Source organism: Mixophyes fleayi, chromosome 3, assembly GCF_038048845.1.
Source record: "Mixophyes fleayi isolate aMixFle1 chromosome 3, aMixFle1.hap1, whole genome shotgun sequence".
Classification (NCBI taxonomy): Eukaryota; Metazoa; Chordata; class Amphibia; order Anura; family Limnodynastidae; genus Mixophyes; species Mixophyes fleayi.
The window spans coordinates 65,079,164-65,151,252 of record NC_134404.1 but is presented as its reverse complement, the minus strand read 5'-3'; the positions used below and the strand labels follow the sequence as shown (position 1 = coordinate 65,151,252).

Here is a 72,089-nt window from a genome sequence, read left to right as displayed (position 1 = left end):
CCCCGCTGCACTAAAAACTCTTTCCGAGTACACACTGGAGGGGGGACAACTCAGGTAAAATAGAGCCAGTTTGTACAGGGGCTTCCAAACTGCCTTTTTTTCCTGCCAGTAACAATATGGACTGTCTGACATGTCTACTTGGATGGTGTCAGCAAAGTAATCATCCACAATTTTTTCTATTGTGACAGCATCCAATGCAGCGAGAGTAGACATGTCTGCAATGGTTGGCAGGTCCTTCAGTCCGGACCAGATGTTATCAGCATCCCCGCCAGTGCCTCTTTTGGGAAAACTGAGCTTTTTCCTCGCAGCCATAGATGTGGAAGAAAATGAGGGTGGAGCTGTTGGCATGTCACGGTCCTCTTCAGAGGACAATCTCCTGACCAGCAGGTCTTTGCACCGCTGTAGACTTGTGTCCGCCGGAAACAGAGACACAACATACGCTTTAAACCGAGGATCGAGCACGGTGGCCAGAATGTATTCCTCTGACTTTAAAAGAGTGACCACCCTCGGATCCTGGCAAAGCGTACGAAGGGCTACATCCACAAGAGCTACATGCTTGGTGTAATCGCAATGGCTTACCAGCTCCTCCCTCACTTTCTCCAGCTGCTTCTGCAACAGCCTGATCAGGGGAATGACCTGACTCAAGCTGGCAATGTCGGAACTGACTTCTCGTGTGGCAAGTTCAAATGGCTGCAGAACCTTGCACAACACGGAAATCAGTCTCCACTGTGCTTGACTGAGGCGCATCCCCACTCCTTTGCCTATGTCGTAGGTGGCTGTGTAGGCCTGAATGGCCTTTTGCTGCTCCTCCATCCTCTGCAGCATATAGAGGGTGGAGTTGCAGCGCGTCACAACCTCTTGTTTGAGGTGATGGCAGGGCAGGTTCATGCTTTTTTGATGTGCCTCTAGTCTGCGGTAGGCACTGGCTGAATGCCGAAAGTGTCCAGCAATTTTGCGCGCCACCGCAAGCATCTCCTGCACACCCCTGTCACTCTTGAGGTAATGCTGCACCACCAAATTAATGGTGTGGGCAAAACATGGGACGTGCTGGAAATTGCCCATATTTAATGCCCGCACAATGTTACTGGCATTGTCTGACACCACAAATCCCCATGAGAGTCTAAGTGGGGTAAGCCACTGGGAGATAATTTCCCTCATTTTCTCTAATATGTTGTCAGCGTTGTGCCTCTTATTAAAGCCTGTAATGCACAATGTTGCCTGCCTTTGCATGAGCAGCCATTTTGTAGATGCTGCTACTGATGCAGCTGTTGCTGTTGCTACGGAAGGGGATGCATCTACCCAGTGGGCTGTCACAGTCATATAGTCCTTCGTTTGCCCAGAACCACTTGTCCACATGTCCGTGGTTAAGTGGACAGTGGGTACAACCGCATTTTTAAGAGCACTGAGGACACTTGATCGTACTTCTCTGTACATTTTTGGTATCGCCTGCCTAGTGAAGTGGAATCTCGAGGGGATTTGGTACCGGGGACACAATACCTCCATCAACCCTCTAAATCCCACTCCACTGATGGCGGACACCGGGCGCACGTCTAACACCAACATTGCAGTTACAGCCGCAGTTATACGCTTTGCAATAGGGTGACTACTATCGTATTTGGTGGTCATGGCAAACGACTGTTGGACGGTCAATTGTTTTGTGAAAGACTTAGCGGTCTTACGACTTCCCCTCTGGGAAGATGACCGACTAACAGCAGCAACAGCAGCAGTGGCAGTAGTAGGCGTACCGCTGCAGGATTCCTCGGATGAATCCCGTATTGAGGAGGACTCAGTCTGGCTGCTGACTTGGGCTGCAGGACTGAATCTGATGGAGATTGTGGAGGAAGTTGACGAGGAGGGTGTTGCTGGTGTGTATCCAACTGGACCACGGGATTTAGGTGTCCCTGTACCGATGAGGGTCCTAGCCCCAGTTCCTGAACTAACCACTGAACTATGAAGGTTATTCAGGTGACGTATAAGGGAGGATGTTCCTAGGTGGGCAAGATCCTTACCCCTGCTTATTTGAGCTTTACATAAGCTACATATGGCCATACATTGGTTGTCTGGATTTGGATAAAAATAACTCCAGACCGAAGAGGTGCATTTTTTGGTCTTCTGACCAGGCATGACGATGGGCTTTTTCATCCCATGGACATCAGCTGTTTCCCCCCCTGGTGCCTCATTTACAATAACCACATCACCATCCTCATCATCAAGTTCCTCCACAGCGCCAGCTACATCATCAATAGCCTCCTCCCGAGCCACCTCTTCCCATACAGTGATGGGAAGGTCAGGCTTGACAACCACCAACACCCTTGGACTCGCCTTGGGGATTTGTGATAATTTCTCTTTAGAAGGCAGAGTTGTTTGCTGTTTTGTTGCTGACAGCATAACTCTCTTCAATTTTTTGTAGGGGGGGGGAGGAGGAGGAGGGCTAAGATCCGTGGGTGAAGCTGAACCACTAGTCATGAACACGGGCCAGGGCCTAAGCCGTTCCTTGCCACTCCGTGTCGTAAATGGCATATTGGCAACTTTACGTTTCTCCTCAGATGATTTTAAGTTTCTCTTTTTGCTACTTTTTCTTAACTTGGGCTTTTTGGATTTTACATGCCCGGTACTACGAGATTGGGCATCGGGCTTGGAAGACGACGTTGATGGCATTTCATCGTCTATGTCATGACTAGTGGCAGCAGCTTCAGCATTAGGAGGAAGTGGGTCTTGATCTTTCCCTACTTTATCCTCCAAATTTTTGGTCTCCATTATATGTAGCACAAGATACTGCAGAATGTGTGAACTTGGTAATATTGCAGTACCAATGGACTTATACTGCTGGATTGGTTTTGCAAATTTGGTTATAATTATTATATATATTTTTTTTTTTAAATTTTTTATTTTTTTTTACTTTTTTTTTATTTTTAAAAAACTTGGGAATAGTGGGGAAATAACTATGCCCTTAGAAGCACAGAGCACAGGACACAGCACCACTGGACTGAACAGGACACGGCACAGGACCCAGCAGCACTACGGAACTCAGCAGGACAGAGCACAGGACACAGCACCACTGGACTGATACTGCAGAATGTGTGAACTTGGTAATATTGCAGTACCAATGGACTTATACTGCTGGATTGGTTTTGCAAATTTGGTTATAATTATTATATATTTATTTTTTTTTAAAAAATGTTTATTTTTTTTTACTTTTTTTTTATTTTTTAAAAACTTGGGAATAATGGGGAAATAACTATGCCCTTAGAAGCACAGAGCACAGGACACAGCACCACTGGACTGAACAGGACACGGCACAGGACCCAGCAGCACTACGGAACTCAGCAGGACAGAGCACAGGACACAGCACCACTGGACTGATACTGCAGAATGTGTAAACTTTGTAATATTGCAGTACCACTGTACTTTTACTGCTGAATGTGTGAACTTGGTAATATTGCAGTACCAATGGGCTTATACTGCAGGATTGGTTGTGCAAATTTTGTGGTAATTAAAAAAAATTAAAGTAGTTTTTGGTATTTTTTAAAAAAACTTTTTTTTATTTTTTTAAACACAGGGGAATATTGGGGAAATAACTATGCCCTTAGAAGCACAGAGCACAGGACACAGCACCACTGGACTGAACAGGACACAGCACAGGACCCAGCAGCACCACTGACCTCAGAAGGACAGAGCACAGCACACAGCACCACTGGACTGATACTGCAGAACACAGCACAGCACAGCACAGCACAGAACTAAACAGCACAGAACTAAACAGCACAGAGGACCACCTAACACACCCTCCCTCTACCCTGATCAATGCCCGAGTGAAGATGGCGGCGACTAGCGGGGAATTTATAGGATCCGAGTATCGCGAGATCCGACAACGGGATTATGAGTCAGAGCCTCAGTTTCACTTTTGAATTTGGCGCCAATACCCGGATCTGTCTCGGATCCGACTCGGATCCGCAACGTTCGGGTGGGCTCGGATTTCATAAATCCGAGTGCGCTCATCCCTAGTTAATAGTGTCTGATATACAAATACTCTTGGGGGTTGTAGGGCCTGTGATAAAACATTAACGATTGAGCCTGCTGGGGTCCTTCTAGTACAGCATGTAGTTCTCATTCAAAGGGAAATAAAATCACTACTCTGAGTATAAGGAGCTTTTTGATCTTGATAATGGAGTCTTCGTAGCTAAAGAAGACCAGTGTGCTATATAAAAATTGAAGAGACCAAGGCCTCAAACAAGCATGAATTTAGCTGAAATGATACACACAATTGGAATGTGATTTTCCAGGAAAGTTAGAAGATTCCTCTAATGAGTCCAGAGAGATAAAGAGACATCTAGGTTGCTGAATTAATACAATGTGGTGATTTTATTTAAGTATATATACAGTTCTATGGGTGTGGATGAGGATCCGACTACCACAGATACTCAGAAATCCATGTTGAAAGAGCCCAATGGAAAGTGCAGAGTTCCCTGTTCATCAGTTGATGAAATAGCTTATTTATGAGGAATGAGCACAGGTGAAATGAGTCAGTCTAATGTGTCAATTCAGTGATGGAGAAGATCAGAAGTGGGTCTTAGTTTCAAAGTGGATATAGCTATAACTAGTATGTCATCCAGAGCTACTATTCCTATTGAAGATGAGGAATTGTAGTGTATTTTTTTTAAATAGATAGCTTCCCATTTCACCTGTCGAAGTCAGCAAATTGGATAAAGTCATTTCAATTAAAGTCGAGCAAACTTGGTTGTCTTTGTCTGAAAAGATGCGTACGGTACGCTACGACGTACAAGGGCACGCTACGGCGTGAAAGGGCGTACGCATTCACTACACGTGGCAGCAACAGTAATTGGTCTTTTACCAAACATTCGCACTAACACGCATACTAATAAAATAGTACACATTAATGGTAGTTGCAACACATAGTCAGTTATGTCGAAATATAGTAGTATTTATATGTTATATAAGAGTTACATGCATATAAGTCAAATACACGGAACAGGTTGAAGGAATCATATCATGAGTGGTATCATAATAAACCTCTTTACATATCCTACTGTTTGGTTCACCCTGCGAGGGAATCGCAGGGTGCATACACAAGTTATGAATGATAGGGAATTATGAACTACTTAAGACTAAGGAATCTTGGCGGGAAGAGCCAAGCATACCCCCTGGAGAGGTGACCCCCTCCTTTGGATTCCTTAGGATGAACTAGCCAATGATTGACAACCCCTTGGACCTTCCTGAGACCTGGACCAATAGATGCAAGCTATACCATCTTCATTGTGTTACTGTATTTTTGTGTGTATATAAGCAGCAGCTTCACATCTAGTGTTCAGACATCTTGTCCCCAGACTTCAGGATTTATTGCTGCACACTGGATCCAGAGCGCCTGCGATAAGTAACGGCTGTATTTATTATCACTTCGCTTGAGCATATTATTCTACTATTTGCGAATAAATCTTTGTGCATTGGAAACACAGATCGAGGTTCGACAATCGTTATTGGTTAGCGACAATACGCACATAACACACCTGGAACCACTTTGAAATCTGGCATGACTATGGCCTCCATTGCCATGGCTCTTGTTTGTGTGAAGAGATGCTTTATACAGATGTCCATAGAGTTTTATTGTGAAGCAGCTTTAGACACTTTCTTTCCCAGCAATCACATTGGCTTCAGCAGCAGTGACTAGGTGAGCTCTCTGGTTGCTCAGTCTAAGAAGAGTCTAGCCAGTTGAAGGATTCCTGCTCTTGATAGACAAATTGGACACTGTCTTTTGGATTGTAACGCCAGTTATATGATCTGGTGCTAATCTAGATTGGCGCTGGCCGACCAGAGGTGTGGAATCTAACATGCTCCCCGGTATTCACCAAGAATCGCCGCAAGGCGAGATGGACTTAGCTACTGAGAGCTCGCAGGTCGCTGACCACTGGCCTGCCTCCAAATGTAGCACTAGCCGATATTAAGCAAGTAGTAGTAGTAGGTAGTGGAAAGGAAATTTTGTAGATAGACAAGCCGGATCTGGTATACAATCGAAAGGCACAGTATAGAATCAGCAGACGGCCTCAGAGTGAGTGTGGTCCTGGTTCGGTACACGATCGCGCGGCAGAGACAAAATCAGAAGGCGGAGTACAAGGTCAGAATAGCCGGGTCTGGTACACAAGGAGTCAGCAGTGCATAGTCAACAAGCCGGGTTGGTACACAAACGCAGGACAACAAGAATAGTCAAACAGGCAGCACTGGTACACATGTGTCAGGCAATTAACCAAGTAGCACAAGGAATCCACAAAGAGAATAGAGCCAGGAAGCATACAGTTTGCATTCCCTGCCCCTAGTTGCAGTCATGTGATCGGCGATACCCAGAAGTGCAGCTCTGAGAGCAGAGAGAGCTGGAGCGTGGAGTGGCAAGTCTGTAACATGGATAAAGCCAGCAAATCATTATCCTTTAATGTTATCTTCACTAATTATTATACAGAGATGTTAAATCTACCTGTTTAATGTAGTACAACTTGTATACTGTACTATAACATAATGGTTCAATAAATAAAATGATTGATAAAATTGGACACTGTCATACAAAAGTCTTCTTGGGTTCCAGTAATGCTTGCCACAACATAGAAGGCATAAGTACTCTACTCTTACTTGGCTCGTCAACACTCCATGGAGGGGAGAGGGTAAACCAGGGAGACAGTAAAGCTGGTAGATATGCCTGCTACATCCAAATAGTCCTTTTGGACACTCAGACCTAAAGTTCAATTCAGAAGACTGTACAATAATTGTTGTCAGGATAAGCTGTGTTATCACTAGTATGAGGCGAGTTCGCACAGAAGAGTATGGACCCACTCTATCACAGATCAATGGATGTTGAACATAATAAGAAATTGGTACAAGACAATTTTATAGGTATCCCATGGGGGGCCTCTTTGTTCAGTACAGATCTCTGTCAACCCTAATAGAATAGGGAGGTTTACAATTCTTAATAGAGGCTCATGCAATATTTCTTATTCTTGCAGATCAAGAAGGCACAAGTTTTTATTGCAGACTCATCCATGTCAGAAATTCATCAGGAGCTTTTTTCATGTTTCTAGATTTCAAAAAGGCTAAACAGAATGAGGAAACAAGGAGTCAGAATATGGCCCTATCTGGATGATATTTTTCTGGGAAGTTCAAGGTGATAGCAGTTCCACAAGTGCATAGCTGGATTGTGAACGAAGCAAAGAGTCATAGCATTCCATCACAACAGATAACATTTATGGTGGTCCAGATAACACCATTACGATCAGAGTGTCAGTCAGAAGAGAGGTGCATCAAGATCCAGTCCCTGGCACATCAGTTGTGGACTCATCATCAAATGTCAATAAGAAGAGGAACTTCAATTGGTAAGAATAGTTTCCTCTGCCATAGGGATTATTCATTGGGCAAGGTGGCACATGCAGGATCTCCAGTTGGAACCTCTGACACAGTGGGATCACAACAAGTCGTCTTTGAATCATGCCACCACCCTATCAAGAGCCACCAGGAAAGCTCCAATGGTGATGAAGACCAAAATAAAGACGAGAGTCACTTTTGGAGTCAAATTAGATAATATTCACAGCAGATGCCAGTTTCAGTGTCTGGAGAGCCCACCTTTAGGGACGATTGACAAAATCACATGGTCATAAAGCGAGAATGGTTTCATATAATGACTTTTAAATAGGAATAGTGTGGAAAGTAATTCAGCACTTTAGTCTTCATCCAAAAAGAGGCATCTCAAATTATTTCCAGGCAACAAGACTGTGGTAGTCTATAAATAACTAATAATAAATCATCAGGAAGGTACCAGAAATGGAACCTTGAAGATGACAGTAGCAAGAATCAGTCTTGGGCAGAGAAAAAATCTGAGGTCACTCAGCATTGCATGTAGCAGGCAAGCAGAACATAATAACCTCTACATCTTCTGCCAGTTCTCCTACAACAAGGGCCAATTCTTCACCTAGAATTGGGTGAAGAATGACATAGTCACGCCCAACAATCGGCAAATGGTCATACAATGAAGTGGATTGAGAAAGAAATACAATGCAACAGCGAGATAAAACAATATAAAACAATATAAAAACAGTCCCAGCAATAAAACAAAAAAATCAATAAAAAGTCAATATTAAGTCCAAAAGGGATTCCAATATGAACCCTATGTTGGAAGTCCCAAATGATTAGTTTGCTAAACTTGTTATCCAAAAACCACAAGGAAAAAAAAGCCAGTAATAGAAAAAACCGCTGATGGAGAAATAGGCATAAATACCCACATCCGCTGACACATCAGGATATCCGGTTCTTGCTTTCCACCTTGGAACGCACTCCGACCTCCACGCTGCCCGTCTCATCATTCACATACCTTATAGGCTCCATCGGTAATCCACCGTCCGTCTAACATCTGGACCGCGGTCCCCGGATCCTGACACCTCCGGTCAGTCACCCTATTACACTCACCCTGTGGCTTGGACTGTTGTGAGTTACCGGTATTTATGCCTATTTCTCCATCAGCATTTTTTTCTATTACTGGCATTTTTTTCCTTGTGGTTTTTGGATAACAATTTTAGCAATCTAATCATTTGGGACTTCCAACATAGGGTTCATATTGGAATCCCTTTTGGACTTAATAGTGACTTTTTATTGATTTTTTTGTTTTATTGCTGGGACTGTTTTTATATTGTTTTATATTGTTTTATCTGGGTCTCTCTCCCCCCCCATCCACCCTTCCAGTCGGGGTTCCTCAGGGCTCTGTTCTTGGACCCTTACTCTTCTCTCTATACACCTCCTCCCTGGGTGAACTCATCATCTCCTTCGGCTTCAGCTACCACCTTTACGCTGATGACACTCAACTATACCTCTCCTCTCCTGATCTCTCTCCCTCCCTCCTCTCTAGGGTGTCCGCCTGCCTCTCTGCCATCTCCTCCTGGATGTCCTCTCGATTCCTCAAACTTAACCTTGCCAAAACTGAGCTCATAGTTTTTCCTCCCTCTCATACCCCATCCCCTTCTGACCTCTCCATCACTGTCGACAACACCTCTATCTCCCCTGTCCGCCAACTTCGCTGCCTTGGTGTCATCCTCGACTCCTCTCTCTCCTTTGGCCCCCACATCCTCTCTCTTGCTAAATCCTGCCGCTTCCAGCTGCGCAACATCGCTCGCATCCGGCCCTTCCTCTCCCAAGATGCCACCAAATGCCTTATCCACTCTCTGATCATCTCCCGCCTGGACTACTGCAACCTCCTCCTCACTGGCCTCCCCCACTCTCATCTCGATCCCCTTCGATCCGTCCTTAACGCTGCAGCTAGGCTTATTTTCCTCTCTTGCCGCTCCTCTTTTGTCTCCCCCCTCTACCTAGCCCTTCACTGGCTCCCATTCCCCTTCAGAATCCTCTTTAAGCTCCTCACACTCACCTACAAGGCCCTCGCCAACTCCACTGCACCCTACATCTCCACCCTCCTCTCTATTCATGCTCCATCCCGCCCTCTCCGTTCTGCCTCTGACCGTCGCCTCTCTTCCCCCCTTATAACCTCCTCCCACGCGCGTATCCAAGACTTCGCCCGCGCTGCCCCCCTCCACTGGAACAAGCTCCCTCCCTCCATCAGAACTTCACCTAATCTGTCCAGTTTCAAACGGGCCCTAAAAACCCACCTTTTTCTTAAAGCCTTTCTGTCTCCCACTTAACTTCCTACCTTATCTTCTGCCTCTGTCCCCCTACTCTCCCTCTCTCCCCTGTGTCTCTCCATCTGTCCACCCCTCCCCTTAGATTGTACGCTCCTCTGAGCAGGGCCATCTCTCCTCCTGTTTCCACCACTTCTAACTCTGCTCTCCAGCTACTTAACCCTCCTCCTCGAGGGTACTCCCTCACTCCCTCCTCCCCCCTGGGGGTCTCCTTGTCTTCCGCACCCTCCTTCTTGGGCCCCGTCGTTTGCTGATCCTCCCTCCCCCTTCCCCGCCCTCTCTAGCTGTGCATTGAGCTTACTGAGTTGCTGTGTTTACTGTACTGTGCTGTCTCCCATTGTATTGTAATTTTGTTTGTCTCTGTACGGCGCTGCGGACGCCTTGTGGCGCCTTATAAATAAATATAAATAATAATAATAATCTCGCTGTTGCTTTGTATTTCTTTCTCAATCCACTTCATTGTATGACCATTTGCCAATTAAACCCAGGTCATCACTATTTAGAATTGGTCCTATATACTTCATTATATTCCATATGGTTTGGTCTTATATTTTAGTGGACACTCAGCTCTAAATCCATACATCTATCAGTCACACATTTGACCACATATGGTAATACCATTATCCTCTGCTATTTCTAATAGTTATTTATTATCAGAATCGGCTTGCATGTATTCACATCCATTATTGATTAGTAACTGATTAGTGTCTACTTGCAATTTGGGTAATTGAGCGCAATACATTGTGTATATGCACTTCATAAGTGACCTTTTTTTTAGTTTTCATGTAAAAATGTAATATGTCTTACCGATTGTAGCAGCTTTTCAGGTATATCTGGCTGTAAATTAAAAAGTTACATTAATTATCCGATCATTTTAAGATTTCTAATGGCACCAGACAAGGGGGCCCCCTTTCTCCCCTAATTTTCATTCTAGCAATAGAACCTCTTGCTCAAGCTATTAGACAGGCCGAGTCCTTTCCTGGGGTTACAGTCAATCAGATGGTTCACAAGCTATGTCTTTTTGCAGATGACATTTTACTATTTGTAACTGACCCGGAGACCTTGCTGCCGCCCCTTCATGCTATACTTGATAAATTCAGTGGAGCGTCCTACTATAAGCTGAATACCACTAAATCAGATGCTCAGATTATCAGATGATCAGATTAATTTACCGCCAGCTAAAGTGTCGAGCCTTGGGGCTCTTTTCCCTTTCTCTTGGAAGTCTGAGGCGCTCCAATATTTGGGTATTCAGGTTACTCCCTCGATAAACAACATTGTAGACCTTAACTTCGCGGCTTTGATTCCCCTAATTCTCACCTTGACCAAGTCATGGATGTGCAGCGAGGTCTCCTGGCTAGGGAGGCTGGCAGCTTTTAAGATGATGATTTTGCCAAAACTAATGTATCTGTTCCGTACGTTGCCCTTGTATTTCCCAAAATTTATAATGGCCAAACTACACTCTATCATGTGCTGATATATTTGGAAGAATAAACCCCCCCTGAATCGCAAGTGCTCGTATGTTCTTAACCAGACAAAGGGGTGGTCTAGCTCTTCCAGACCTGGCTATATATCATATGGCTTGCCTCCTTGCACAACTTAGAGACTGGTCACTTCCCCCCAATACAAAACCTTGGGTAGATTTGGAACGGGCTCGCAATCCTCTTTTCCCTTTGCAAGATCTACTCTGGCTGCCCAGACAGTGGCGCCCTCCTTGTGGGCCCATGTCCCGGCTAGTCAGTGACGCGTTGAGAGCCTGGGATACGTTAGTTGAGACCTCCCCTACCATATCCCTCCCCGCTAATAACCTGTCACTGTGGACTTTGGCGAAATTGATCCCAGACTTGAATTTGTCCCTGTGGATAACGAATGGCATGGTAGACCTAAGGTCTTTATTTGATGACCAGGGGTTGATGTCTTTCGCAAAAAATTCAGCACCAATTCCATATACCTACGAGAGATATTTACAAATATTTACAAATCAGGCACTGGATAGCTTCCCTCTCGAGATATAACATGACCCTGCAGGCCCCGCCAGTCCCACTTGTCTCGAAACTTACGAAGGGAGATAATAGAGCTGGGATCACCTTCTGGTACAGATTCACTTCCCCGAAGCCAATAGCCAAAATTTCTAGCCAACTCCAGTGGGAATCAGATCTCCAGACACCCTTCACGGAAGACCAGTGGCAGGCAGTTTATGTAAATGCTTTTCGTATGTCCAAATGTTTAAACCACACTGAAATGTTTATCAAACTAGTTAATAGACTATACCTGAACCCCTCCAGAATCCATAAAATGTGGCCCTCCAAGTCTAAGTTGTGCTGGAGACAATGCTCGATGGTTGGGGATTTGCTTCATATTTTTTGGACATGTCCGGTTTACGCTCTTTTTGGGCTCAGGTATTTAATTTAGCTAAGAGGGTGACTGGATTAGATCTTTCTCAGGCCCCTGAAATTGCCCTTATTCAAATACTGTATTTAGCGCTTACGCAATTAACGTAGCGCATTGCGCATGCGCTACGCTACTTGCGTAAGCTGTATTTACTGTATTACAGCTTACGCAAGTAGCGTAGCGCATGCGCAATGCGCTACGTTAATTGCGTAAGCGCTAAATACAGTAATATGTGATTTCCCCACTAGCGTGGGAAAATACCATAATACAGTACTTAGCTCTTACGCAAACAGCGAAAGAGCATTGCGGAACGGACCTCCTACTATGTAGGAGGTGTTTGCGGCGGCTCCTGGCTTTTTTTTTTTTAACTTCAATCAAGACTAAAGAATCGGGAAATTACAAATATGTGCCCCTTCTGGGTGAAGTGTTCCAGTTGGCACAGATTCGTTTATGGAGGTACAAATGGCTGGGACTGGGGCAAGCCGGCAAGATGGATGTACAAATAATAAGGGATATTGGATCAAGAAAGAAGACATCATCGGTAAGTATTTGTTTTTTTTATTTTTAATAAATAGTTGTGGTTAAAAAGAGGGTGGTTAGTGTCTTTATTGTGGGTTTTTTAGTTTTAATAAATATGTGTGGTTTGTATGAGGGTGTTGTTGTTTTGTTAACTTTTTTCTTTGTGGAACTACAGGGCCCAGCAAGCCAGGAATGTCAGAGCATGTTGGCACTTGTGGTTCTCCAAGTGCCAACATCCCCTGGCTGCCGGGTGTCACGGGCACTAGGAGTCTTTGCCCAGGATATCACCAGATGATGGACTTACCAGAGTAATATAGCTGGTACTATGGTTCTCTGGTAGCAGGGTGACAACGGAACATGAGAAACAGCAGATGGTGAGAGAATGCTCAGGGAAAGTCTATGACTAGCAGCAACTGGTAATGAGTAGATGAATGTACACGAGGAACCAGATGGACAAGGAAACGTGAGGAGAGTCAGTGGTCTGCGTATAGCAAGTTGTACCACTGCTATAGTGAGGCGGAATGTCCAGGAGTAGCGAGTAGGTAGTGAGAGTCAGCGGTCTGCGTATAGCAAGTTGTACCGTTGTCTATAGTGAAGGAATGGAATCCAGGTGAAGGTAGGTAACGGGGAAGTCAGTGGTCTGCGTGTAGCAAGTTGTACCACTGCTATGTGAGAGGATACTTGAAACTGGTCTCACAGGGAACAGGAGTCAGTGGTCTGCGTCAGCAAGTTGTACCACTGCTATATTTATGTGAGGAGGGGCACGAGGAGATGAATGTAAAGCAGAGTATACACGGGGCACACAGAACTTGATCCCATGATGATATCCACAATACAACAATAACTGACAAGCGCTGCTTGAAGTATACAAAGTCACAATAGCAATCCAGGCAATAGGAAACAAAGTCAATGGTAACAATAGCTTCAGTGGATAGGAGGCTCCGGAGAAGAACACAACTCAGTCCAGATGGATATGCAATACAAAAGCAAAGTCAATGGAAAGTATGCATGAATTTCCTGTCTCCCTTTAATTCGATAAGCGTTGACACCCTGGAAACTGTCAGACAAAGGGAACTTGCTGAGGAGACGCTCCAAGCCTGTAAGCTACTTCCCTTTGACAGCAGCTCTTCCATAACCTCAATTGCACTTGCAGCCCTGCCTTATAGCCAACCCTATCAGTATGAACCTCACCTCAAATTATATTGTGGACCGTCAAACCTTTTGTGAAGATACGTGGTTCCGAAATCACTCAGACACAATGTTAGAGGAAAAATAGAAGGATGATTTATTTTGCAGAACAGGATTAAATACAGCACAGCCCCCTTAACTATAGCAGATCCAACAAGTGAGGAAATCAGTTCAAATACATCCAGTGAGATAGGTTCCACAGCACATCTCCAGCAGAGCATCACCTCTTGGCCAGAGTCAGTCAAATACATGTCCAGCTCCCAGGGTAGCCTCTTTTATCACCTCCTAATCCCACGTCGGGAACTGCCTGCCCATGTGGAATTGTTAAAGGTCTTGATTGGTGAGCTTCTCACACTATCCAGCCCCCTCCCCTACCTCCCCAGGTGTCCTCCCACATGTGACCCCTGCTGCGTCCGGCTCCTGGCTGTCTGTAGAGCTCAGTAGTAGACAATAGGGAGCAAACAGAAATAAGAATGGTAGCTTAATTCACTCAGCTCCCGAGTGTTCCCTGTGGAGGTGCAATTTAAGCCATGAAGTACTTTTCCAAGGAGATCTTACCCGCACCTCATAACAATGGACATTTGAGACAAGTGGTAATTACCTTAGCTAACACAAGCAAAATGACTTCTGCTGTCCTGTTATTTTGACACAGTATGGCAATATTCTTTATATTTCTAATACATATAATATTGGATGTAAGAGCCAGGCCAAAATGTTCCTAATAACATCAAATAATAATACATATAATACATCAATGCTCAGGTGTATATACTTAGACTGGGCCAAGGATTAAAAAGTACATTAAACTGTCAAACGGGTAAAGAATAAAAAGTCCTCAGTCCCGCAGCAACCCGTTTCGTGGCACCTTTATTAACCTTTATTTATTAAACCATCATTAAACTTGCCAAATCATTGCAGCAGGGAGTCTGCTACACAACTTGCAAATCCTGTCACACAGACGGAAATTGAAATATGAAAGGGAAGCAGTGGTACAACCTGCATGGGTGAGCAGTGTGGAGACCCTCATTCCCCGCATGCGGGCAGAAGGTACACGTACAACTGTGGGCGCTGCTGCCAGGCAGGGGGTGGTGGGGCACACTTTATAAAGTGATCGCCAAAAATGTATCCACCATTGAAATACAATAGATGGGAACAGCATATAAGAATATCACATTTTATGAAAGCTATAAAGAAGCACATTAATAAGCAGGGGTCTCTTTTCCTTGTCCTATTTTTGTACATTTTTTATTGAAACCTGAAGTAAATACCTAAAACAGTCGAAATGTCCCCTTATTGCTAAGAGTTAAGTGTCTGCATAGAAGGACAATTACATTTGAAAGTAGTAAAATTTAAGCCATACATGCCAACTTTTGAAATTTCCCTGCCAGGAGAGGAGATCTTGCAGGAGATTTTTGGTTGGCGTGGCCAAGCGGGACACATCACTCGGCATCACTTGTGATGATGTGTGACACACATCACTAAGACCCGCCCTCCACTAGTCTACTAACCAAATGGGCCAGGAACCGGTAGGTTGCTCTGATCTTCCGGGAGTCTACTGGACAACTATGATTTAAGAACATGTGTGCAAGAAACTGCCATGCCATGTATATGGCTAGATCATGCATAATCTGAAGTGGTTAAAGAAGCGGATACAGTGCTACATAATGATTGAAAGGATTGATATGGTATATGAATCGTAATTAGCCTGGAAATTTTTCACACAAATTCTATAACCTCTGGCCCATATTCCATTGCAATGGCTGGCAGGGAGTGGGGGTGGGGAGAAAAAAGTAAGAAATAACAGCAAAGGCACAGCAGAAAGATATGAAGAGAAGAAAGGAATAAAGACATTGATAGGAACATAAGATGCAGGAAAACACTCCTGGAATATAATCGCTATCACATCAACAGAAGCTTAACTCTGTGATTTCACTTGCTTGTCTGGATCACAAGAGAAGTTATTGACTCCTCCTTGTCCTTATATAGTCTGTCCCCTTGATCTGCCCTCACTATGTTAACCCTAGTTAACCCTTAGTGGGGCCAAATAATTATGTACAAAAACCTCAGTTTTTAATCTCCTTCGGGCTTAATCCATCCCTCAGTTCTACTTTTAGGGATAACAAGAGGGTAGTCCATAACTGACTGTGGAAGGTATTCAGTGGCTGTTGTCAATGGCAAAAGTGTTTGGACAGATGTACAAGTTTAAATATAACAATAATAATAATATGTGGTAAAAAGGGCAATTTGCCACAGTCCGTGAAGGCTGCAGACAGGGTTAACCCTCCACACTTCAGTACATTATTCAGTATACATTTTTTATTTTTAACCAAGTGTTACCAAGGTTTTACTGTCAGAATTATTGTAATCGCAATAAAGACTACCACTGGTTTCAGGTACTAGTGATCTTCAGAAGTACAGATGGAATAATACATGCTCTCTTTAAACAATTTTTGACACACATGTTGGCATGGAGTAAGCCAGCCCGCTTCCTAGCTGGCACCACAGTCTGAGATATTACATCAGATCTTTAGCATCAGGATGTAAAATATTCTCTAATCTAATCTTGGATTTAATAAACATTCACAACAATCTGTGATTTCCAAAATTAATTGCTGTTTGGTTTCCTAGATCTCTGAGACACGGTGAAAAAGTACCCAGAACAGAATGGTAATGACTCCCTGCTGTGCATTCAGATTAAAAAGGCTTAACATGGCTTAAAAAAGGCTTAGCCTGTGGACTATGACTGTACGAATCCTATCTGTGCTGTACCAAAGACTGTGGACTATAAACTGGAGGAATCCTATCACTGTTCTACCTGAGACCATGGACTGTGGCTGGAAGAATCCTGTCTGTGCTCTACCTGAGATCATGAACTGTGACTGGAGGAATCCTTTCTCTGTTCTACCTGAGACCATGGACTGTGACTGGAGGAATCCTGTATCTGCTCTACCTGAGACCATAGACTGTAAACTGGAGGAATCCTATCACTGTTCTACCTGAGACAATGGACTGTGGAATGGAGGAATCCTGTGTGTGCTCTACCTGAGACTATGGACTGTGACTTGAGGAATCCTGTCTGTGATCTACCTGAGAACATGGAATGTGGACTGGAGGAATTCTGTCTGTGCTCTACCTGACACCATGGACTGCGGCTGGAAGAATCTTGTCTGTGCTCTACCTGAGATCATGAACTGTGACTGGAGGAATCCTGTCTCTACTCTACTGAGACCATGGAATGCGGACTGAAGGAACCCTCTGTGCTCTACCTGAGACCATGGACTGTGGACTGGAAGAATCCTGTCTGTGCTCTACCTGAGACCATGGACTGTGACCGGAGGGATCCTGTCTGTGCTCTACCTGAGACCATGGACTGTGACTGGAGGAATCCTTTCTATGCTCTTCATGAGACTGTGGACTATGAACTGGAAGGGCCAAGAGTTTGGACCCCGTAATGATAGAGTTGGATGGAGCGATATTTACGATAGATGAGACAATGTAAATGACACAGTTTTAGTTTGTGTGAATACTGAATGTATAGGATAGTTGAAAAGTTATATTGGTCCCTGAAAAGGAGTCTTTCACCATGTAGTAGACTGTAATTATATTATTACCTGCACAGCACAAATGTAATGAGGCACATATAACCACTAGGAGTGTGGTAGAACGTACCTTTGGACTTTGAACTATTGAACACAAGTTTAGGTGCCTTGATAAATCTGGTGGTGTGCTTCTCTAAGCCCCTGCTAAGGTAGTTGATAGTAGCTGCTTGATGTCAGCTGCACAGTCTGGCTTACATAAAATGAGGCCTTTGACTATACCAGTAGACAGCGAGGCAGCATGGTCATGCTAGGCGTGGGATGAAATATAAGGCAATTGGGCTTACTTTACACTGCGGACCAGAAACGTATATATTTACACAGGAATAATATATTTTAGGTGATCAGTTATACACTATCAGACATCCAATTGCTTCCTGCGTGAGAAAATAAATTGTGCTGAGATTCAGATATGAGTGGGGAAAGTAACAAGGACAGGAGGGTGTAATGCTGTTAAAGAGAAAGAGAAGGTATAAGCTATAATTATGTTATTCTAAGCATAACAGGAATATTTGAAAAATAAGTCTTAAGTGGAACCACTCCAGGAAATGACACCAGGGGGTAAATGTATCAAGCTGCAAGTTTCCGGCATTTTTGAAAAGTGGAGATGTTGCCTATAGCAGCCAATCAGATTCTAGCTTTATTTTGTAGAATGTACTAAATAAATTGGTTGCTATGGGCAACATCTCCGCTTTTCAAACCAGCCGGAAACCTGCAGCTTGATTCATTATAATTAGAGATGGACGGGCTCGGTTCCCCGAGATCCGAACCCACCCGAACTTTGCCTATCCGAGTACCGAGCCTGCCCGGCTCGGTACTCTCTCGCCCGTTCGGAATCGAAATCGAGGCAAAAAATCGAGGCAAAACTTCATCGTGACGTAGTCGGATCTCGGGGCTCGGTTCTCGCGATATTCGAAATGCATAAATACCCGCCTCCACAGCAAACCATCGCTATTTGACAGAGGGGGAGAGTAGGGTTAGGTCACAGGCTGTATTAGAGCAGGGACAGAGCAATAATTGTATACCTTATTCTTTCAATTATTATTGCAATTCTGATACCAATTCTATTTGCAATTGTTAGAGCAGGAAGAGAGGAGGATAGAGGAGGCATTTTTTTTTCAATAATTTGCAATACAAGTGCTTTGGGGTGTCCCATATTCCCCAGTGTGAAACAATCATTTTTCTGGCTGCCAAAAGTCATATTTAGCAGCAGTATCTATACAATATTTTGCACTACAAGTGTGTCGAAGTCAGCAAATTGGATAAAGTAATTTCAATTAATATCGAGCAAACTTGATTGTCTTTGTTTGAAATTATGCATAGAGCACGCTACGGCGTGGAAGGGCGTATCCAGCCGCAACACATGGCAATAACAGTTTTTACACTTTTGTATACATTCGCACAAACACACACATTTGTAAATAGTACAAATTAATCGTAGTTGCAACACATAGTTATTTATGTCGAAATATAGTAGTGTTTATGTGTAATATTATAAGTTATATGCATATTAGTGATACATAGGGTTCAGCAGGGCTGGACTGGGACTAAAAATCAGCCCTGGCATTTCAAGCATACAGGCCCATCTCTGTTGATGAGCATGAAAAAACTGGGTGCCGCTAAGGGCGTGGCCACATTATGTTGGGTACGTGGTCAAGATGGGGCATTGATACATACATTACATACATTATAATAAAACATTACATTTATCAGGCCCTCCCTATCATTCCACCCCTCCACCCCAGAAGCACATTACAACACCCCCAGTCCACTGTACTTATCTATGCTTCTGATGCTGCTGACATCCATCAGGATGGGAACTTCCTGTAGAGTGAGTAGGGAAACTCTTAGTCTCACAAGATTAATAAATCTCATGAGATTTATAGCTCCTCGGCTTGCTCTGCAGGCTGTGTCCTATCCAGGGACTGGGAGTAGCTATCTGCTCCCTCCTGCTAAACAGAACTGGACTTAGTCTCAGGGGGCCCTAGGCACTTAAGACAGGGAGCTCCTATGATGTAATATGGTTATTAGACACATTTTTCAACAAATACATAGGCAATACTGTGAGCACTACTATTAGGTGCACACAGTTCTGCCTTCACAAGCAGTACAATTTGAAGTAGGACATACCGCCCAACTGTCCTTGCAGTCAGACCAAATCCTGACTAAGCGGGACAGTCACCCACCAAATTCAGGACAGTTGGCAGACTGTCCTGGTCTCTCTTACCTGTCTTGTCATTGTCACCACTTGTGGCTGCTGGTGTCTTCAGATCAGTTGCTGCTTGTCTGGATCCTGGAATGTTGGGGGCCCTCTTTGGAAAAAAAAATGGGTACATGAAAGTTAGAAAACTCCAAACAGCACCGATGTTTACTCAATATAGCACCCACGTTATAAAATTAGGCCTCACTCCAGTCCCAACATTAAAATAATAGTATTCCCATTTAATAAATAAATCTATTTCCCTCCCTCCAAACAACCTCAGCAAGAAATTAAATAGCATTTATGTTTATGAAAAATAACCATTTCCCACAAACATCCCAGGCATTAAATAATTCATAATCACATTTCATAATTAGACCTCATTTTCCCCAAACATCCCCACATTCACTTAATAGCACAAATTATAGTCATAAACTGTCCCCCACACACATTATAGTCATATACTGTTCCCACTCACATTGGCCATTTTTATTTTCCCCCTCCTACAGCCATTGCCCCCCCTTGCAGACATTTTCAATCACCCCCTCTTCCCCCTGCAGACATTTTCAATCACCCCCTCTTCCCCTGCAGACATTTTCAATCACCCCCTCTTCCCCTGCAGACATTTTCAATCACCCCCTCTTCCCCCTGCAGACATTTTCACTCACCCCCCCTTCCCCCTGCAGACATTTTCATTCACACCCCCCCTGCAGACATTTTCACTCATCCCCCCTTCCGCATGCAGACATTTATTGCCCCTCTCCCCCCCTGGAGACATTTATTGCCCCCCTCCCCCCCTGCAGACATTTATTGCCCCTCTCCCCCCCTGCAGACATTTATTGCCCCTCTCCCCCTGCAGACATTTATTGCCCCTCTCCCCCCCTGCACACATATTCCATTTCTCTCCCCCCCCCTCCCTGCACACATATTCCGTTTGTCTCTCCCCCCTCCCTGCACACATATTCCGTTTGTCTCCCCCCCCTCCCTGCACACATTTTCCGTTCGTCTCCCTCCCCCTCCCTGCACACATATTCCGTTTGTCTCCCCCCTCCACACATATTCCGTTTGTCCATTTGTCCCCCCCCTCCCTGCACACATATTCCGTTTGTCTCCCCCTCCCTCCCTGCACACATATTCCGTTTGTCTCCCCCCCTCCCTGCACACATATTCCGTTTGTCTCCCCCCCTCCCTGCACACATATTCCGTTTGTCTCCCCCCCTCCCTGCACACATATTCCGTTTGTCTCCCCCCCTCCCTGCACACATATTCCGTTTGTCTCCCCCCCTTCCTGCACACATATTCCGTTTGTCTCCCCCCCCTCCCTGCACACATATTCCGTTTGTCTCCCCCCCTCCCTGCACACATATTCCGTTTGTCTCCCACCCCCTCCCTGCACACATATTCCGTTTGTCTCCCCCCCTCCCTGCACACATATTCCGTTTGTCTCCCCCCCTGCACACATATTCCGTTTGTCTCCCCCCCTCCCTGCACACATATTCTCTACACTTACCTCAGCACTGACAGCTGCCTCCACTGCAGCTCGTCCTACGCGGGAGCCGGGCCGGCGCACAGAGCCGTCATGACGTCACACGTCATGACGGCTGCACACAAAAAAAATATTTTTTTATTTTTTATTTAATCGGGGTATCACAGGGAGCCGGACCGGCCCATACCGCTATCGGCCCTTCTGGCATTTGCCAGAAGTGCCAGATGGCCAGTCCGGCCCTGGGGTTCAGGTTAAAGGTACTGTGTCATGTCATGTAATGATATCATATTAATCCCCTTTACATCAGCAGCTGTCCGGTGCATTCGGCGAAGAGATCACACATTGCATACTCTAATTATTGATGTTAGGGAATCAACCTTTAATATGATGCTGACTGTAAAATGCTAATGGACTGGTTGTAATTGGAGCTTTGGCGGGAAGAACAGAGCTCATCCCCTGGAGAGATGACCCCCACATTTGGATTTCTTAGATTGAACCAGCCTATGATCTGCAACCCCCTGGACCTTCCTGAAGCCTGGACCAATAGAAGCAAGCCATACCCTCTGCATTGTTTCCTCTGTATTTCTGTTTGCATATAAGCAGGAGCTTTTCATCCAGTGATCAGACATCTTGTCCACAGACTTCAGGACTGAATGACTGTTCACTGGATCCAGAGCGCCTGCGATAAGTAACGGCTGTACTTACTATTATTTCGCTTGAATTATTCTGCTACTTTTTGAGAATAAATATTTGTGCGTTGGAAACACAAATTGAGATTCGACAATCGTTATTGGACAGCGACAAAACCTGCATAACAAGTGCTTTGGGGTGTCCCATATTCCCCAGTGTGAAACACTAATTTTTCTGGCTGTCAAAAGTCATATTTAGCAGCAGTATCTATACAATTTTTTGCACTACAAGTGCTTTGGGGTGTCCCATATTCCCCAGTGTGAAACAATAATTTCTTTGGCTGCCAAAAGTCATATTTAGCAGCAGTATCTATCTATACAATATTTTGCACAACAAGTGCTTTGGACTCATTAAAATGGAATCAAAGCAGTCCACATATGAGCAGAATCAGCAAGCAGGTGCTGGCACCAGTCCTGATGGTAATGTTCCCAGTACGTCATCTGGTAAAGCCTATGTAAAAGTACATAGTCTTTTTAAATCAGGGAAAAAAACACACACCAAAAAAAAATTGACCGTGTTCAAGCACAGAAAAAGTGTAACTGAGGAAAAGTTAACTGCCGATAAAAAAAAATGGCCAACATGCCATTCTACACATGCAGTGGCAAAGAAAGAATGAGGCCTTCGCCTTTCTCTATTAGTGCCAGATCAAAAAATGTTACTGAGCCTTCTTCTTGTACGGTCACTCGTGACCAAGCAAGACCAAGTAATTTGGAGTCTAAAAGTGGTGCACAACTACTGTTACGTGGGAAAGCCGAGCTGCAAGAAAACAGTAAGGCATTAGAGGATAATGTATGCTCTAAATCAGAAATTACACCAATCCCTGTGGAGAGTCCATCCACCAGTGGTATGTCTAATCGTGAGCATTCTGTTTGTGTACCCATAAAAAAGTGCCCTTTCAGCAGTTCTGCTGATGTGTGCCTGAACAGCCTGAGTGTAGCCGGTGATACACCAATTGAGGATGCCACTTTGGAATTAGAAGAGGATGAGGGGGAGATTTGTGTAGGCGACGAGGGCGCTAATGATGATGTTGATGATTATGATGCAAACAGATACCAAATTGCCTTTATCAATTGCTATTTATATTCTAGATTCTATAACGGCTGAATAGTTTTCTATTTTACTCCTAGTGGAGAGGGGGTCTGAAGCAGACAGATACCAAACTGCCTTTGTCCATTTCAATTTATATTGTACAGTCTATAAAGGCTGAATTTTTTACTATTTTCTACAAGTGGAGGGGGGCCTATAGAGACAGAAACCAAACTGGCTTTGTCCATTTCAATGTATATTGTACAGTCTATAACGGCTGAATTTTGTACTATTTTCTACAAGTGGAGGGGGGCCTATAGAGACAGAAACCAAATTGCCTTTGTCCATTTCTTTAGATATTTAACTATAAGTGTAGGGTGTAATATACACCCAAAGACGATGGCTGCATTGCCAATATGCATAGATGGAGAGGAAGACAATCTGGTTTGTGTGTAGTTTTTTTCATAACTATATAGCTTTACAATTACATTACTTATCCAAGAAACAGGTGGAGCACTAAATTCGGTTATTTTATGCCCAAAAACCTTGATTTTTAAACAAAATTGCAAAACAAACCAAAACGAAACCAAAAACAAAACATGCAAGGGCGGTTTGGCAAAACCAAAACCAAAACCAAAACACGACGGTAATACAGATCCAAAACCAAAACCAAAACATGGGGGTCAGTGAGCATCTCTACTTGACATACACTACAAATGGCTATACAACTGTTGTCTGGATTTGGGTAGAAATAATTCCACACATAAGAAGTGGATTTCTTTTGTTTTATGCCCAGGCATGACAATGGCCTTTTCTTGTCCCGTGCCAAAACTGCTGCCACTGGTGCAGGACTTACACAAACAACCTCATCCTCATCAACATCCTCATTAGCGCCCTCATCGCCTACACAAATCTCCCCCTCATCCTCTTCTAATTCCAAAGTGGCATCCTCAATTTGTGTATCACCGGCTACACTCGGACTGTTCAGGCACACATCAGCAGAACTTGCAGTTCGGCTTTCACGCGTAACAGTAGTTGTGCACCACTTTTAGACTCCAAATTACTTGGTCTTGCTTGGTCACGAGTGACCATACAAGAAGAAGGCTCAGTAACAATTTTTGATCTGCCACTAATAGAGAAAGGCGAAGGCCTCCTTCTTTCTTTGCCACTGTGTGTGTAGAATGGCATGTTGGCAATTTTTTTTTTATCGGAAGTTAACTTTTCCTCAATTACACTTCTTTTTCGCTTCAACGCGGTAAAAAAATTTTTGGTGTGTCTTTTTTTCCCTGATTTAAAAAGACTATGTACTTTTACATAGGCTTTACCAGATGACGTACTGGGAACACTACCATCAGGACTGGTGCCAGCACCTGCTTGCTGATTCTGCTCATATGTGGACTGCTTTGAATCCATTTTAATGAGGTCAAAGCACTTGTAGTGCAAAATATTCAATAGATACTGCTGCAAAATATGACTTTTTGCAGCCAGAAAAATTATTGTTTCACACTGGGGAATATGGGACACCCCAAAGCACTTGTAGTGCAAAATATTGTGTAGATACTGCTGCTAAATATGACTTTTTGCAGCCAGAAAATATATTGTTTCACACTGGGGAATATGGGACACCCCAAAGCACTTGTAATGCAAAATATTATATGGATACTGCTGCTAAATAGGACTTTTTGCAGCCAGAAAAATTATTGTTTCACATTGGGGAATATGGGACACTCTAAATCACTTGTAGTGCAAAATATTGTATAGATACTGCCTGCTCGGCTCGGTACTCGGATACCTGAAGTTCGGGTGGGTTCGGTTCTCGGGGAACCGAGCCCGCCCATCTCTAGTTTAAATAGGAGGCTTCTCCTTTTCCTTGGCCACTGTAGCTTGAGAAGCAGCCAACTTTATATTTATACAAACAAAGCAGTTTCTTTATAGAAGGTGCACCTCACTTGACTTAAGATGTGTGGCACTACACCACCCAGCATGTCTCAAACTTTTCTTTTGCAGAGCAAAAATATTTTTTTTCTCCTTGAACTTCTGCTCAATAGTTTTGCAAACACATTTGCATGCTTCTTGTTGTTTCAACACAGAAACATCCACTTTGCACTGACCAAGATTCTCAATAAACTTTTTCTCTTTAAAGTCTCTTGCTCTTTGCTTATGCACAGAACCAGGCCACACCCAACTTGTAGTTTGCAGAAACACATATTCCCTAGAATTCAGCAACATATACTTGGGTTTTCTTCCTAGTCTTAATGAACACGCCTGCTTTAGAGCAATTAAACTCAGTCCATGAAAGCACTTGATTTCTTTAATTCTGTGTCTCATTGGTCTTTGCATTCACTTCTGTTTTTCCAACACAAATAGCCAGTTTTCACTGACAACCTTTAACTCCTCTCAAATCATCATATATGCAGCAAATCTATTTAAACTAGAGATGCTCACTGACCCCTGTGAAGTGGTTTTGGTTTTGGATCTGGATTAGCTTCGGGTTTTGGTTCTGGCAAAACCACCCTCATGTGTTTAGGTCTTGGTTTTGGATCTGTATTTTTTTAGACAATTGCTAAAATATGTTAAAATCACAGAATGTTGCTCTTTTTTTGATCCTACATTATTATTAACCTCAATAACACTAATTTCAAGTCATTTGCAGACAATTTTGACCACCTCACAGGTCACAATATTATTTTCATACACTTTTGGACAAATACTGCAGCGATCTGGCTGGATGGTAGGCGAAAGAGCAATGACTGAAAACACATGGCAGTTCCTACCACACCTAGGAAACATTGCCACACAGCAATGGAAGAAAAGAAAAGTGGTGCAGGATGGAAGGGGTGGCCCTCCCACCCACCCTTATGTAAGATATTGAAAAGGGCATGTACAGGTTAACAAACCATGCACTCCAGCGACAAGCAGTGCCACTTTTGTGGCTAAACTGCTTGGTTTGGGCCCCCACAAAACAAGCTAACAATAGCTTAGCTGTCAATGAACTCTACTGTGGCAAGTCATGCACCAGTGGAAGCAGTTCTTGCCAGTGATAAGAAGAAGGCCATTGTCATGCCTGGGCAGCACGGTGGTGTAGTGGTTAGCACTTCTGCCTCACAGCACTGGGGTCATGAGTTCAATTCTCAACCATGGCCTTATCTGTGTGGAGTTTGCATGTTCTCCCCATGTTTGCGTGGGTTTCCTCCAGGTGCTCCGGATTCCTCCCACAATCCAAAAACATACTACTAGGTTAATTGGATGCTATCAAATGGACCCTAGTCTGTCTTTCTGTCTGTCTCTGTGTTTATGTTAGGGAATTTAGACTGTAAGCTCCAATGGGACAGGGACTGATGTGAATGTGTTCTCTGTACAGCGCTGCGGAATTAGTGGCGCTATATAAATAAATGATGATGATAAGACCAAAAAATCCACCTCTTATGTGTGGAATTATTTTTACCCGAATCCTGACAAAAGTTGTCTAGCCATTTGTAGCATTGTAAAGCCACAGTCAGTAGAGGTAAGGACCTTAACCATCTAGGAACCTCATCCATGTTGCACCATTTGAAGTGAGTTCATGGAAAGCTTTTGTGAAAATCAGAAACTTATGCTAAAAAATAACAACAAGCAGTCCAGCATCAGCTACCTCCTTTCTCTCAGTTAGATCCCAGCACCTGCAATCTATACCCCCAACACCTTCATCATCAATATCCTCACAACTGATTGGAGTTAGTCCTGCATCCAAGTTTCTAAGGCGAAATGACTCGTCCCCTATCTAGGACTCCTCAGGAGAGTCCTTGAGCGTAAGGCCCACTGCTACTGCTGCTGCTCCTGCTGCTGGGGGTGGATCTTCATCCTAGAAGCAGACCAAGAAGAACACTACTAGTAGTTTGCAACGCTTGACTGTTAAACAATCCTTTGCAAGAGAAAGCAAGTTTCTTTCCAACTGACCCAGATCTCAAGATTGCCATGAGCTCCTTTCAGCAGGCTGACAGCTCAAGTGGTACATGACACAACGACATCTCCTCCTTCAGTTTCTCTGGCAACTACTTCTAGGAAATTAACTTAGCTTTCCCAAGACACACAGTGGTGATGCACATGAGTAAGCACAACATTTTGACATTTGGTCTGGTCTAAAAGAATTGCCCAAACATTGTGACAGCTCTGCCATAAAACGAACTACAAATTCCATGAGGAAGGCAATTAACGGCAATTACATAAAAGTAGACAGACTTCTGTGATGGTGGATTCCAGCGGTGATATATTAGTATTGTTTGAGGATGATGTACACACTGATGAGGGTGAATATGATGACAGTGTAGATTGCAGGTGCTGAAATCTAGCTGAGAGAAGGGAGCTAGCTGATGCTGGTAGGATTGGTAATATTTTGGGTAGAATGTCATGTTGGCAATTTTATGTTTTTCTAAAGTAAACTTTCACCATTATTAGACAGGTGTTTTTTTCTTTAAAAAGGTAAAAGCTTTTTATTTACATTTTTGTTTCCCTGGCTTAAAACCACTATGCACTTGAACATTGGCTTTAGCACATGAGGTAGAGCGATTAACATCATCATGACTGAATGTGGAGAGTGACAAGAACAATGTGACTGAAAACTGGAGAGTGACAAGGGCTCTGCCAACCCTCCTGTTTCTGTATGAGTTATGGCACAGTACATTATCACTGGAGACTTTTAAGAACACTGACAGCCTTATTATTACAATTTCTGTTTCAGCACTGAACCCTGCAACCTCTCCTGTTTTTGGGGGAGCTATGGCACAGTAAAATATGACTAGAGACTTTGAAGAATACTGCCAGCCCTATTAATTCTATTTCAGCAATGACAATAAGTAATGGAGCTTTCCTCTTTGTGTGTGAGCTATATAACACAGTACAATGTGACTGCAGATGTAGACACAGACTGCCAGCCCTATTATTTCTATTTCAGCAATGACAATTAGCAATGGAGCGCTCATGTTTGTGTGTGAGCTATAGAACACTGTACAATGTGACTGCAGATTTAGACCAAGACTATCAGCACTATTATTTCTATTTCAACAATGACAATTAGCAATGGAGCTCTCCTCTTTGTGTGTTACCTATATAACACAGTACAATGTGACTGAAAATTTAGACTGAGACTGCCAGCCCTATTATTTCTATTTCAGCAATGACAATTAGCAATGGAGTAATTGAGCTCTCCTCTTTGTGTGTTACCTATATAACACAGTACAATGTGACTGCAGATTTAGAAGAATAAGCCTGCCAGCCCTATTATTTCTATTTCATCAATGACAATTAGCAATGGAGCAAAGGAGCTCTGTTCTTTGTGTGTTACCTATATAACACAGTACAATGTGACTGTAGATTTAGAAGACCAAGCCTGCCAGACCTATTATTTCTATTTCAGCAATGACAATTAGCAATTGAGCAATGGAGCTCTCCTGAATGTCACTGGAGACTTTGAAGAACACTGCTACCCCTCCTCTTTTTTTTCTACCTATGATGCTGCCCAACTGCACTAGAGACTGCCAAGAACTGTGCTACCCCTTCTGTGTCCTGAGGCTCTCCTCTTTGTGTGTTAGCTATATAACACTGTATAATGTGACTGCAGATTTACACTAAGACTGCCAGCCCAATTAATTCTATTTCAGCAATGACAATTAGCAATGGAGCTCAACTCTTTGTGTGTTAGCTATATAACACTGTATAATGTGACTGCAGATTTACACTAAGACTGCCAGCCCTCTTATTTCTATTTCAGCACTGACAATTAGCAATGGAGCAATGGAGCAATGAAGCTCTCCTGAATGTCACTGGATACTTTGAAGAACACTGCTACCCCTGCTCTTTCTTTATTAGCTATGATGCTGTCCAACTGAACTAGAGACTGCCAAGAATCGTGCTATCCCTTCTATGTCCCTCTGTGATATGGCGCTGAATCACCGCGGAGAGCGGTACTTATAGAATCCAAATCTCGCAAGATCCGACGATGTAGTGATGATGTTTTGCCTCGTTTTCAATTCCGAGGGCACGTGAAAGTACCGAGCCGGCTCAGCTTGGGACTTGGATCTGCTAAGTTCGGGTCTGTTCGGTTCTTGAGGAACCGAGCCTGAGCATCTCTAATTTAAACACTTATCATACAGACACTTAACACATCACAACTTCAGAAAAACAAAACAACGTATTTCTCTTTTTTCTTCCTTCTTTTTTGCCTAATAGTGAGGTAGTTAAAATTGAGGTAGTAAATTCATGTGAACATGCCAGCTACTCAGAATTCACCTGGTAGGATAAATGACTGCTCATTTTCTGTGCGACTCTGTTTGTAGATGCAAAAACTAAGTATATCTGCATTAAAATTGTAACATGGTTTTAGACAACTGGATGCAGAGGTTCTACAACTAAATTAATTGCCCTCGGGTCTTGAATTAGCTGATAACCACCCCCACCCTTCAGAAAGGAATGTTCACTTGTTTTCCATTATAATCGGCAATTTCTGTTTCCCTTAAAGATATTTTGTTAGCCATACCAACAGTATGAATTACATTTTCAGTTACTGGGCATTTTTGCATTCCTGATAATAGAATCTTGCAGCACCTGTGCCTACTAGAAAGGATTGCACTTTACTCTGTATAATGAAATTTAATGTAGGTTCTTGAGAGTTACACATTTGTGACACAGGTGCGGCATTAAGTAGTCATTGAGTCTTACTGGTCTTAATCTCCTCCTCCTCCTGCTCATCTGACTGAGACTTATTCTGAGGAGGTCTGTTTATTTTGGTCTTGTACATTCCCTTGTAAAATGACCCCTTTTCTGACAATTATAACAAGTAATTGTAGATTTTTCAGTCTTGATTATTTCCCACACCTTATTGGTATTCTTCCTGTCATTATCATCTGGAACAACTGCTGTGTGTTTGTCTACTTCATCAAATAACTTAGCACTTCTTGTGACTAAAAGAAGTGCAGTAAACAACTAGATTATACCTTTGTATATTGGGTGACAGGTTTTATATATATATATATATATATATATATATATATATAGATATATATATATATATATATATATATTGTTGAAGTCGTATAATTGGATGAACGAAAGTATATTGGTTTAATAATGGTTTGCCGTGCGTATTGCGAAGCGTACGCCACGTAACACGTGGCGTGATGCGATCCCACGGTAAAATACGCACGCACACACTAGCATTACAACATTTAGTTATATATACAATTCATATTGGTTCCGTTACACTGTAATTTATGAGCAGATAGCATTTGGTTTATTATTAGTTCATATAATATGATTATATGTACACTTCAGTGTTATTAAAGGTTTAGGTTATAGGAAAGGTGTCATGCCTGATGTCATATTGAAGCCCTATTCATCAGTAGCTGTCCGGTGCAGTCGGCGAAGTGATCGCACATTGGATACTTTAGTTATTGATATTAGGGAATATACCTTTTGTATGATGCTGGCTATGAAAGGAGCAGACCCCCTGGAGAGACGACCCCCTCCTTTGGATTCCTTAGATTGAATCAGCCTATGAACTGTTTGCCCTGGAGATACCTTTGTCTGGACCTATGGAAGCAAGCTACGTCATTTGCATTGTTCTCTGTAACACTGAATGAATATATATGATCACAGCTGCAGCTGCTAGCCAGTCTACTCTGACCACAGTTATCTAACAGATACACTGTTCCATTGGGACCCATGGAAGTGCAGCGATTGCAGCGGTATGTATGTATGTAACTTTTGGTATTGGCTGTGCTGTACTGTACTTTATTACAATATAATAATGTATTGAATTGTTGACTATTTACATCTGCTAAAATAAATAACTTTGTGCTTTGGAAACACATACAATTGATTGGGCAATGCTTATTAAAAACGATAAAATTACTTTAATAATATATATATTATCTAACTAATCCAGAACATATTCAAGATTATTGTTGTGCCCAGAACATTCCCCCACTATTTGTCTTATTTCCATATTACTCCATGGGACATGTATGGACCATTTGTATTCAACAACCACCAGAGTCATTTAAGACCAAACAATATACTTATGATATTATATCAAATATGAATCAAAAGAGAAAAAAATTATAGAACGTTAAGTAAAGTGGGAGTGAATGTAGATAGAGGGGATGTGTGCAGGGGTTAAGGAGGGTTAGGTAGAAGTCACTTCTGATATATATGAATTTATAGCTATAACTATATTAATAGATATTTCTTGGCTATGGGACACATATGTTCCTAATGGATAGTCTCACATTCTATTTTGTTCCTATTTTTCCTTGGTGATATGTTTATTATTAATATACTAGGGTTCATTGTCAGAAGCCAAATTAACTTCCCAGTATGTTTTTAGACTGTGAGAGGAAACCCACATACTCACAGAAAGAACATACAAACTATAAACAGATAGGACCATAGTTGGAATTGAATCCATGGCCCCTGTTACAGATCTAATGGATATTTAGTGGATCCCTTGTAGCTGCCAGATGATATTGCTCATTCAGGGGCGCGGAGTCTAATGGGTAGGTGGTGTTTGCCAGTGTTCCCCGCAAGAGGGTATGGACTTTGCTGCCCCTATCCCGCAGGTCTCGGTCCCCTGGATGAGTGTTTGCAGAGTAGTAGGCGGAGCCTGACACGTAGAAGAGATGACGGCAACTCAATGATAGAATGGTAGCTGAGGTGATGACAGCCAGTGCAGAGCAATTGCGGTAGAGTGTTGGTACTGTGGTGGTAGATAATAAATGCAATAGAGGAGAGGCACTATAGTGATCTGGAAACGATAACTCAGCGCAGCAGCAGATGAGTCAGTGGTACAACGGCAGTTCAACAGAGGCAATAGTGGGGTAGAACTAGCTGATCCGAGGATGGTAAGCAGGTGAGTCACTGGTACAGCAGCAGTTCAAACGAAGATGGTAGCGGAGTAGAGCTTAGCTGATCCGAAGATGTTAACTCAGAGCAACGGCAGGTGAATTACTGGTACAGTGGCAGTTCAGAGTGAGTTGGTGGCGGAGTAGAACTTAGCTGATCCGGAGATTGTAACTCAGAGCACGGCTGGAGGGTCACTGGTACAGCAGCAGTTCAAATGGAGGCAGTAGCGGAGTAGAACTAGATGGTCTGTAGATGGTAACTCAGAGCACGGCAGCAGAGTCAGACCGAAGGGAACCAGATCCTTACAGAGATTGAATGAATTCGAAGAACAGGCATCGGACAGGAGGAAGTGGGAGGTTTAAATAGTGGTCCAAAATGCCCGGACCAATGGGGAACAAGTAGAAGTTTATGAGAGGGGAATGGGCTTGCACATGCGCAAAACAGATGGTAGATGCATCCAAAGGTGTGATCAGGATACCAGAATCACCGCTTACATGAGGAGGGTAACAGCGCTGGTGCCCGTCTGTGGGGCCAGCGTGTGACAGCACCACCCTTTTAGAAGTAGCCACCGGACACTTAGCGGTGATCTTGTTTTGAGATCTTTTGAAGCGCCTTGGGAACAAACATTTTTCCCGGAGGAGGAGATGGAGAAGTAGAGGTAGCCAGGAGACATTTGGGATCCAGGATGGGATGAGCAGACGGTGGATCAGAATCTAGGGTGCAGTCAAAAGCTTGGAAGAGCGCATCTGCCCTCTTGTTCAAATAACGCGGTTTGAAGGTCACACGGAGATTAAAACGAGAGGAAAAAAAGCAACCACCGGCCTGCCGAGGATTGAGGCATTGTGCAGTCTGTAGATACAAAAGGTTCTTTTGATCCGTAAATATATTCACCACATGTTGAGCTCCCTATTGGAGATAACGCCATTCAGATAATGCCAGTCTCATAGCCAGTAGTTCTTTGTCGCCTATGGCGTAATTCTGCTCGGCAGGTAAGAATTTCCGACAGAAAAAGGCGCAAGGCTGCAAATGGCTGGACGAGGACCGTTGAGAGAGGACAGCTCCAACGCCAATTGGATTGCTGAGGCGTCTACTTCTAAGAAGAAGAGTTGAGAGAGAGTGCAGTGATGGGAGCGACAATGCTGGAATAGTTTAAGATAAATTGTCAGTAGTAATTAGCAATCCTCGAAAACGCTGGACAGCCTTGAGGGTAGATGGAAGTGGCCAACTTAGGATAGCCTGGCCCTTCTCTGGATTCATTCGGAGTCCAGATCCCGAGATGATGTATCCTAAGAAGGGCATGGAGACGGCTTTGAAGGAGCATTTCTCCATCTTACAATATAAGTGATTCTTGTGGAGTCTGGAAAGTACGTCAGCCACATGTCTCCTATGAGCGTCAAGAGTTTGGGAAAATATGAGAATATCGTCCAGATAAATGACCATGTAGGAGTAGAGGAGATCCCTGAAAATCTCATTGATGAAGCTTTGAAATACTGCCGGGGCATTACAGAGGCCGAAGGGCATCACTAGTGTTATGTGCGTATTGTCGCTAACCAATAACGATTGTCGAACCTCGATTTGTGTTTCCAAAGCACAAATATTTATTCGCAAATAAGTAGAATAATATGCTCAAGTGAAGTAATAGTAAATACAGCCGTTACTTATCGCAGGCGCTCTGGATCCAGTGCAGTCATTCAATCCTGAAGTCTGGGGACAAGATGTCTGCACTCTGGATCACAAGCTGCTGCTTATATACACAATCAAATACAGTAATACAATGAAGATGGTATGGCTTGCATCTATTGGTCCGGGTCTCAGGAATGTCCAAGGGGTCGTCAATCATTGGCTGGTTCATCCTAAGGAATCCAAAGGAGGGGGTCATCTCTGCAGGGGGTATGCTCTGCTCTTCCCGCCAGAATTCCTTAGTCTTAAGTAGTTCATAATTCCCTATCATTCATAACTTGCGTATGCACTCTGCGATTCCCTCGCAGAGCGCACCAAACAGTAGGATATGTAACAAGGTTCATTATGATACCACTCATGATGTTATTCCTTTAACCCGTTCTGTGTATTTCACTAATATGCATGTAACTCTGATATAACATATAAATACTACTATATTTCGACATAACTGACTATGTGTTGCAACTACCAATAATGTGTACTATTTTATAAGTATGCGTGTTTGTGCGAATGTATGGTAAAAGACCAATTACTGTTGCTGCCACGTGTAGTGGATGCGTACGCCCTTTCACGCCGTAGCGTGCCCTTGTACGTCGATGCGTACCGTACGCATCTTTTCAAACAAAGACAACCAAGTTTGCTAGACTTTAATTGAAATGACTTTATCCAATTTACTGACTTCGACAGTTCCACCCTTTGATAGTGTAATAAACTATCACCCAATCACCGTTTCAAGTTCAGGATTGTACAATACTTCTCCACAGACCATGATCTCGGTATCTGGTACCACCCTTTCAGTCTCTTTCTCAAAGTTACTCTTATGAGACCGTTTTCCACACTTCAACACAGTAGGAACACATTTGACAACTAAACCAATTGCTAAGATGACACCCAGTATAAGGAGAAGGAGCTTACCTACACTCGCAATCATTTCCTGTACCCACTCCCCCAGACCGGAGAACCATTTTGCTGGGTTCAACCATGAGAACCAACCCGCCACCTTTTCCCCGACCTCATATAACGAAGAATTATGGCTCTTTCGAAATTCCCATTTCAGCTGCAAAATTTCATCCATCTTCCGGTCTATAACCTCTTTAGGGTCTTCCGTATTATTAGTAATGTACGTGCAACATTTGACACCGAACTGGGTGGCCAGTGTCACACAGTACCCACCAGTAATAGAGGTGAGATAATTTAGTACCAGTCTATGTTGCACCAACTCCTTCTTGTACGCTTGTAGCTCCCTTCCAGTATACCTGAAAGTGTCATCATACATCTCGGTGATATTATCTATTAATTTAGCTAGGTCTTGGATATATTTAAAGTTTAATGTTCCCCGAGCGGTCCTGGTGAGATCTAGAGCAACCATAACTTGGAAGCCAGCAGTTTCACTAATCAATTTTGTAGCTATGGGTTCCTCACCAGGAATCATATTTCTCTTGCCACGGTGTTCATACTGTGTGTGTATGTATGGTGGTGATGTAGTCTTGTGAATATCTACCATTTCTTCATGAGTAATAGTCATGATTTCAGGAACCAGTTTAGCTAGGAAACACAAGCCCTTGGAACTCAGAGTCACCCAGGAATAAGCTTTCCTTCCACAAACAAAATACACATCATCAGGGAGAACATAAGGAACAGTATGCCCATGAATTATATCACACAGAGTTTTGATAAAACTACCCATGCCTAGTGTCTCCATCTGCTCTAGACACGTGTCGGCGTTAATGATATTTTCACATTTATCTGTAGAGACTTTTCCAATAGATACCTTCTTATGTTTGGTTATACGCCCTAACTTGTGACTTCCATCAGCATTCCTGCCTAGTAGTGACCTTGTGAGTCTCTCTCTAAAATGAGTGTGGCGAGCCATTGTCTGATCTGATAGGTCAGCCTCCCAATTCTCCAGGCGCTTTGCATGAGATATGTTTAGGCACAGCAAAGATCTGCCTATGGAGTATTGTCGAAGCGTCAGACTAGGGGACCTAGTGTTATTGTACCTCCCTTCTATGGGCCTCCCACCCCTTAATTCAAGTACTTCGGATATGTTTAGAGGGAATGGCACTAGTCCTATGTTATGCTGCCCTTGAGGCACGTGAGAGCACACCCAACGCTCAGTTTGGTTTAGCACCTTACCCACCAGGGAGTGATAATCCTCCAAAGGATGCCCGCCTATATTCAGAGTACTGGGGGACTGGCATCGTTGGATGCATCTCTCGTCAACTAGGGAGTTGCAGAACTTGCAGATACAATACTCGTCAGACAATAGCCCCTCACACTGCCTCCGAGTTCCTGAGCTAGCAGACCTTTTCATAACCCCTGGACCAAGTTTGATAATGGGCTGCTCAGGATATCCTATTAACTTTTCTTCAGCCTCTATTTCATCCGTATCACTCCCAGAACTCTCCTCCGTCCTCCATCCTCCTTCACAAAAATAGAATGTCCTAGAAAAAGTAAAAACAAGGAAAATCCTGGAACAAAAGAAAAACAAAAACCGCCACTCCATCGCTGGAAAGATAGTTCTGAGGCAACGTCTCTGGTTCAGGTGTCTCAACTGCAGGCTTTAGGTCTCCCGGAACAGGCTCACAAGTGACAGCTCTATGTCGTCGGTCTGAGTCTTGTCTTGCACTTTCTCCGGATTATGGACTCTCCTGCAGTGGGTGGAATGGACCCAAGTGTCTCTCTCTGCAACCTTCAGTGATGTAGTACTGGTCAGCAGCACTTGGTACGGGCCTTCCCAACGGTCTGTTAAACAACCTGAACGTAAGAAATTGCGGATCATAACATAGTCTCCAGGTTCAACATCATGACAGTTCGTCTCTGGCATACCAGGTGACAGCATTTTTAGTTTTTGTTGTTGTTGTTTCAGCTGTCTACTCATTCTTATAAGATATTGTACAGTCACTTCATTATTACACTTTAAGTCGTCTTGTGGACTCACGATCAAATGAGGTTGTCGTCCGAACAGTATCTCAAAGGGGGACAGATTAAGAGGAGGTCTAGGAGTGGTTCGAATGCTGTGGAGGACCAACGGCAAAGCCTCAGGCCATGCCATCCCAGTTTCAGCCATTATCTTACCTAGTTTGTTCTTGATAGTACCGTTTACTCTCTCCACCTTACCACTGGCTTGTGGTCGGTAAGGGGTGTGAAGTCTGCTACTGATTCCCATGAGTTTACACATATTTTGGAAGACATCACCAGTAAAATGGGTACCCCTATCACTTTCAATGATTCTAGGGATACCGAACCTACACACAAAGTCTTGTACAATTTTCTTTGCAGTGAACACAGCAGTATTAGTGGTTGCCGGATATGCTTCTACCCAACCGGAAAACACATCAATACACACTAACACATACTTTAGATTCCTGCACGGTGGTAGTTGGATATAGTCAATTTGTATTACCTGAAAAGGTCCGTCTGTAGGAGGGATGTGGGATGGCTAAGTTGGAATAGTTTTCCCAACATTTTTCCTCAAACAAGTAAGACATGACATTGCTTTCTTACCAGCTTGAGAGGAAAATCCGGGAGCACACCAGTATGCTCTCACCAGTTTGCACATACCTTCTTTACCCAGGTGAGTCAGGCCATGTGCTGCTTCAGCCAGGCTTGGATAGTATGTTCGGGGAGCTACAGGCTTACCTTGTCCATCCCTCCAGAGTCCTGAGGACTCTTGACCACATCCCTTCGCCTTCCAGACCGCCTTCTCCTGCAGGGAACACAAATCTTGCATTTCAATTAATTTCTGCATGTCTAATGTCTGAAAAACCATCATAGTCTCGGTCGATACAGTCATAGGTTGCCCTGCTGCCCATTTAGCAGCTTCGTCTGCCCTGTTGTTGCCCAATGACACTGGGTCTTCTTCAAAGGTATGGGCTTTGCACTTTATGACGGCTACTGTTCTGGGTAACTGTATCGCTGTCAGAAGTCCTTTTATGTGTTGTGAGTGTGCCACTGGTGTACCTGCTGCTGTCGTAAAGTTTCTAAGACGCCAAAGGGCCCCAAAATCGTGCACTACCCCGAAGGCGTACCTAGAGTCAGTATATATATTGGCTGATTTACCCTCTGCCAGTTCACACGCTCTCTTTAGTGCTACTAGTTCTGCCACCTGGGCTGAGTGAGGTGGACCAAGGGGTTCAGCTTCTACCACATCCTGATCGTCTACAACAGCGTAACCAGTACATAGCTCTCCTGTCTCTGTCTGTCTATGGCAACTTCCGTCTGTATAAAACGTAAAATCTACATTTTCTAAGGGGGTGTCACGTATGTCGGGCCTTGCAGTAAAGGTCTGATTCAGGTGTTCCATACAGTCATGCGTGTCAGTATTCTTGCCTAACTCATCATCAACCAGGGTCTCCTCACCTCCCACCCTTTGTGTCTCTTGAGACACATACGGAAGGTATGTAGCTGGATTTAGGGTGCTACATCGTTTGATGGTGATGTTTGAGGGTGCCATCAGGGCTAGTTCCCACTTTGTGAATCTAGCTGAAGAAACATGTCTGGTTTGGGCTGAATTTAACAGAGCTGATACAGCATGGGGTGTATAGATGGTTGAATTATGTCCTAATACTACATCCTCGCTCTTACTTACTAGAAGGGCCGTTGCTGCTACACTTCTGAGACATGTTGGGAGTGACCTTGCCACATTGTCTAATTGTGCACTGTAGTATGCTACCGGTCTGCTAGCGTCACCATGTTTCTGTGCGAGGACACCTGCTGCACAGCCATCAGCTTCTGTACAAAATAGCTCAAAAGGCTTTTCATAATCAGGTATTCCCAATGCAGGTGCTCTTGTCAGACTATCTTTAAGATTAAAGAACGCTTGCTCTGACTCTTCTGTGTGTACGACACGTTCTGGTTTTGAGGAAGAGACTAGCTCCTGCAATGGTAATGCTAGAATAGAAAAACCTGGGATCCAGGACCTACAGTATCCACACATCCCCAAGAAAGTACGAATCTGCTTCTGGCTCTGCGGCAGGGTCATGTGTTGTATGGCCTCAATTCTGTCGGTTGTCAGGTGTCTTAGCCCCTTAGTGAGGCAGTGTCCTAAGTATTTGACCTTAGTCTGACATGGCTGTAATTTATCCTTTGCCACCTTGTGCCCTGTTTGTGAAAGATGAAGCAACAACAATTTAGTATCATGTAAACATGACATAAAAGAATCAGAGCACAACAACAAATCGTCCACATATTGAATTAGAACAGACCCATTGTGGGGTTGAAAGGATTGCAAACAGTCATGTAAGGCTTGGGAGAAAATACTGGGGCTGTCAATGAACCCCTGGGGTAGTCTGGTCCATGTGTATTGCACTCCCCTGTAGGAGAATGCAAAAAGGTATTGGCAGTCAGGGTGAAGAGGGACTGAGAAGAAAGCAGAACATAGATCAATGACAGTAAAATGACTGGCAGACGGTGGAATCTGCATGAGGATGACAGCTGGATTCGGCACTACGGGGAATTGGCTCTCAACAACTTTGTTAATTCCCCTTAAGTCTTGGACTAATCTATAGCCCCTCCCCCCACTCTTCTTCACAGGGAAAATGGGACTATTTGCTGTACTGGCTGTTCGAATTAAAATCCCTTGTTGTAACAGCCTCTCAATAACAGGATATACCCCTAGTTCCACCTCCGGTTTTAATGGATACTGTGGGATTTTTGGAGCTATCCTACCATTTTTTAGATTGACCATGACAGGGGCTACGTTTGCCATCAGTCCAGTGTCCTGTCCATCTCTGGTCCATAGGGAACCTGGTATTTCCAGCAACATCCCCTTTACTTGAGATGGACTTTGTTCTATAACAGGAGAGTGTAACATTAACCTTTGAGGGGTGTCCAATATGTCCTGTACCTCATGTGCAACCTTCTCGGGTATATCTAGGAACACACCATCTGAAGTACAGTATATGACACATCCCATTTTACATAACAAGTCTCTCCCTAGCAAGTTAGTAGGAGCCGCTGCAGCCAAGAGAAACGAATGCTTAGTATGCAGAGGCCCGATAGTAACTTCGGCGGGTTTAGTTAGAGGATAATGTAACACTTTTCCCGTTACCCCCATAGCTGGAATAGTTTTACTGGTCACCTGTAGATTGAAAGGAGAGGTTATCACAGATCGGGCCGCCCCTGTATCTACAAGAAAAGTTTGTTTCCTACCAGCTATGTCAACTATCATTGTTGGTTCTTCACTCTGACTCTCAGTTAACCTCACTGGCTGTAGACTACAGGTATGACCTGACCCCTAGCGCTGACTATTATTTTCTCGCGCAGTATTTGCTGCTATAATATGCGCGGGTAGCTGCGTGTTCTCTTGCCTATGTGTGTTTCTCCGTGGAGGATACCTATATGATTCCCCCCTTGATGTTTCTTTCCTTGCTTCTGGACAGAATCTCCTTATGTGTCCCTCTTTCTTACAGCGAAAACATACCATGGCCTTTTTACTTGAGTTGTATGCTTGGTATGATTGTGGTTGTGTGTGTATTCCTTCTAAAGCCTGAATACTCACCATCATCAACCTATCACCTTTCTCTTCTTTTTTTCTAAAGATATTTTTGTCATGTTCCACAGCAGACTCCCTAAGAGAGTCTACTGTGATACCTCTCCAGTTAGGTAATGAGGTTTGTACCCTTGTTTTTAAATTTTCCCTAAGACCATCCATTAACACTCCTACAGCTACTTCCCTGTGATGTGGATCCTCTCTTATGTCAGTTACTCCGGTAAAGTGTGTTATTGATGCTAGCGCCCTAGAAAAATAGTCTGCTGCTGGTTCACTATCCTTTTGCTTAATGGTGAAAATCTTACTCCAATTTACTACTACTGGAAAATAGATGGCTAAATGTTTGACAATTTGCTCTATATTCTTTTGGTTAATCTCATCAGTCAAGGTGTCATCTTCCTTCAACAAACAATCTTCAATGAATTTTTGTATGTTAGTATTGGGAGGAAGACACGCCCTCAACACTACACGCCAATCCTTATTGGTTGGTTCGTGGGCATTTCCTAAGTCTTTAACAAATTTCTGACACTTAGCCAACTCTTTTCTAGGATCTGGGAATTCAGTCATAATGGAACGTAATTCTGATCTAGTCCAGGGACAATGCATTGTAACATTTCTTAAAGGAACTACACCATCCTTGTCCGGTTTCCCATTGGGAACTGATATTGTGCGGACTGGGAACGCACCCTCTGGTACACTGACTTCAGGGGACACTACAGGATTTGCTAGTTCTAGATTTAAAACGCTTTCACTTCTAGTGATCACGCTACTCTCACCTATCTCAGCCATTTTCTCATACTTGCGCTGAGCCTCTAGTACACTAACAGCATGGGCAATGGCCGAAATCACAGTGGGTTCATCTTCAGTTTCAGATACACTTGGTTGAAACTGGCTTAAAACAGGGTACAATTTAGCAATCTTTCTATTTTCAGTTTTAACAACGGCTGTACTTACCCCTCCCGCCACATAAGGTGGCGGGGGCGCGCTTGCGCTGAGTTCGCCACGCTTCGCAACAGTTACGTCCGCCTTGCGCGCGCTTTTCGTCACGCCTACTTCCGGTTTGCATTCGCTGCTCTGCCACGTGTTACCTTCCATTTGCCACAATTTTAAACAATCATTATGTCTATTTCTCTTTTTCGTTGACTTAATCAACCAAACTTTATCTCTTACGTTATTTAGTACTTCTGAATAAAAACTTCCTATTGTTGGGAAAGGCCTATCACAATCTTTGGTCATCTTGACCCACGTGTCGCAATACGCAGTTGCGTATGCACCATATTTCTTAAACATAAGATACCTAGCTGACCCCAGCGGTCCTTCCTTAAGCAGCACAACATCAACCATCTCTAGCGTTTGCTTCGCACCCATTGTGAAAACAACCTATTTCTCAACGCTACGCAAAAAGACTTTTTACCTGTTCTCCTTTCAAACAGAACTTACTAGAGATTATTTATCCGTGGACGGTTTCACAGGCTACGCCCACGCACCTCCTAACCCAGAAATATCACTATGGACAACAGAAATATCAGCTCCTCGATATCCTGGCTCTCCACAAAATTCTGTTGAGTATTACTGAACTGGTAGTACCGGGGTTTTATACCCGTTTGTACCAGCGTAATTCCTCTCAGCCGTTCAACCCAAGTCACAAGCACGATTGTACAACCATGCGGTCCGATCGCACCGCTTAGCAATACTAACTATTACTAAACTTTGCGATTACTCTTGGGGAGAAAGTTTCCAAAAGCTTTTTTAACTGTTCTCTTTTCAAACAGGGCTTTTGCTGGCAGTATACCTGCCTTGTATACTACCTCGGTTGCAAGCCCGCCTCGTCAAGCGGCAACCGATATCCCTGTCCTTTTGACAGTAAATCAACTTTCACTTCAAAATCATACAATCACAAAACACATACACCTTAGTTTTCTGCGCAGAAAATCAACAATATTCCCAACAATAGTGATAGTGTTTCAGAGACTTTCACAAGTGATTTATACTATGCATGTATAACTATCAAATTGATTGTTTAACCACGTGGAAAATCTACCGGAAGTTCGCGTACGCACAGCAGGAAATACACATACGCTAAGCAATGTAATACAGTTAAAACGCACATTGACAGAAAAAAAGAAACAGTTTTCTCTTTTGTCCCTAGGTTCTAGTTAGCGTGCCCTAGATAATGCAAAACGGACATTCAGTTTCGCAACACAGAGTAAAATTCAGGTTTTGAACACCATGCGTTCTTACCCGTTTATGACGCGTCTCCACCCTTTGTTGAGGAACCGAAATCCGTTGGTCTTGCGTATCATCGGCAACGAAACCTCCAAAGCTCACGAGCCCCCAAATTGTTATGTGCGTATTGTCGCTAACCAATAACGATTGTCGAACCTCGATTTGTGTTTCCAAAGCACAAATATTTATTCGCAAATAAGTAGAATAATATGCTCAAGCGAAGTAATAGTAAATACAGCCGTTACTTATCGCAGGCGCTCTGGATCCAGTGCAGTCATTCAATCCTGAAGTCTGGGGACAAGATGTCTGCACTCTGGATCACAAGCTGCTGCTTATATACACAATCAAATACAGTAATACAATGAAGATGGTATGGCTTGCATCTATTGGTCCGGGTCTCAGGAATGTCCAAGGGGTCGTCAATCATTGGCTGGTTCATCCTAAGGAATCCAAAGGAGGGGGTCATCTCTGCAGGGGGTATGCTCTGCTCTTCCCGCCAGAATTCCTTAGTCTTAAGTAGTTCATAATTCCCTATCATTCATAACTTGCGTATGCACTCTGCGATTCCCTCGCAGAGCGCACCAAACAGTAGGATATGTAACAAGGTTCATTATGATACCACTCATGATGTTATTCCTTTAACCCGTTCTGTGTATTTCACTAATATGCATGTAACTCTGATATAACATATAAATACTACTATATTTCGACATAACTGACTATGTGTTGCAACTACCAATAATGTGTACTATTTTATAAGTATGCGTGTTTGTGCGAATGTATGGTAAAAGACCAATTACTGTTGCTGCCACGTGTAGTGGATGCGTACGCCCTTTCACGCCGTAGCGTGCCCTTGTACGTCGATGCGTACCGTACGCATCTTTTCAAACAAAGACAACCAAGTTTGCTAGACTTTAATTGAAATGACTTTATCCAATTTACTGACTTCGACACTAGATACACATAATGACCATCGCGGGTATTTAAGGCGGTTTTCCACTCATCTCCGGACCGGATGCGAATAAGGTTATATGCACCTCAAATATCTAACTTAGTGAAGATTTTGGCTCCTGTGATTCGATCGAACAATTCCGTGATGAGGGGAATAGGATAACGGTTCTTGATAGTTACCGTGTTAAGCCCGTGATAGTCAATTCAAGGCCGTAATGAACCGTCCTTCTTCTTCACGAAAACTAAACCTGCCCTGGCAGGAGAGACTGAGGGCCTAATAAAGCCCCTTTGGAGATTTTCCTTTACATAGACGCGACCTCTTGGTGGAATCTTCCCTGGGAGTAATTCTATGGGACAATCCCATGGACGATGTGGTGGAAGCACGGCCTTGGTCAAAGACATCAGCAAATGCCCGGTAATGAGAAGGCAGAGCAGAAGGTGTTAAGGTAGATAATGATTGAAGTGGTCTCCCTCTCATTAGACAATTAGAGTGGCAGTGGGACCTCCAGGCTAGAATCTCAGAGGTGTTCCAGTCTAGCTGAGGGGAGTGTAACTGGAGCCATGGAAGACCTAGAATGATCGGAGTAGTGGTGCAGGGTAACACTAAGAATGAAATGCGTTCGGAATGTAGTGCTCCAATGATTAGAATAAGTGGTTTGGTTTGATGGTGAATCACACTCCCTGGGAGTTGGGAACCATCAATGGATGGGATGATGACTGGAGACTCTAAGGGAATATGGTGTAGGAATAGAACAGCGAGTGACTAGAGTTTGTGATATAAAATTCTGTGTGGCACCAGAGTCTAGTAGAGCTCGAGACTGATATACAGGGGAGTCATTTTGCAAGTAGACAGAAATGGTGCAAATGGTAGAAGAGGAGGTTTTGCTGGACCCCAACCTGACCTCCCTGGAACAGATCAGGGTTTGGCGTTTCCCGGCCTCTTGTGGCAAGAGCTTAGAAAGTGACCGGATTCGCCACAATAGATGCACAGCTTGTCTCGGCATCTCTTGTCACGTTTCTCAGAAGTCAAGCTGGTCCTTCCGATTTGCATAGGCTCGTCAGTAACAGAGGGGTGCAGCACAGGGCGTGGAGTTGGTCTAAGGGCAGAGCGTCGGGACTGATCCTTTTCTGCCGACCTTTCCTGAAATCACAGATCTACTCTCTTACAGAGGGAGATAATGGCATAGAAGGTGGTAGGTAGCTCATGAGATGCCAACACATCCTTAACGTGATCCGACAAGCCTTGCCAGAAGGTGGCTACTAAGGCATCATTGTTCCAAGATAATTCAGAAGATAATGTGCAGAATTCAATAACGTATTGTGCTACGGAGTGGTTCCCTTGGTGCAGTTTGAAGATGCGAGCAGAAGCAGAGAAGACTCAACCGGGTTCATCGATAATCCGGCGAAAGGTAACCAGAAAGGAGGCATAGTTGCTAAGAAGAGGATCATCCCTCTCCTAGAGCGGGGAAGCCCAATCCAGAGCTTGCCCAGCAGCAGGTGAATTACTGGTACAGCGGCAGTTCAAATAGAGGCAGTAGTGGAGTAGAACTTAGCTGATCCGGAGATGGTAACTCAGAGTACGGCTGGAGAGTCACTGTTGCAGCAAAAGTTCAAATGGAGACAATAGCGGGGTAGAACTAGCTGGTTCGTACATGGTAACTCAGGGCACGTCAGGAGTCAGACCGAAGGGAGTCAGATCCTTACAGAGAGTGAATGAACTCGAAGAACAGGCATCGGACAGGAGGAAGTGGGAGGTTTAAATAGTGCTCCAAAATGCCCGGACCAATGGGGAACAAGTAGAAGTTTATGAGAGAGGGGAATGGGCTTGCACATGTGCAAAACAGATGGTAGATGCATCCAGTGGTGTGATCAGGATACCAGAATCACCGCTTACAAGAGAAGGGTAAGAGCGCCAGTGCCCGTCCACAGGGCCGGCGTGTGACAGCCACAGCACTATGAGGCAGCGATGCTAACCACTGTACCACATCTCTACTCATTTATCTTACGAACACTGCATGAAGTATCATTTATGAGATTTTACATTCTATTTTTCATACATTTCAGTGGATCCACATATTAGTTAATGTTTTATATTTTATCTATGATGTGTATGTTAAAATTTATAGATCTTATTGTTTCTCAAGTTCTGATCTTTATCAGTTAACATTATAGTTTATTTTTTATTGTTAAGAGCTTATATTGGCTTTCATTTTCAAACATTTTTAGTCCAGTTTCATGTGTTTTTTTTTTTTAAAATCAAGATGGAATTTGGTAGCATGGATGCATGACCTCAAAAAATAACATGGCAGCCATGGCTATAGCAATCTGCTTTGAAAAAGGATGCTGCAAAAAAGGGAGCAAATATGTGTCTTGGCAAAACCATATCGCACTGCAATGGGGTTGTATTTAAAAAGTGTGGACAGATTTACAGTTGGGAGGGAACGTGTCCTAGCTCAGCTCTAAATTGCAGTGTAAAAATAAATCTGTCTAGTATTTGTGTGCTACATGCCAAAGCAGCCAGTATTTTCCCTGCATGCAAAAACATACATTCGATTGTAGTGCAACATAATTTGCTCCTTGCTCTATATGAGGCCCAGTATGAGAAGATTTAAAACTAAAGTTAATAATAAAAAATAATAGTTCAACTGGCAGTCTTCTTGACTTGACTGTCTTTTGATTTGAATTACGAATGCTCACAAAAAACGCATAAAATATTTTTTAAAGCCAACATTTTTATTTTCATGTAAGTTACAATATTTTTGGATTTAGTACACTATTTAACTGAAAACATAACAGATGATTAGGTACTATTAATCATCATTATGGTTATTTCAGCGAAAAGTTGAATTGTTGTTAACACCGCTTTTCATTTTACAAATTACTTATCACCGCTATTTACCATTATTTTATAGCTGTGTCACATGACTGATACCACGTAAAAAATATTCATGACATTTACATATTTCTTTGGAGGGCTCCATTCAAACTGAGCATGTGCAGGGGCTTGGATCATACACTGAACTTGAATTGGAAAAAAAAAATAAAAGAATATAGATTAATCCCTCCCTGAGAATAATACATATTTTTTGGGACTAAGCAATAACCCAATTCATTTAATAAGTTTCAGGCTGAAAAAAATTACTTTTTACAGCAATAAATCATTTTTTAGTTTCTCTGTTAATGACATCTGGATGTGGACAGGCAACAGCAGATATGCAAACACTCTGACACCTCTTTTGCTTTGTCTTGTGCTCTGTCTTTAATTCCCATTGTGTCAATTCTCTTACCGTTCACACCTTTTACCTCCACAGCATGCCCTGTACATATATAATTCTCTCTCTCTCTGCCCATCATCTCTCCAGTGCCAGCCCTGCCAATGCAACCACCAGTCTGTCCAGTGCCAGTGGAACCAAGGGACGTAAGTGCCTTTAAACCAAAATCTGTGTTGAGTTAAATTGTTATATTATTGTTATACTAAACTCCAAGATATTGTCATTTTCTTAATAATGTTGCTGTGTTAAAACAAAGGACTATTTACTAAAAGGCGAAAAGCCCCATTGCCAGCTAAGATGGAAGTTTTTGCAGATGAAAGGGCTTATATTTGATTTGCCCTATACATTATAGGGGTTACCATCAGCAATAACCCTTCTGGCAGTAAATTTCGGCAGCACAGGCAAGTATGCGGGTGATATTTATATTAACTTTTATAGTATACCTGTCTAATTTTTTATATGTAAAAGATTTGTTTTTGACAAATAAAAACAAAACTTTATTTTATTTTTTTATTTAAACTGTGGAACTGGAAGCTCAAACCAAGTAACTAGTTCCATGTACGTTCCATGCGTGTGATCAGTAGAGTTGAATAGGGGCCTCCTCAGTGAAAAGTAACTCATCTATGAATATTTTACACCATGACAGCTGAATATCGATCAATGATAAATGTGAGAACAGCTTTCAACAAACAAGATCCATTTACCTGTAAACTATTAAGAATGGCTGGATAATGACTAGGTTCATTATCCTGATTCATTAAAGATCTTAAATGGAGAGGATCCTTATTTTAGTCTTCTGGACAAAAACAATGTTACAATGCAAGGGGTGCAAACTAGTTTTCTGTCTAGCACATAAGTTAAATACTGACTGTTTTTTCATGTAGCACACAAATACTTGATAGCTTATTTGTACACTGAAATTTAAAGTTGATATTTATGTGCTACATGAAAAAACAGTCAGTATTTAACTTATGTGCAAAACAAAATCCTAATTTGCACCTCTTGCATTGTAACATGGTTTTGTCCAGGAGACTGAAATAAGAAGTTTCTCAAGTTAAGATCCTTAATGAATCAGGCCCTTCTACTCGTTAAATAAGGTCACTTTCTACTAGGGTGAGAAAATCATTTATTGTCAACTGCATACAGTGTTATGACCTGCTCCAATAATTCATTATTATGAGACAGTTTCTGAGTTTGGAAAGTACTATGCAATAAAATTATTGGCGTTGAATTGCTGTGTTAAATAAAACATTTACTTACAATCTCTGTAGCATAGACTATTATAATAATAAAATCACTTAGTAAGATTTTAGCAGGTAGAAAAGAAGTTGATACAGTGATTATTAAAGTGTCACATTACAGTTGATGAAAATCTCAGATATATTAAGATATATTAAGCATGACCAAGAAATATGATACATATAATAAATGGATTTTGAATATAAGTGTATATATCCTTCTTGGAAGTGAACTATTCATGTTTTTCTGCTTCCAAATCTTGTAAGAGCACCTGTAGCTTTTTATCTTCCTTTTGCAGTTCATCATATTTTTCTTGTAGTTCGTGGACAATTTTTCTTATCTCTGCAGCTGCCTCTTTTTTAGCACCTTTGTGCAGATCTATAGCTCCCTTTACCATAAAAGCAGCATCAACCAATATGAACAGTGCAGCAAAAACGCCGGAAATAACTCTGGCTGCCCGAGCCCCCTGAGCTACTAACTCGACCCCTCTAGCTGTAGCTGCAGATATTCTGCCCAGCTGAACCAATCTACTTATCTCTAGTGCGAGGAATGCCCCTCTCCTCCCAATTTTGCCCATATTTTCCATTTGTTCTGCATCCAGCACAGACTTAAGAGCTTCATATTCACCTTTAATATTTTCAGAAATGTTATGAATTATAGTAAATTTCCCCTGAATTTCCGTAACAATCTCTTCCACTCTGTTGCATTTCTTTTTAATATGTACAGTATCAGCTATAGAAGCCGCTGCTCCGCTGACATTCAGAGATGCACCAAATGTAAACGGGGCCAGGAATAGGCCTACAATGGTGTTGATTCCTCCTGCTTTTCCAAATGAGCTTCCTGTTCCTTTATGGAACTTATCTATGTCATCAGCGATACTGAGCATTTCTTTAATGCATTCTTCAAAAATGTTTAGCAAAAGTATCCATATATCTTTGTACTCTTGAATATGTGTCATTATCTGTTCATAATAAACAATAAAATTAAGAAAGTTTAGTAAACATGACCATGCTTGACTAACTATTTATATAATGCATTTGATAATATTTACATACATTATATTTCTAAAACAAATAATCAATGCAATAATAAGATGTTACAGGGGATGTATTACGCCCCTTACATTAATAGTATGCAGCAATAGGCATAGAAGAAACTTGAACAAGTCTTTAGAGCAGATGTGGGCTGCAGCAATTTGTGTCATCTCCATTTTACTAACATAGGGGGGAATTCAATTCCCCTCGACACAACGCAGCACAAAGTCTATTACCGTTAATATAGTAAATTTAGCACAGATTTCTGGGAGCTGCGAGCAAAAAGGTGTTGAAATTGCTGTATTAATGGTAATTATGTACACTATTACCGTAATATCGGTAAAAGTGAGCAGGCCGCGTTACTTTTGACATTAACGCGGCCAATTGAATTCCCCTATACAATCATATAATCTAAAGTCAATAAAACTGTACATTTTTATTAGATAAAAAATATTTCAGTTCAGATTGGTTTAAATTAAAATGCATCTGTTAAATACACTCAGGGGCGGATCTAGACATTTGTCCTACCCGGGGCGATTTTAGGGGGGGGGCTATTTAGGCCACGCCCCCTTTCTGATGTCTAAGGCTGCCGGCGGCTGCACAGTATGTTCAGGTCCGTTCAGCAGTGGCAGTGTGCTGTCCCGCTACTCTGGTTGTGTTTTAAACACAATCAGAGCAGCCGGGCAGCATACTATCCCTGCTGAACGGACCTGCACAGTGTGCAGCTGCCGGCAGTAAGCCCCTGCTAGGGGGGGAGATCGCCCCGATCGACCCCCCCTGAATCCGCCACTGAATACACTCAGTGTAGGCAGCTATTTTATGGGCTGAACAAATATTCCACCTATGAATTCATTATGGACTGGTGACATCACTGAAATAAGATACACAAAATACGTCAAGCATCAGTGGGTTTCTCACATGTAGATAACAGGTACATGTTGTTTATGTCTGTATACCATAAGACTGCCGCCTACACCGAGAAGGATCTGAAGAAGTGTATAGAGGAGTCTGTGCTGCCAACTAATTAAACTCATATGAGTTCCGAGAGGCAAAACGGTTGCACAAACTGTTCTTAACTGAAGCTGTCCACCAAAAATTGTTCACACCCAGCATGTGTTTATACATGGTAATAAATCCATGAAACTAGTAACAATGTAAGACAATCTCAATAATATACTGTATAATAGAAATTAGATATTGCTAAAAAAAAAAATAACCCTAGATCACTGAATACTTGTTTCGCTGATTTATTTGTTTATTAACATTTCTTTATATAGCGCCAGCATTTTTGTGTAGCGCTTTATAATTGGGAACAAACATAGTAATATGAGACTGGGTATTAACAAACAGACAGAGAGGTAAATAGGCTCTGCTTGCAAGCTTACAACCTATACGATAACAGGAGTGTGATACATAAGGTTAAGGGCCTCTGAGCTGCCTTCTGGTGTGATGCTGTGGTAAGAAAGAACTGATAGAGATGTCAACAATCTGAGATCTGGTACACGAGTGATCAGATGCCAAAAATTAAACCAGAGAATTCAAGGAAAATATAGAAAGGGAAAATAAAGGAACAAGGAAGCCAGACGCTATGGTAAGATACCTGTTTCTCTGACACTGAATTTGAAAAGCCCGTCCCTTGAATTGCAGTCACTTGACGCCAGTGATGACAAGGGGAGCGAGATGCTCCATTAAATACATTCCACATCACTCACTGTGGTACAGAGCAAAATCTATAATTAGTGAGGTGAGCTGGCCGCTCGTCTCCCTTCTAACTTTATTTACTGATATAACGCTCTCAGTTCATTAACTATGCAGCTGTGGATACCGTGTTTTTAATATTGTTTTATAGTTTTTCATTTAATCTTTACTCAAATTTCTTTTTATTGTTATTTAGTTATTGTTTTTATTTTTAGTGTTGTATATGTATGGTTAGGTCATGAGATAATCTATGTCATAGCTAATTATAAATAAATTATTTTTTTTAAAATGTGTGTATATTTATGTGTATATATATCTATATGTATATATCTATATCTATATCTATATATATATCATACTTGCCTACTTTGGCAAACTTATTTCCCGGAGCGGGGCGTGACTGGAGGGTTGGAGGGGGTGGGGCGCAGCCAAACACGTCCTTTTGGCCCTGCCCCTGTGACAAAAATGCCCTTTTGTTGCGGGGCCAAAATGATTCACCGCGAATCGCGTCATGTTTGGAAGCCAGTAGCTGGATGCGGGAGACTTGCCAGCTCTCCCGGGAGTCCTTGAGACCGACCCGAATTTCGGGAGTCTCCCAGAGAGTTGGCAAGTATGATATATATTGTGACAGAAGCTCTGGGCGAGAGGTAAATGGCAGGTACATAAGTCCCAGGTTCCTGTCGTTTGTATTTTAAACAGCAGGGAGATTGTTTGTTTCTGAGGAAAAGCTTCTCATTTGGTTTCTCAGCTTCAGAGATTCCCAGCAGAGAAATCAGGACACACACCTGTGTGGGGCTTATAAAAGGTTCCTGCCCTGCTCTCTCAGTCTCTCACTGTCTGGGGAGGAGATCAGGGGTCTCCTGAGAGAAGCTGCAATCTATGCTGTGAGTTCCACTTGTTTGATTTAAAGTGATTTAAAGTTTGATTTACATTAGGCCCCTCACTATATATATATATTATATATTCTCCAGTTATTATACATTTAACTTATTACTTGGTGCTTCTTGTTTGTTTATAATTTGTGTATACTTTTCAGGGATGTTGATAAATCGCCTCTATAAGAAGCTGAATTGTAATATTGAGAATTTTAACTCTATAAGCACCTGACTCGCAGTTTTGCACTCAAAACTCACCTCTTCCTCAAAGCCTACCATCTACTTAACCCCCATCTCCTCCCTTTAGCTCATCCTCCCTTCTCTACCTCTTGCCTCAACTGGCTCCTCTTGTGCCTGGTCTGTTTACCCTTCCTTAGGATGTAAGCTCGTATGAGCAGGGCCCCCTCCTCTCCTGTCTCCATACCTGTTCTTCCGCTCCGTCTTTACTGCATATGACTGGCCGGAGTTTCTGAAGTGTTGGTACTTTTTGTTCATTGTTCTGTATGGTTTCACCCTGTATAGTCTACTGTTAGCACTGTGTGCGGCGCTGCGGATACCTTGTGGCGCCTAACAAATAAATGATAATAATAATAATAATAATAATAATAACTCAGTTGTCATTTGCTGGAAAAAGCATATATTTTTTTCAAATTGCATGCTGTTCTAGTGTGTGTATCTAGCAGCGTGTACTCAACTCAGTTGTTCTCATTTGCTGAAAAAAGCAATGATTCTCTATTTTATACAAATTGTGTGCCGTAGTGTATCTGACTGCATTGTTCACATAAATCACTGATTCGCGATGTGTACTCTACTCAGTTGTGTACTCATTTGTCATTTGCGGAAAAATTTTAATCTATATGGATCATGATCAGTCGACAGAAGAGCAGGAGCACCAATCAGCTGCTGGCACTAGTCATGATGATACTAGTCCTTCAACGTCATCTACTAAAGCCTATCCTCAGGGAAACTGATATACAAAAAACAAGCTTTTACATTGGTAAGGAAAATACACATCTAATAAAGGGAAAGTTTACTGTAGAAAAAAACAAAAATTGCCAACATGCCATTCTAAATACAGAGTGGCAAGGAAAGATTCAGGCCCTCAACTTTATTTATGAGTGATAATTCTGCAACTGTCAGTGAGGCATCTTCTGCTGTCTGTCATGACAATGCAATATCTTGTCATTTAGAGTATAGAAGAGGTGCCAAACAAATTACATTAGTAAAATGAAAGAAACTGTCAAGGTTCCAAACACGGGGTCTAGACTTTACGATGCAAATCTTAGGGTTTGCATAGTTTAGTGCTACTCCAGCAGGGCGTGGAGTCTAACAAGGAGATGCTATTCACCAGGGACCGCCGCAAGGCAGTATGGCCTTAACTGCATCTGTCTCGCAGGTTGCAGCCTCCTCTAAGAGCACTGGGTGAAACCCTTTGGGAAGGTCAGTTGAGATGGTAGGCATGGAAGAGTAGAGAGGATGGTCAGCTCTGCGGACAAATAGATGATCACACTGGAACAGAAGATGGAGCGTGAGATCTACAGTCAAGCCGGTTACCGCACAGAAATGAAGTGGAGAGAATCAGCTTTGCAACAAATGTAGAGGGTCAGCTCTGCGGACAAGTAGATAATCACACTGGAACAGATGATAGAGCGTGAACTCTGCAGACAAGCAAGACACTAGAGGGAAGCCACTTCTTAGCACCAGGGAGTGACTCTAAGAACAGATATGGGATGTCCACGGGAGGTGCCTTTTAAACTTGGTGCCAAATAGTCTGGCCAATGGGAGAGCAGCCAAGGGTTTCTAAATACAGTGGGTCTGCGCATGCGCAGACCCGAATCCAAGATGGCGGCGCCCAGGACGGAGCGGACCGTTGTAGGAAGGTAAGTCTGCCGGGGTCGGGTGCGCTGCCCGATCACCCGGAGTGTGACAGAAACCAGTAAGGCAGTAGAGCAAACTGTGTGTTCGGAACCGTCACAAATCCCTGAGGAAAGTCTATCCACGAGTGCTATGTCTAAGCCTGGCCTTTATGATACTGTACTCATAAAGAAGCTTCCTTTCACCATTTCTGCAAATGTGTGCATGAGCACCGCAATTATAGCTGCTGGTATAGAAATTGAGGATGCCACTTCGGATTTGCAACAGGATAAGAGGGATATTTGTGTAGCTGGCAACGGCGCTAATGAGGATCTTGATGACGAGGATGTTGTTTGTGTAAGTCCTGCACCAGTGGAAGCAGTTCTTGCCATTGATAAGAAGAAGGCCATTGTCATCCCTGGGCATAAGACCAAAAAATCCACCTCTTATGTGTGGAATTATTTTTACCCAAATCCTGACAATAGTTGTCTAGCCAGTCTACTCCAATTGAAACGAGTTCATGGCAAGCTTTTGGGAAACTCAGAAGAATCCTTGAGCTTTAGGCCCGCTGCTGCTGCTGCTGCTGGGGGTGGATGGTCATCCCAGAAGCAGACCAAGAAGAAGACTACTAACAATTTACAACAATTGACTGTTAAACAATCCTTTGCAAGAGGAAGCAAGTATGACAGCTGTCACTCAGTCACACACCGGATCACAGGCACCATGGCAACTTTGCTAGTATTAGATCTGCATCCAATATCCACCATTAATGCAGCAGGTTTTAGACAATTGAGGTCCTGTGTCCCTTTTACCAAATTCCATCTCGACACCATTTTACTAGACAAGCAATTCCTCACCTGTACCAGGAGATTAGAAAAAAACTAATTTTTGGGTCACAAAAGCGGAACTGGGCAAACTAAAGATTATATGACTGTGACAGCCCACTGGGTTGATGATTTGCCTTTAACAGCAGGAACAGCTGCAGCATCTAGCATCACCAACTTCACTAAGAGGCATACCACTGACAACCTGTTAGAAAAACAAAGGGATGTCATTGCAACATGGCTTATCCCGCTTGGCCTCTCCTCAGGATATGTGATTTCTGATAATGCCACCAATATTGTGAGAGCATTACAGCTGGGTGAATTTCATCACATTCCCTGGGGTAAATGTATCAAGCTGAGAGTTTCCCAGCAGGTTTGAAAAGTGGAGATGTTGCCTATAGCAACCAATCAGATTCTAGCTAGCATTTTGTAGAATGTACTAAAGAAATGATAGCTAGAATCTGATTGGTTTTTCAAAACTCTCAGTTTGATACATTTACCCCCCTGTTTTGCTCACAAAATCAACTTGATGGTACAAAGCTTTTTAAAAAATGAAAGGGAAGTGCAGGATATGCTGTCTATGGCCCGAAAAATTTTGGGGACATTTTTTGGCATTCAGCAACTGTATGTAGGAGATTGCAGCAACTGTAAGAATAATTGAATTTGCTATGTCACCAACTGAAGCAAGAGGTGGTAACCTCCACACTTTATATACTTCAGAGGATGAAGGAACAGCGAAAAGCCATCCTCGCTTACTCAACAAGTCATGACATTGGGAAAGTAGGGGGAACATACTTTAGTCCAGCGCAGTGGAGAATACTTTTTCGTATTGTGCAAGGTGTTGAAACCATTCAAAGCATTCACCTGTGAAGTGAGTTCAGACACTGCTAGCTTGTGTCAAATGATTCCCCTAATTAGATCTTAGGAAAAGCAGCTTTAGAAATTGAAGTAAGAGATGAACCAAAGCAATTCCGCTAAGTATGTCGGACTTGTAGATTAAGTACTTTATGCGCTTCGCTAGGATCCAAGAGTTTTCAACATCTTGAAATTGGATCAGTACATTTTGGCGACTGTGCTTGATCCTAGGTTTAAGAGCTATGTCTTCTCCTTCTTTCCATCTGACCCAGATTTGAAGAGATGCAATGAGCTCCTGGTGAGCAAGCTGACAGCTTAAGTGGTACATGACACGACAACGTCTCATCCTTCAGTTTCTCAGGCAGCTGCTGCTAGGAAAAAACTTAGCTTTCCCAAGAAACCCAGTGGTAATGCAGATGAGTCAGCACAACATTTTGACATCTGGTCTGGTCTAAAATAATTGTACAAAATTTGTGACACCTCTGCCGTAATTCCACCTGATCCTACTATCAACATCCAAATAATGGTGTAGGAATAAAACTACAGACAGAACAAATAAATAATCTACCAAATCTGGGGTTTACAATAAAATTTCAGAACTATAAAAGTATGGCATTTCACTGGTGTAGGGGGTCTATCAAAAAACTATAATAAATGTTGAAGATTTCTAACCTGCAAATTAAACATTCTCTTGGGTCAGATATCCATTCCTGCTTCTGCCTATTTCCTTTGTTTTGTGGTGACTCTTGCTCTCTGTGGCAGTGGGCATATGACACGGAACCCAGGAGGAGACCAACTACAATGTTAGTGTGTACAGTGCTGAGGTATGCAGATTCTTGTGCCTAGAACCATCCCAGTTGTCCCAGGCTAGCAAACTCTCAGTATTCTGAACCCAGAAACCACCTCACATTGTTACATATATCCCTGAATAGCAAAGGCTTTCTGAAGAATTGTGATGACACCACAAAACATACAAGGGACAGTGCGTATACTATAGGTTCCTTGAACTTTGGACAAGAATATAGGGCTGAACTTCTGAGTTCTTATAGATCTTTCTTATTTGCTTCAACGGAGTATAAATTGATAGAGGGGGATTTCCAGCAGAGATAGTGGTGACATTTCACAATTGGCAAGTATCTTTTGCCAAGTTTCTGCACTCTATGAACCTTCTATTCATTATTTCCAATATTTATCACTGGAGGACTTATGGATTTTTTGGTTTTCAAAAATGTTTTTATTGGTTTTCAGCAATTTTATAAACAATTGAACAAAATCACTGTTAAACAATCAGCAGAGCCATTTAAGACCAAACAATACATTTATGATATTATATCAACTATTAATCAAAAGAGAAAAAAATGATAGAACGTTCAGTAAAGTGGAAGTGAATGTAGATAGAGTGGATGTGTGCAAAGGCTAAGGAGGTCACTTCTGATATATATGAAACAATGTTGTAAAAGATCAATTATGGATTTTTTCAACTATATTATTAGATTTTTCTTGCATTAATATGGGACACATATGTTTCTAATGGATAGTCTCAGCATATTCTATTGTGTTACTATTTCTCCTTGGTTCTATGTTTATTATTAGTAAGTTGCTAGGGTTCATTATCAGAAGCCAAATTAACTTCCCAGTATGTTTTTAGACTGTGGGAGAAAACCCAAATACAGTAAGAACATGCAAACTATACACAGATAGGGCCGTAGTTGGAATTGAACCCATGGCCCCAGCACTTTGAGGTAGCAATGCTAACCACTGTGCGACATCCCTGCTCATTTATTGTATGAACACCACATGAGGCATCATTTATGAGATTTTACGTTGTATTTTTCTTACATTTCAGTGGATCCACACATTAGTTAAGGCTTTAGTTTTATTTTATTATATGTATGTTAAAATGTATAGATTATTATTGTTTCTCAAGTTCTGATTTTTATCTGTTAACATTATATATTTTTTTTATTGTTAAGAGCTTATATTGGCTTTACTTTCCAGACATTTTTAGTCCAGTTTCATGTGTCTTTTTTCAAAATCAAGATAGCTAATTTGTACACTGAAATTTAAAGTTGATATTTTCGTGCTACATGAAAAAACAGTCAGTATTTAACTTATGTGCAAAACAAAATCCTAATTTGCACCCCTTGCATTGTAACATGGTTTTGTCCAGGAGACTGAAATAAGAAGTTTCTCAAGTTAAGATCCTTAATAAATCAGGCCCTTCTACTCATTAAATAACATCATTTTTTACTGGGGTGAGAAAATCATTTATTGTCAACTGCATACAGTGTTATGACCTGCTCCAATAATTCATTATTATGAGACAGTTTCTGAGTTTGGAAAGTACTATGCAATAAAATTATTGGCGTTGAATTGCTGTGTTAAATAAAACATTTACTTACAATCTCTGTAGCATAGACTATTATAATAATAAAATCACTTAGTAAGATTTTAGCAGGTAAAAAAGAAGTTGGTACAGTGATTATTAAAGTGTCACATTACAGTTGGTGAAAATCTCAGAAATATCAAGATAAATTAAGCATGACCAAGAAATATGATACATATAATATATGGATTTTGAATATAAGTGTATATATCCTTCTTGGAAGAGAACTATTTATGATTTTCTGCTTCCAAATCTTGTAAGATCAACTGCAGCTCTTTATCTTGCTTTTGCAGTTCATCATGTTTTTCTCGTAGGTCGTGGACAATTTTTCTTATCTCTGCAGCTGCCTCTGTTTTAGCACCTTTGTGCAGATCTATAGCTCCCTTTACCACAAAAGCAGTATCAACCAATATGAACACTGCAGCAAAAACACCAGAAACAACTCTGGCTGCCCGAGCCCCCTGAGCTACTAACTCGACCCCTCTAGTTGCAGCTGCAGATATTCTGCCCAGCTGAGCCAATCTACTTATCTCTACTGCCATGAATACACCTCTCCCCCCAATTTTGCCCATATTTTCCAGCAAAGACTTAAGAGCTTCACATTCAATTGTAATATTTTCACAAATATTATGAATTTTAGTACATTTCGCCTCAATTTTCATAACTTTCTTTTCTACTTTGTTGCATTTCTTTTTAATATTTACAGTATCAGCTATAGAAGCTGCTGCTCCAGTGACCCCTCCAGCCACAGCCACACTAATGCCAACAATACTGACAATCAGAGATGCACCAAATGTAAACGGGGCCAGGATTAGGCCTACAATGCTGGTGATTCCTCCGGCTATTCCAACTGAACTTCCTGTGACGCTGGCAATGGTGGCTCCTTTATGGAACTTGTCTATGTCATCAGCGATACAGAGCAGTTTTTTACTGCATTTTTCAATCTCTTTTATCAAGGATGCCCGTGTATCTTTGTACTTCTGAATATGTGTCATTATCTGTTCATAATAAACAACAAAATTAAGAAAGTTTAGTAAACATGACCATGCTTGACTAACTGTCTATATAAAGCACAAGTTAACCCGTGCATGATACTCATGCATTCTAGTCAAATCAAGCTACTTAAGGTGTTAAAAAGGTTCTTGTCATGCATTTGGGCCTAGCCCAGGCCTCCTCAGGGGAAGAGCGTTACTTCCCGATGCAAGCGCCCTTTTTTAACATTGTTTTGTCCACATGTCACCACCTCATCATTCTTCTCCATCACTTCATCCTTCATTTTCATCGCCACATCTATCCAGATGTCTATTCAGACACAGGGATCTCTCTCAGCGGTCCTGAGTATCACACTCCTCTCGCTCTGTCACCCCCGGCAACCACCAACCACTCCCCACTGTCACCCCCGGCAACCACCAACCACTCCCAACTGTCACTTCTCCTTCAAGAAATATATATATATTTTTTTAAAACTTTATAAACACTTTTAACAATTAACAAATTAAATTAACAAATTAAAAACATCTTAGTATACCAAATTTCAGCCCTTTCTGAGTTGTTTTTTCCACACACACTAAGAATTTAGTAGGTCAGTGAATAACTCCGCCCAGCAGGTGGCGCTGCAGCTTGGTTTTATTTTTTCCACACACGCACACACACACACACACACACACACACACACACAGACTAACACACGCCACTAGACATTTATATTATAGATTTGATAATATTTACATACATTATATTTATAAAACAAATAATCAATGCAATAATAAGATATTACAGGGGATGTATTACGCCCCTTACATTAATTGTATGCAGCAATAGGCATAGAAGAAACTTGAACAAGTCTTTAGAGCAGATGTGGGCTGCAGCGATTTGTGTCATCTCCATTTTACTAACATAGGGAGGAATTCAATTCCCCGCGACACAATGCCGCACAAAGTCTATTACCGTTAATATAGTAGATTTAGCACAGATTTCTGGGAGCTGCGAGCAAAAAGGTGTTGAAATTGCTGTATTATTGGTAATTATGTACACTATTACCGTAATATCAGTAAAAGTGCACAGGCCACGTTACTTTTGACAGTAACGCGACCAATTGAATTCCCCCATACAATCATATAATCTAAAGTCAATAAAATTGTACATTTTTATTAGATAAAAAATATTTCAGTTCAGATTGGTTTAAATTAAAATGCATCTGTTAAATACACTCAGGGGCGGATCTAGACATTTGTCCTACCCGGGGCGATTTTAGGGGGGGGGGGGGACGATTTAGGCCACGCCCCCTTTCTGATGTCTAAGGCTGCCGGCGGCTGCACAGTATGTTCAGGTCCGTTCAGCAGTGGCAGTGTGCTGTCCCGCTACTCTGGTTGTGTTTTAAACACAATCAGAGCAGCCGGGCAGCATACTATCCCTGCTGAACGGACCTGCACAGTGTGCAGCTGCCGGCAGTAAGCCCCTGCTAGGGGGGGCGATCGCCCCGATCGACCCCCCCCTGAATCCGCCACTGAATACACTCAGTGTAGGCAGCTATTTTATGGGCTGAACAAATATTCCACCTATGAATTCATTATGGACTGGTGACATCACTGAAATAAGATACACAAAATACGTCAAGCATCAGTGGGTTTCTCACATGTAGATAACAGGTACATGTTGTTTATGTCTGTATACCATAAGACTGCCGCCTACACCGAGAAGGATCTGAAGAAGTGTATAGAGGAGTCTGTACTGCCAACTAATTAAACTCATATGAGTTCCGAGAGGCAAAACGGTTGCACAAACTGTTCTTAACTGAAGCTGTCCACTGTGAAAGTGAAATAATTGGATGAAGTAAATCAAATTGATTAATGTTGTTTTACTGTGCGATTGCGATTCGTACACCACGTGTTATGACGCAATCGCACGGATAAATAACACACACATACACTTACACTCATGCATTCACTTGTGAATAGTTCACCTTAATAAAGCTTCAATACACAGTCATTTATAATCGAATGTAATAGATTTAATAGTTTAATATAATAATGTTAAAATCACCTTATTGATATCAAGCGTTCAGGATTTACGAAACATATCATGTTTAGTGTCATTTCAATCCTCTTATTACCACCAGACATCTGCTACAATCGGCTAAACGGTCGCATCTTGCGTATGCAAGTTATGGATAATAGAGGAATAATAATCAGAATGATATTGTGTGTGTAATGCAAATAGATAAGTTTAAAATAGCTTTTTGGCGGGAAGACACGTATGCAGCTGTTGGAGACTGGATCCCCACCCTTGGAGGGCATTGTTTGAACCGACCTATGACCTGCATTACACTGAACTGTCCTGAATCCTAAACCTATGGAAACACGCCAAGACATCACTGCTTTTTTTATGTATCACAAACTGTATATAAACCAAGCTCTGGGTCCACTATACAGTCTACTTGACCACAGACTTCAGGATTGAATGACTGTATGCTAGATCCAGGGTGCTTGCGTGTGTATCGGCTGTACTTTATTTTATTGTATTGTTACATCTTGCTATTAAATCTCATTGTGCGTTGGAACCACACAAATTGCAGCGGACAATGTTTATTGATAAGCAATAAAATAACTTCAATACCACCAACAATTGTTCACACCCAGCATGTGTTTATACATGGTAATAAATCCATGGAACTAGTAACAATGTAAGACAATCTCAATAATATACTGTATAATAGGAATTAGGTATTGCTAAAAAAAAAATACCCCTAGATCATTGAATACTTGTTTCACTGATTTATTTATTAAAATTTCTTTATATAGCACCAACATTTTCCGTAGCACTTTATAATTGGGAACAAACACATAAATACGAGACTGGGTATTAACAGAGAGGTAAGTAGGCTCTGCTTGCAAGCTTACAACCTATACGATAACAGGAGTGTGATAAGGCTGTGAGGTTAAGGGCCTCTGAGCTTCCTTCTGGTGTGATGCTGTGGTAAGAAAGAACTGATAGAGATGTCAACAATCTGAGATCTGGTACACGAGTGGTCAGATGCCAAAACTAAAACCAGGGAATTCAAGGAAAATGTAGAAAGGGAAATAAAGGAACAAGGAAGCCAGATGCAATGGTAAGAAACCTGTTTCTCTGACACTGAATTTTGAAAAGCCCGTCCCTTGAATTGCAGTCATTTGACTCCAGTGATGACAAGGGGAGCGAGATGCTCCTTTAAATACATTCATCATCACTCATTGTGTTACAGAGCAAAATCTATAATCAGTGAGGTGAGCTGGCCGCTCGTCTCCCTTCTAACTTTATTTACTGATATAACGCTCTCAGTTCATTAACTATGCAGCTGTGGATACCGTGATTTTAACATTGTTTTATAGTTTCTCAATTAATCTGTACTCAAATATTTTTTTTATTGTTATTTAGTTATTGTTTTTATTTTTAGTGGTGTATGTATATAGTTAGGTCATGAGATAATCTTTGTCATAGCTAATTATAAAAAAATTATTCTTTTTTTATATAGTTTTTGTACCATATCATATACTAGCTAAAGTACCCGGCGTTGCCAGGATTTAAATCTAGAAGTTATTAAGTTATCAATGAGTTGGATGTAACTGCCAACATTTTAAAAATAATTAGCAGATTATTAGCTTTTCCAACACATCCAGGAGGTGGCTGCTCAGTGTTGGTTTTGTTTTTATATTAAATGTCATCCAAATCCATCCAGTGAAAGGCTCAGAACAGGCTCTCCGGGTCAAAGTTCTGGCCAGCGCACACCAACTGAAGGTCCAAATGGGACCTCAACCCCCTAGTACATCTTCTGATCCAATATTACCAGTCTGTGTAGTTTTCATCCAAATCCATCCAGTGGAAGGCTCAGAGCAGACTCCCCGGGTCAATGTTCTGCCCAACGCACATGCTGTAAACTGAGTGTGAGGGTATTGGTTACAGATCCTTTCCAACCCAAAGGAACAATGGATAGAGGAGAAACTGGGGTAGTTGCTAGTAAGTTTTTATACTGAGACGTGGAAATATGGCACCGACACTCAGAGCAGGATGATCAACAATCAAAGACCGCTTTTCGAACCCTTGGTTTATTGACAAGTAAGGATACAACAATCTATTACCAGGTTCTACTGGCTTCTCATGAATAATTTTCACTTTCTCTCTGGCTTTTATTAGAGTGGGGTCTCTTAATTGCTCCGAGGCACAAGCATCTTTCTTTACTTTAACATCAGGTGTACAGTTAACAGTCTTGACAACATTTTCCATCTCAATAGATCTTACACTCGCCTGCAGTCCTTTGCTACCCTTGTCATTTCCTGACTCCCCAACCACATTTGATAAAGGGGACACTTCTGACTTGGGAACACACCCCCTATTACTGTATCAGTGACATTACCATGTGGGTCTGGGCTATTCACTTTGGCAATCGACTGGGTTTCCCACAGCTTCCAAAAGTGGGAACAATCTCTCCCTAATATCACATCAAATTTCAAACCGGGAACTAATCCCATAGTGACTACTACATGACCATACTGTATTTCTACTTGTACCTCAGTAATATCATAACGCAGTGTATCCCCGTGTATGCAGGTTACGCCAACAGTTTTCCCTTGATGCTTTAAGGGACTCACCATCTCTGCTTTTACAAGAGAACCATGCTGTCCGAATCTAGCAGTGATTTTATACTTTTACCTTCTACAGAAACTTTACACATTAATTTGCCAGACTTAGCCTGTCGGTCTGCAATACAGGCTAACTGGGCACATAACGACTTTCTATGAGGTACATAAGCATTATTACATTGCATAGATTCAAAGGTACGTGAACAGTTAGCAGCAATATTGCCTAAGCCACCACATCTAAAACAGGTAATCACATTTCTGTCATATCTCTTATGAGGCCAGATCCTTCTTGGCAAAACTGGCCAAACTCCAGGTTCTGAGCCTACAGTCTCTGTACATTTCAGTTCATTCCACCGCCCAGCACCCTTTTCCCCTGGAACAGTCTTACCAGAATCCACTGGAGATCGCCGTTTTCGAACTAGAGGCTGGCGGAGTGTATTCTTCATTTCTTTTGTTGCAACATACTTTGTCTGCACCACTTTCAATGGAGCAATAGACGAGGACAGGAACTCAGCTTCCTGGCGTGGTTGACTTTTCAAGCCCACTTAACTGATGCAGATGTAAGTTGGTAATATTCGCGGTCTGCGACACCTTTTGAAGCATATTATTCATTTCCTGAGTTCTTGGGACTTGAGGCCCCAGTAAAATATTGAACAATCCTGAATTACTTAGCTGCTTTACTTTTCCTGAAACCTGAGTGGAAGGTGTCTCAAAGCCATTAGCAAACCTCTCCCAGTTATCCTTAACAGTTTGCATACTGCTGACATTGTCTTGAAAAGCTTTAGTAGCGTACTGTAGTTCTTCTTGAACTGTGGACAACTGCTAGAATTTTTGGGGTTTGCTCCCGTTGACCTTTATCTTCATTTCCTTTTCCACTTATTGACTCTTGTTGGTCTGCCAGTGCAGATATCTCTATTTCAGCCTGGACATGGGACTCTCTTAACTCTTGTACTTCTGTTTGAGAAACTCGCTCTTCTAATGGTACTCTCTGAGCTAGGATTGTTTCGGCAACTAGCCTATCATGCTGAATCTTTAATTCTTCATATTGAGTCTTCTATTTATTTCCAACATTTTCAACCTGGGACAAGATCTTAATTTTCTCTTGTATATCTGTGACTTTGGCATCAAGTTCTTTCTGCAGATTTTCCCAGTTTTACTGCTTCCTCTTTTGCCCTTTGACATTGACCTTTATTTGTATTCTGGGCTGCAATTACCCTTGCAATATCAGTTTTTAACTTTCAATTCTCTTCAGTGAGCTGCTGTATTTGGGCCCTCCCATTTTTTACACCTTCCTCAAGAAACTTATTTTCCACCAGCAACGTTTCTCTTTTCTTGCCGAGTTTGGAGTTAAATTCTTGGAACAGTAACATTTTTTAATTCAAGTTTCTGTAGCTTAGCTTGAAGTTGCGGTATTTCACCGTTCACTTTTTCTTTTTGCTGGGCCACTGTCTTTGCAGTTACCAGAGCTTTTCCCTGCTCTGTTTTTCAGATTATCTTGTAGCTCATTTATTTCTCTTACCATCTGCTCCATACGCTGCTGGTATTTTAAACATTCTACTTGTGTGGCTTCGAACCTTGTTTCCGCAATTTCTTTTTCTTGTTTCCGCATTTCTATGGCTTGTTCCCGAGACGTTTCTTTCACTTTAATACAGCTCACGTTTTTATGGAGGGTTTCAATGTCTTGTTGCTGGGACTCCCGTAGTTGCCTCCAGGACTCATTAAAGTCTAATTGTTGTCTCTGGGTCTCCTCAAGGGCTAACACTTTCACCCTAATGGCTTCCTCCCGTGGCATGGCATCCTGTAACTGCTGTTGCTGGGTTTGCTGGGCCATAGCAGGGCAAAAGTTTTTTTTTTTTTTTTTTTAAACTGCTGCTCAGTAGTTTTGCAAACACATTTGCATGCTTCGGTTGTTTCAACACAGAAACATCCACTTTACATTGACAAAAAATACTCAAACTTTTCTTCTTTAAAGTCTCTTGCTCTTTGCTTACGCACAGAACCAGGCCACACCCAACTTGTGCTTTGCAGAAATACACATTTCCTAGACTTCAGCAACATATACTTGGGTTTCCTCCCAGACTTAATGAACACACCTGCTTTAGAGCAATTAAACTCAGTCCATGAAAACACTTGATTTCTTTGCCTTTAATCTGTGTCTCATTGATCTTTGCATACACTTCTGTTTTTCCAACACAAATAGCCAGTTTTCACTGACAACATTTAAGTCCTCTCAAATTATCATATATGCAGAAAATCTGTTTAAACAGTATTTCACAGTAGGATTTATTACTCACATCCATGTGGTTCTCTGTTTCCCACTGTTGCTGTGCATAAACATTCCAATTTTTAGCTGCTTTTATCCACATGACAAGACATGCACATAGCTTTCCACGGTGTCTGTCCCTTTTAAACTTTCCAAGCAGACACACAGAGCTGGTTTATGCAAGTATCTCCAAGACTGCTGCTATTCTTGACATGCACAGATCTTTGCAAGCCAATTCTCCGCCATATGTGACACCATCAGGGGCATAGGTACCATCTCCAGGAGAAGATGGCGACAAACAGCAGCAGTAAACCACACAAGTCCAGAGGTTTCAGGTTAAAAACCACAGCTAGTTTATTCCCCAGCTTGCAAACAAAACAAAACATAAACAATATCCTAGCTGTCTGGCTACTAGCTAATACATTTTAGCGACACCCTCTCTCAGGTGTTGGACCTTGTGTCCAAACACACACTCAACATATCCACCACACCACAGCTCACCAAAGCAGAGTGTCTCAGGAGGCAACTCACCTCCTCCCCAGTGATACACGCCGCTCACCCACGTCTGCCACCTGGTAACCTGAATATCATTCATTCCTCATTCCCTGCTTCTTGCCTGGCTGTCAGGCCAGCAATCAGTTCTGCACATGCGCAGGTAATCATCTCACCTGTGTTCACCTGTCCCGCTTATCCATTGGTTACCTCTCATTTATAAGGCTCCTCCCAGCACCTCTCAGTGCTGGTTCTTCTTGTCAGACTCCTGGCCTGGAAGCAGCTCATGCACTCTGCTGCTGCAATCACCTATTACCTGCTCCACTCATTAGTGGCAACTCCTGCAGTTCATTGCTGTCATCTCTCCAAGTGTGCTGCTGCTATCACCTATTACCTGCTCCACTCGTTAGTGGTAACTACTGCAGATCATCGCTATCATCTCTCCAAGTGTATTGCTGCAACTCACCTATTACCTGCTCCACTCATTAGTGGCAACTAGTGCAGATCATCACTACCATCTCTCCAAGTGTACTGCTGCAACTCGCCTATTACCTGCTCCACTCGTTAGTGGTAACTACTGCAGATCATCGCTACCATCTCTCCAAGTATGCTGCTGCAAATCACCTATTACCTGCTCCACTCGTTAGTGGTAACTACTGCAGATCATCGCTATCATCTCTCCAAATGTGCTGCTGCAAATCACCTACTATCTCTCTGTGGACTATCACGGAGCATCACTCAGTAATCCTACTCATTTGTGGATATCTAGTGCCTACATTGTTCTCTGTACTAGGCTCTCTATCACCGCTCTCTGGGAACTCCCCTAGAGGGCTGCGACCTGCAGGGTGGAAGCTGCCAAGCCCAAATTCCCTTGTGGGAACCTCTGGTGAAAACCTTCCACTCTGTTAGATTCCGCGCCTCCGGGTGAAGTACCGTCAATCCCAGGCAGAACAGAAGGATCCCACTAATCCTAGTTAATCCTGACACCCAGGTCTGAGCAGAGCCATAACGAGGCAGATGCGGCCGGTGCCGTCGCCCAGAGCGCAGTCCCAAGGGGGCACAGTGGCCGCACTCACCTGCCTCTGTGAGGAGACTGAAAAATAAAGAAAAGAAAACAGACCTCATAATCAGGCTGCCAGCCGCCCGGCGCATCCAAAATGATGGCCAGCACCTGGCTCCACCATCTTCTGAACTCTGCCCACTGTCCCTTAGCGTCTGATGTCATGACGTTGCTAAGCAGTAGAGGAGCAGAGAAGCAGAGAAGAGCCAGGCAACGACGGGTGGACAGGAAGAAAGATGAAGGAGGAGGTAAGCTTCAAAAAGGTGGGGGGATGTATGCTGCTATGCTTTATGAGGGAGGGGGGGTATGCTGCCATAATGTGTGAGGTAAGGGGGGATGTATTAATATAATGTGTGATATGAGGGTAGGGAGGTTGGGTGTCTTAGTACATGGGTGGGAGGTAGGCTATTAATTTAATGGTGACGTTTAGGTGGGGGCTAATTATTTAATGGGTACTATTTTATTTGTGGGGTGCTGGTGGGTCAATTTAATTTATCGATGGGGCTTTTTAATTTTTTAGATCAATGGGATCCACATAAAAGGAAGTGATAATAGATCCTCCATTGGTGCAAGGGAATTCCAATAATAATAAAAAGAAGAAAACAATTAGAGGCACTAAAGGGGGTAGAAACAGGAATTTCAGAAATAAATTTTGTCATCCAGAGCTCCTAACATAAGATGTACCCAATTGTGATCCTGTAAAAGAAATAGAGAAAATAGGGGATAAATGTATGGTCTACAATCTTAGCTCTATTGAATTATCAAAAGAAGAAATGACCTTACTGGATAAGGGACTTAAATTTGCCCCTACCTATTCACCCAACTCCTTTGATATATTTGTGGATGTTCAGAAGTATATAAAGAAACTGACTGTAAAGAAATTCTTCTGTATGAAGACAACAAAGGAGGTTGATGATGATAACATAATTGAGGAAATTGAACCTTCCAAAAAATATAAAAAAAGATCACAATTTTTTCCACATCATATTAAGGGAGGGTTTATTGAGACCTTTAACAAGATGGTCCTGGACGAAATTGAGTCCACTGTAGGTCAACGTAAATATAGGAAACAGTGGAACTTAAATTTGATAGAGAGACAAGCTCTCAAGAACCTTAAAGACAACAAAACCATTGTTATCAAGCCAGCTGATAAGGGGGGGGCATTGTTGTGATGGATAGAACTAAATATGATGCGGAGATATTTAGACAACTAACTGAGGGAGACACCTACAAAAAATTTAAAGGTGACCGAACTGGAAGTATCTCAAAAAAAATTTCTATGTTGATTAGTAAATACTATGATATGGGAGTACTAGATAAGGACATGTATGACTATATTAACATAGAGGATATTACTATCCCAGTCATATATGTCCTTCCTAAGGTACATAAAGATAGCCTTAACCCCCCTGGACGCCCTATTATTGCTGGCACAGGATCAATTACTTCAAATATGTCAGAAGTGATTGATGGGTTCTTACAACCTCTGGTCCAGAAAACCTCATCCTATCTTAGGGACACCAAAGATTTTTTAAATAGATTGTCTGCCGTTTAATGGAAAGATAGTTCTATTTTAGTTACGGCGGATGTCCGTGCTCTTTACACTATTATTAAACATGATTTGGGAGTCAAAGCAGTGTCCCATTATTTAAATACAACGGACATGTCTGAGAAACTGAAGGAATTTGTTATTGAATCAATTAGATTCATTTTGAGTAATAATTACTTTCGTTTTGGGGATGATTATTACCTACAATGTATTGTAACAGCGATGGGCACCAGATTCGCCCCTAGCTATGCCAATCTCTTTATGGCCCTATGGGAAGAAGAGTGGCTGAAAGACCCAGGTGGTCTGGGGGTGAATCTGGTGCTATGGACCCGCTTTATAGATGATATCTTTTTCATATGGGATGGACCCCAATACTTATTGGAAGAATTCCTTGAGCATCTCAATTCTAATACGTCAAATGTGGAACTTACTTTTGATGTTAGCAATCAGACCGTTAACTTTCATTATGACAGCCATCACCATAGGAATTGGCTCTCAAATATTCCAACAGGACAGATGAAATGCCTCATAAGGAACTGTACTGAAGAAGTGGTTTTCAATCACCAGATTGAAAATTTGAAAAATGATTTTAGAAGTAGAGACTATAAAGAAGAGTTATTGACTAAATCTGAACACATAGCCTGGGAATGGGACAAGAATAGCCAGACCGTAGAGGTATTTGATAGGAAAAAATTTGACTGGTCATTTATTTCACAGTACAACATAGTGCACAGACAGGTGGAAAGTGTATTTCGTAAATATTGGCCTATCTTGAAAAAAGATCCTGTTATAGGTGATAAACTTCCGGAGGTTCCATCGTTTGTATATAGGAAGGCTCCCAATATTAAAGATAAGATCGTGAGAAGTGTCCCATTTGACGTGAACCAATCCAATGTGAAGAGCATTGGTTTCTACAGATGTGGAACATGTTGTATGTGTAAGAATACATCTTCGAATTGTATGAGATTGGAGACATTCTCTAAAAATAATCAAACCTTTCGTATACAGCAGTTTATAACATGTAATATGATTAATGTATACGTTATTGAATGTACCTGTCATTTAATGTATGTTGGCCGTACAACAAGGCCTCTAAAAGTCAGCTTAAGAGAACATGTGAACAATATTAAAAAGGGCCTAGAAACCCATACCCTATCCGATCATTTTAGAAAAGTACATCAGTGCAATCCTAAACATATTGCCAACTTTTGGGGATAAGAACGGGTCTTACCACATTGGAGATACAAGAACACACTCCAAAGACTAGCAAAGGCCGAGATGAGATGGATCTTTCAGTTAAAAACCCTGGTACCAAGGGGATTAAATGCGGACTTTGAACTTAAGTGGTTTATATGACTGTAGAGACATTTGTAAGGATCTGATTTGCTTTATGTCATATTTGTATTTTATAGTTTTTATAGTAAATTTTGTAGTGACAATAGTGTTTTACTAGTGGCCAATAGTGTCTGCTGTAACAGTATATGGTCCATGTTAGTTTATTGCAATGTGCATTTTTATATATATTACGCATAAGTATGCTGTTTAATGATAACTCTTATGTATTTTTTATATTTTTTACTCTGTTCGTGGGAGTCTGTATGATCTATTAATGTCTCCCATCTCGATTGAGAGAATTCCCATGTACGCGATTGCCAAGAGGGAGGATTCCTCTGCGTATGTGCTGATTGCATATGATTCAAGCCTCGTTCTGGAATGGAATCTTTCTTCTGGACGGCGATCATGTGATCTTTATACACCTGGGCTTGATTCGTCAATATGAACCATGTGATCGGACGGTACTATTTTATAAGGATTTCCTGTTGACTCACCTGTTACCTTGATAAAGAATCTTCACGATTCGAAACGCGTTGGACGGATTAACAGGGAGAGGACTGCTGGTACCACTTGAGGTCTTGAGGACAACGGCAGCTGTTAAGAGTCGATTGGACTTTGGGTAATCTACCCTGTTAAGATATACATGCTGTATTCATTTCATCTTGAGGTACGCTTTTAGAAGCAGACCAACTCTGTGGATTGTTAATGAGATTTTATGTGACCAAATAAATGGTATTATGCTATGATTTAATCTTTCTTTGTGCGCATGTTTGATTGCTGGAGATTGAAGTGAAGGCAGACGTTGTGATTTCCATCAGATATTTGATTGATGCGCTGTGTCTCAAGAAACCAGTTTGTAAGCATACATCTATGGGGGACCCCCTCACGTGGTTATCCTTTATTTTGCAACCGTGAATATACCTGGAGGAGGGATTTTTTAGAAGACATTTTGAAACCCCCATGTATTTGCCAGGACTTTACTGCTCTATGTCTGTTTATTTTATGTTACAGTGTTCTGTTTGATGCTGGCATTCCTGTTTGTGTGACCCTTTCAGCGCTGTAAGTTATCATTTTTGTTTGGTCTTTTTAATTTAATAGTTTGGTCTATTAATTTAAGGTGAGGTGACGGGACCTTTAATTTAACGCTGTGGTGGTTTGGGGCTATTAATTAACTGTGGGGTTTGGTGAGGAGGGCTATTTATTAAATGTGAATATAAATTATTTAATTCTGGGGATGTTTGTGGGAAATGGTTATATTTATTAAATGTAAATGCTATTTAATTTATTGCTTAGGCTGTTTGGAGGGAGGGAAATATGTTTATTTATTAAATATAAATACTATTATTTTAATGTTGGGGCTAATTATTAGTTTTCTAAATTTCATGCACCAATTTTTTTTTCAAAATAGGGCCCCCAACATTCCAGGATCCAGATACATCCTCTGCACTGAGGCCATGCTGTGCTGTCCCTGGACATCTTATGGTAAGTAATTTTTCAGAAACTACAGTTACACACACTGAGCACGCACACACAGGTACAGATACTGGGCATACATTCACTGGTAGATACACTGGACAACCAACAGGGACAGACACTCTGGGCACACACATATACAGTCTTTTGATCTTTTGATGAGACAGAAGAAGATAATGAGGGCGTTTAATGAATATGAATGAAATTAATTTATGATGTGGGGATTAATGATTAAACTGGATGTGGGAGTTAATGTTGATAGGGGTTTTATGATGATCCTGGAGTTAACAATTTTGAAAAGGGTTTCATTCATGATTAGGGGGTGGTATTGTGAGGCAGTCACAAAAATGCTCTCTGTATTATATGGGGTCACTAGGATAGTATCTGTATTGCAGTCACAAGAATGCTTTCTGTATTGTATGGCGGTCATAGAAATTCTCTCCCTATGAAATGGTGGACACTAGGATGCTCTTTATATTGTATGTATATCAGTGGCGGATCCAGGGGGGGGCGATCAGGGCCGGCGGCTGCACATTATGTGCAGGTCCATTCAGCAGTGACAGGCAGGGCCAGCAAGCTGCCCGGCCGCTCTGATTGTGTTTTAAACACAATCAGAGCATCCGGGCAGCACACTGTCCCTGCCTGTCACTGCTGAACGGACCTGCACATAGTATGCAGCCGCCGGCAGCCTCAGATGTCAGAAAGGGGGCAGGGCCTAAATCGCCCCCCCCCCCCCTTTCATCGCCCCGGGTAGCAGTATTCTCTAGATCCGCCCCTGATGTGTGTATATATATATATATATATATATATATATATATATATTTATCTGGGTGTCTTAGAAAGAGACAGTAAAGCAACTTCATAAAAAATTAGAACTACAAAATCCCTACAGAGCATTTCTCCCTCCAAGACTGTGCCTGCTTATTAGAGATACCAGCAGAACATAGCTCATCACCAAACAGTATCTGCTCCTGAAAGATCCCTGCAGAGCATTCCTCCCACCAACACTGTACCTGCTCCCAGCAGATCTCTACAGAATATCCCTCCTTCTGAAACACAATACTTGCTCCTGACATACCCCTGCAGAACATTTCTCGCTCCAAGACTGTGCCGGCTCATAAAAGATACCTGTAGAACATAGCTCATCACCAAACAGTATTTGCTCCCGAAAGATCCCTGAAAAGCATTCCTCCACTCAACATACTACCGCTCCTGACAGATCCTTGTAGAGCATTCCTCCCTCCAATATTGTGCCTAATCCTAAAACA

General features: G+C 42.2%; 2 protein-coding genes across 2 annotated transcripts; both read right to left on the bottom strand.

The window, feature by feature from the left end:
* Positions 1-47,714: 47,714 nt before the first annotated feature.
* On the bottom strand, positions 47,715-48,466 carry LOC142143133 (apolipoprotein L3-like). The gene has a single exon (XM_075200845.1). It carries the CDS (start codon positions 48,464-48,466, stop codon positions 47,741-47,743), a length of 726 nt encoding a protein of 241 aa, XP_075056946.1. The 3' UTR covers positions 47,715-47,740.
* An 8,795-nt stretch (positions 48,467-57,261) lies between these two features.
* On the bottom strand, positions 57,262-64,480 carry LOC142143132 (apolipoprotein L3-like). Its single transcript, XM_075200843.1, has 2 exons — positions 64,169-64,480; positions 57,262-58,032 (listed from the first exon to the last, which is right to left on the bottom strand). The coding sequence occupies exons 1-2, from the start codon at positions 64,478-64,480 to the stop codon at positions 57,262-57,264; spliced, it is 1,083 nt and encodes a 360-aa protein (XP_075056944.1).
* Between the last annotated feature and the right edge of the window lie 7,609 nt (positions 64,481-72,089).

Bases quoted from the DNA above. Each gene is read 5' to 3' on its own strand.
- LOC142143132 (XM_075200843.1), bottom strand. From the start codon at position 64,480: ATGGCCCAGCAAACCCAGCAACAGCAGTTACAGGATGCCATGCCACGG. The intron at 58,033-64,168 runs GTAAGAGAAATA...TATTATGAACAG, and splicing joins AGCAGCGTATGGAGCAGATG to ATAATGACACATATTCAGAA.
- LOC142143133 (XM_075200845.1), bottom strand. From the start codon at position 48,466: ATGACACATATTCAAGAGTACAAAGATATATGGATACTTTTGCTAAAC.